Source organism: Colobus angolensis, unplaced genomic scaffold (genome assembly GCF_000951035.1).
Source record: "Colobus angolensis palliatus isolate OR3802 unplaced genomic scaffold, Cang.pa_1.0 Scaffold88, whole genome shotgun sequence".
NCBI classification, from domain to species: domain Eukaryota; kingdom Metazoa; phylum Chordata; class Mammalia; order Primates; family Cercopithecidae; genus Colobus; species Colobus angolensis.
The window spans coordinates 1,142,806-1,214,894 of NW_012122709.1; positions in this window are offsets into that span (position 1 = coordinate 1,142,806).

The following is a 72,089-nucleotide window of genomic DNA, read 5'->3' on the forward strand; positions in this document are numbered from 1 at the left end:
ACATTATTTGGATTTATTCTGTGTTTCTTTCCATTAATTTTAGGGTTGAATGCCCAGCTCATTTATCTCAGTCCCTCTGGTGTAATGACATCACGTCAGTGACGTCAATATCTTTCTCTCTACGTAACATTTGGTTATGTGTTGTAAATATTGAGGTGTGGTAAATTCAATTCCAAATACTCAGCAATTTTTATTATCATCTTTTTTATTCATCTTTTCTTTTTTAAAATAATTTTAATATTTATTGTAGATTCAGAGGTTACGTATGCAGGCTTGTTACCTCGGTATTTGCATGATGCTGAGGTTTGGCGTATGATTGATCCTGTCACCCAGGTAGTGAGCACAGCACCTCATATTTAGTTTTTCAGCCATGCCCTCCTCCTTCTCTTCCCACTCTGGTAGTCTCCAGTATTGTTGCCTTCTGCATGTTCACGATCACTCGATTTTTAGCTCCTATGTATAAGTAAAAACATGCAGTATTTGGTTTCCTACTCCTACATTAATTTATTTAGGATAATGGCCTCCCCCTGTATCCATAGTTTTTCACATGTATAGTTTGTGAATATTTTCTCCCATTCTGTATGTTGTTCATTTACTCTGTTGATAGTCTCTTTTGTTGTGCAGCAGCTCTTTAGTTTAATTAGATTCCCATTCGTCAATTTTTGTTTTTGTTGCAATTGCTTTTGAGGACTTAGTCATGATTTTTTTCCTAAGGCCCACATCCAGAGGTGTTTCCCAGGTTTTTCTCTAGGATTCTTATAGTTTGAGGTCTTATATTTAAATCTTTAATTCATCTTGAGTTAGTTTTTGTACGTAGTGAAAAATAGGTGTCCAGTTTTATTCTTCTCCATATGGCCAGCCAGTTATCCCAGTACCTTTTATTGAACAGGGAGTCCTTTCCCCGTTTGACTTTGTCACAGATCAGATGGCTGTAGGTAGGCAGCTTTATAGTGGGGGTTCTCTATTGTTTTCCATTGTCTATGTGTCTGTTTTTGTACCAGTATGTACCAGTATGCTGTTTTGGTTGTGGTAGCCTTTTAATACAGTTTGAACTCGGGTAGATGATAATCTAGCAATTACGCCATTCCATACTTACCCTTCAACCCACACAAGTTGTTGACAGATATATGTTTCTGGTCCTACACTTTCTTACACATTTTCTTGTCCAAGCCAGTTATGTATTTTCCACATTTCTGAGCACAGGCCTCTTGAGTTGTGCTTTGTCTTAGCTATGTCAACATATTTCTTGGACACAGAAAACATTTGAAATTCTGGCTTCCTCGGACATGCCCCTCTGGGTTATACCAAGTGTCCATCTCTATTATCTCCTTATCAAAGGAAAAATGAGAAGACCACATCTATTATGGCAATTTGTTGGTGTATAGCAGAGGAGCAAGGCAAAGACCATGTTGGTGCACATGCGTGCACACATACACACACACACACACACACACACAAACACCTCAATATATAAATAAGTCTCTCCTTACTAAGTCTCCTTACTGTATCTACTCCCACTCTGCTTTTCTCAGAGCAATGGAAGTCTTATTTAATCTGGAAAGAAAGTAGGCAGGAAGGAAATTTTTTCTGACTTATTTTGTATTTTTTTTTTTTAATGTATTGTTTATGAGGCTGGGCATGGTGGCTTAAACCCATAATCCCAAAACTTTGGCAGGGCGAGGCGGGTGGATCCCTTGAGCCCAGAAGTTTGAGACCAGCCTGGGCAAAATGGTGAAACCCCATCTCTACTAAAAATACAAAAAATTAGCTGGGTGTGGTGGTGTGTAACTATAGTCCCAGCTACTCAGGAGGCTGAAGTGGGAGGATCACCTGAGCCCAGGAGGTGGAGGTGGAGGTGGAGGTTGCAGTGAGCAGTGATTGCACCACTGCACTCCCACGTGGGCAATAGTCAGACACTGTCTTCCCCAAATATATATATTTCATGGGGTAAACTTTATGCCCAGCGTTCTTCAGGGCTTAAGCTTTTGAAAGTAAGTATCATTTGCTTTTCTTTCTTTTTTTTTTTTTTTTGAGACGGAGTTTTACCCTTGTTGCCCAGGCTGGAGTGCAATGACGCAATCTTGGCTCACCGCAACCTCCACCTCACAGGTTCAAGCGATTCTCCTGCCTAAACCTCCCAAGTAGCTGGGATTACAGGCATGCGCCAGAACGCCCGGCTAATTTTGTACTTTTACTAGAGACAGGGTGTTTCCATGTTGGTCTGGCTGGTCTCAAACTCCCGACCTCTGGTGATCCGCCTGCCTCCGCCTCCCAAAGTGCTGGGATTACAGGCGTGAGCCACCATGCCCGGCCATTTTGTTTTTTCTTAAAAGAGGCTTCAGGTGTACAAAACCTGTGAAGACTCTCCTTGAGGAAGTAATTGCCTCATCAACCTCAAGGTATGAGAGGGAGCCTAATTCTGAGTAATAGAAAATCCTAGAAGTAACATAGAAGCTAATATATTACAAAATATGATTCTGACACATACGGTAAGAGAGCAGCACTAATGCTTTTTATTTGTGTTAAGGAAAAATTGTAAGAATTAAGACATACTTTATCCCAATTCTAATCTTCATTTCAGGATATCTCCGACCAGTGAATTACTTTCAGAACTAGACAAGCTTTAAGGAGATTATATACTGTTATGTAAAGGGCCTTCAAAGCTCTGAAGGTTGTAAATATATATATTTTTAAAATTCAATAAGAATAAAAATAAAGTTTTATTTCCAGATACAAAATTTTGTTTTTATAAGGGAAATACAAGGTCCATATGTTAGAACACTAAAGTATTTCCAGACAACCAAGTAGAAAATAAAAACAATCATTTCTTTGTGGCTCTTCTTTGATAAGAACTTTTCCAGGATTTTAAGTAGAAATCAATCAAGTTTGGCAATATTAGGCCTCCACATCCGCAAGACTGACATAATCAATGTTACCCTAAAACTCTGTAAAATACAATCCATTTTAAGCACATTAGCATATTTTTCGGAAGCAATATGAGATTGAGAAAGAGACAATATTTTTACTAAATAGTGGCAATCAACCATTAAGAATAACTGCAAAGCAAAGCGAAAGAATATCTACCTACCTCTAGGGTAAAATGAAAACTTTAACATAAGTTGTTTTTTTCCTTCTGTGTAGGAAAAAAAGACTAGAAGTAATTTTTAAATTTTGCATTAAATATATTAGAACCTAGTTTTAAAACTGGGAATGTTTAAAAATATGTACCACAAAGACACAACATTAATGTAAAAACGAAAGATTCACAACTATTTAAAAGTACCTTGTATTTCGAGGCTCTTAAAACTGTTTGATTTTAAATTTTGTTATAAAATGTAAGCTCTATGAGGACACACACTTTCTCTAAGTTTTTCCCCACTGAATTTTCACTGCTCAGAACATTAAATAAAATATGAAAATCACTGCATAAATCCCCATAGAATGAATTAAAATATACGATTTTAATGACCACATATTTGTGACACAATGAAGGTATTTTGTCCTTACTATTTCATAAGCGAGATGCTAAGTGATATTTTTCAAATAGCACACGGTTATTTAGTATCAGACAAAAATGTTATTAAGTTTTACGTCAGTGCAATGTTCTTTCTCAATAGCAGAACAAGATTGATGAGGCTACTAAAGGGTTGCATATGTACATCATTGAATAAATCAAAACTGCTATTTTAATTCCATACAGAACCTGAAATTTTGTCAGATTCAGAGAAAAAGTTTTGGTTTGTTTTCCTTTAAATCTGTATCTATTGAAGTATAACTAACATTTGTTCCTGAGCAGTTTGTCCATCAATTTATTCATCCATCCATTCGTTCATCCTTTTTATCTTAATGATATCACTCAGCACTAAAATAAAGGAACCATACAAATAAAGCTGATGGGGTCTGAACTATCACAATAAGTAATCCAACTTACTTTGTGCTTAGATAGTACTATGACTTTGTTATGTCTTTGAGCTTTTTACAGCAAGAAATTATTTTGTCACATTCACTTCGTTGTAGGGAGGGCCAATAAAATCTCAACGATCTGATGATCCCCTAAACTTTCACCGTTCTCCATCATGTTTCAAGCAGCTCCCTTTTACTTCACCAGGAGAGTCTGATTAGGTCATTCCCTCCATTTACACTGCAGGGTTTCATTCATTCCTGGGATAAGAGGAGAATGAACACTTTAAGAAGAATCTAGCCAAGCCATATGGATTTCTCTGTGAGCTCAGGATTGTGAAGGAAATTAAAGGCATATTGAATGAGAAAAAGTTAAAGGAAACTGGAGGTATTTAGCAGTGAGAAAACTCTAAGACCAGGCAAGGTCGTGGTCTGCAAACATTTGAAAGGTTGTAAGGTTCCAAAAAGGAATATTTGTACTAGGGATAGAAGTAGTACTGGTGGCAGGAAGGTTAAGAGTACAGATTGCAGTTCAATATAAGGAAGTAAGAGCTATTCAAATAGAGATTTGGTTATGCAATTCAGCCCATGTGGAAATCTTCACTATTTATTTGTCACTGGACTTATCCAAGTGTAGGTTAGAAAACCTCTTGATGGGGTTGATGTAAGCCAATTCAATCATTACATTAAGGTTTAGCTTTCATGACCTTTAAAGTCCATTCCAACGCTGAGATTCACCGAGGCTCAGAAACCCACTCCACTGGGAGTGCTGCCTGCCAAATTAGTCTTTGCATGAAAGGCACAAAATGATGTCAATTGTTGCAGCTGCAGTGAGTCAGCTGGAAACTGCCTGACAAAGGCAAAGTTCAACCTAGTTACTAAACCCCAACTAATTTTAAATGATTTTAGCTTTCTTAGATGGTTCCAGAATTACACACTCAATTAATGCTGTTGATTTCAGCCAAGTCTCCACAAAAATAAGTGAAAGCAAGGCAATTATTTGGATAAGTCAGAGCAAAGAAACTAAATCTTTCTATTTTAACTCTATTTTCAATGGTTCTGAAAACTCAGACCAAAAGTATATCATGATTCATGATATAGAGGATTGAATTGGAAAATAGAAGCTCTCAGTCCAAGTCCCTGCCATATTTCACTGTATTTACAAGAGAGGAAGTTTCAGAGTGAGGCTGATGTAAGTTTGAATACTGGCTTAACCATCATTAGTTATGAGGCCTTGCAGGAGCTACGATATCTCTGAATCAGTAATCTTATCTACACTAACAACTGCAACTACCATTATTGGAAGCTGCTATGTGCCTGTCACTGGACTAGAGTTTCAAATGCACACTTATCTTTACAGTATTTCTATGAGATGAGCATGTTAATTACGTTTTAGAAATGAAGAAAATGACTTTCAAGGAGATAAAGTCACTTCCCCAAACCACACTGTTAGTAGGAATCTTATGAGAGTGAACAGCACTTTTTAACATTTCATTGTCAATTTTAGCCAGTGAAATGTAAAAGTGTCCTGTAGATCTTACAGGAGGATTTATTTAAGAGAGGAGACATGTTTGTCTTACGCCCTGCCTCTGTCCTGCTGTCCAGAAGTTGTCTGTGATGGCTAGAGCTCAAGTCACTGGCTAGCTCTGGTAACACATGTAGGGATGAGAAAGAAACACACTGAAAATAATCTGGGTTCCTGTGATTTTGAGCAACCACCATGTGTGTCTAAACGAGCTCATAATAAAGTTCAACACGATAGGGAAATGCACTTCTTTCATTTTAAGCATTGTAAAACATTATTGATATGGGTTTTAGTATAAGGATGCTGACCTTACTTATCCTAAGTGATATACCACACATCCAAATAAATCATGTTTCTGGAGCAGAGGCTCATGCTGGGGCATAATATGAGAGAAGTTTGATTAAACAATATGCAGATAACAACTACAGAAACCGAAAAGCTATCTAGCAGCCTAAAATTTCGGATTAAGTAGCCAACTATGGTAAATTTGGGGGCAGATTTAACTAAGCAACAGCATATATACAAAATAAGTTGGAGTTGAGGACGGAAGCTTGTCTTAATAAGCTATAACATTGGCAAACCAATTCTTCCTATGACATTCCTGCAGAATTTGGTAATAATAAAAACCAGTCATCAATTGATACTAGAAGCCAATAATCTCATCCTTTGTTTGATTCATTTACTTAAATAATTGTGCCATATTCTCCAATGCACCATGCCTACTATATATGCTCAAGTCCTCAGATTGATTTAGAGACACAGGAAATGAAAAGCATAATTCCTGTCCTCTAGTGAAAGAGACATAAAATTAAACAAATAAACAAACAAATACACAGAAATGAATGATGTGATAGAAATATGCACAAGATGCCTTGGAAGCCCAGAGGAGAAACAGTCTCTTCCCAGATTATAGGGAGAGATGGGATTAAAGACTTCTCAAAAGAGGTGACAGTTGACCTGAGTCCTCAGCAATACATAGAATTTAACCAGGCATATAAACAGAAGCAGCGTACTCTAGACAAAGTTAAAAGTCCATACAAATGCAAAGCATTGACAGCCTGACATATTTGGGCTGGTGTACACACATTAATATGGAATAGAGGAAAAGAGGATATGAAGAAAGGGCTGGATAACCAAGGCTCATTATACTAGCCAGAGGAGCTTAAATTTTATCCTTGAAACATTTAAGATATTTCATGAGCACTTAAATGATCAAACGTGCTTGCTGAGATTACTCTGGGAAGAGTTTGGAGGACAAAATTGTATTATAGATATAAATTGAAGGGCACATTAGAGATATTTAAAAGAACTAAGAAGAGTCTACCAAATTTAGCAGTCTAAAGGCCATTTGGTTTGAAGAGTGAAAGAATTTCAGGGGTGCATGAAAGCCAGCCCAAGGCTGACAAGAGTAGAGGATTGAATGAGCAATGAAGTGGAGAGGAGTGGAGACTAACTCTTATGGTCATGTGCTGTATAAAGATGTTTTGGTCAATGATGCACTCCATATATGATGGTGGTTCCATAAGATTCAACGGAGCTGAAAAATTTATATCACCTAGTATTTACCATACTACACTTTTTATCATTATTTTACAGTGTACTTCATATATATACACACACACATATACATACACACACACACACACACACACACATATATATATATACACACATTAACTGTAACACAGTCTCAGGCAGATCCTTCAGGAGGTATTCCAGAAGAAGGCATTGTTATCATAGGAGATGACAGCTCCATGGTTGTTATTGTCCCTGAAGACCTTCCAGTGGGACAAAATGTAGAGGTGAAAGACAGTGATATCGATGAGCCAGACACTGTGTAAGCCTAGGCTAATATGTGTGTGTGTGTTTAACAAAAACATTTAAAAAATGTAAAAATACATTAAAAAGCTTATAGAATAAGGGTAGAAAGAAAGAATATTTGTGTACAGCTGTACAATGTGTTTGTGTTTTACACAGAGTTTTATTACAAATGTTTTTAAAAAATTAAAAAGTTTATGAAGTAAAAATGTTACATGAGCTAAGGTTAATTTATTATTAGAAAATAAAAATAGTTTTAATAAGTTTAGTATAGCCTAAGTGTACCGTGTTTATAAAATCTACAGTAGTGTACAGTAATGTCCTAGGCCTTCACATGCACTCACCACTCTCTAATTCACCCAGAGCAACTTCCAGTCCTACAAGCTCCATTCATGGTTTCTTATACATTTTTTAATGGTAAAATGATATACATTTTTTAATGGTAAAATGGTAAGTGTGCCATTTTTAAAAACTTTTTTTTAATTTTAACTTTTTTCTTAATTTGTATTTTTTGAGACAGGATCTCACTCTGTCACCCAGGCTGGAGTGCAGTGGCGCAATCACAGCTCACTGCAGCCACCACCTCCCAGGCTCAGGTGATCCTCATCAGCTTCCTGAGTAGCTGGAACTCCAAATGCATGCCACCACATCCAGTTACTTTCTTTTATTGTTGTTGTTGTTGTTTTTGTAGAGACAAGGTTTCGCATGTTGCCCAAGCAAGTCTGTAACTTCTGGGCTCAACTGATATGCCTACCTTGGCCTCCCAAAGTGCTGGGATTACAGGCTTGAGCCACCATGCCTGGGATAAATCTTTCATACTGTATTTTCTACACGTTTTCTATGTTTAGACATGTTTAGATACATAAATATGTACATTGTGCCACAGTTGCCTACAGTATTCAGTACAGCAACATCCTGTATAGGTTTGTAGTCTAGGAGCAATAGGCTGTATCATATAGTCTAGCTGTGCAGTAGGCTATATTGTCTAGGTCAGCTGTCTCCAACCTTTTCAGCACCAGGAACCAGTTTCGTGGAAGACAATTTTTCCATGCACGCAGTGGGGGCAGAGGAGAGGGTGGTGATGTTGTCGGGATGATTTAAGCACATTACATTTATTGTGAACTTTATTTTCTGTTATTATCACTTTGTAATATACAATGAAATAATTATACAACTCAACATAATGTAGAATCAGTGGGAGCCCAAAGTTTGTTTTCCTGCAACTATATAGTCCCATTTGGGAGTGATGGGAGATAGCAACAGACCATCAGGCATTAGGCTCTCATAAGGAGCACACAACCTAGATCTCTCGCATGAGCAGTTCACAATAGTGGTCGTGCTCCTATGAGAATCTAATGCCGCTATTGGTCTGACAGGAGGCAGAGCTCAGGCAGTAATGCGAGCAATGAGAAGTGACTGCAAATACAGACTAAGCTTGGCTCACTGCCCACTGCTCACCTTCTGCTCTGTGGCCTGGTTCCTAACAGGCCACGGAAGTGGCCCAGGGGTTGGGAACCCCTGGTCTAAGTTTTTGTAAGTACACTGTATGATGTTGACACAATGACAAAATCGCCTAATGTTGCATTTCTCGGAAAGTTACCAGCGCGATGCATGATTGTAGTTTTCCATTAAAGCAAAGCTGCTTGAATTGAGACAATATTCAAAAATATGTCTCAGGAAGAAAAGTAAGAGGAGTGTGTCTTTTTCCAAAACTAGAGAGAACTGAAAATGTTTATATTGTGGTGGGGGCAGGAAAGTCTGTAGAAGGATGAGAATAATCATTGAAAGCAAGACCATGAGCACTTAAGGGAAACGGATCCTACACAAAATATGCAGTATATAATACAGTCAGGCAATAGAATTGTTCATGAAAAGGGACCCCAGGCACGAGTAAAGTATTCAGGTTTAAAGAAATCGAGAACTTCATTATTTGCTTCCCTATCCCAGATGTAAGCCAATTGGGAGAGTCAACAAGAAAAAAAAAAATCACAGTCAGCAGGTTTGAACAGCCATATTATCTGTGAGATGCTTTATACTTGATCCAAGAACCAGAACAAAGAAATGTATTCTTTTCTTCCCCACACTTATTATCTTATTTGTCCTTTTCTATGCAAATAGAGGTTGAGATACAAATAAAAAAACCCTTCAAGACATTTTTATTCATCGTTAGGTAGACTCAGACAAAACAACTTGCTGAATGAAACTATAGACAGTGTTTTAAACATTAAAATCCAACCTACAAGAAAGAAGGGGGAAGGAAATTCAGAAAGAAACTGTTAGTATTATTCATAAATGCAAAGACAATATTGTCAGATCAACAGTAGGAAAATTAGAAATGATTCTGAGATATTAACACCTGGGGGGAAAGGTCTCAGGATTAAACTCCAGAGATTAGAAACAGGATTCTCAAAATGCAGTTTTGACAATGGTGAAGACTGGAGTGGTTTTCACATATCTCCCCTATGTGATGCTGTTACAGCACATAGTACTCACAAATGACTACTATTTGTATATTATTATGAAGTGTATAACATGAGCCTCATACCTTCAGTATGTTTAATCACATTCTTAGTATGGCTAAGTATGGACTATCAGTTCTGTAACACTTAGTTTTCTTTTCAAAAATGTATTTTGTAATTGACAAATTAAAATTATATATGTTTATGGTATAGAACATGATGTTTTAGGGTATACGAACATTAGGGAATAGCTAAATCCAGTTAATTAATATATACATTACCTCTTATACGTATTCTTGGTGATAAGAACACTTAAAACCTATTGTCAGCTATTTCCAAGAATACAATGTATTATTACTAACAATAGTCACCGGGTTGTACAATAGATCTCTTGAGTTTATTCTTCCTATCTGCACTTTTGTATCTTTTGACCAACATGTTCTCAACCTCCCACCCTCACCCCAGCTCCTGGCACCACCAATCTACTCTCTACATCTATGAATTCAATTTTTTAGATACCATATATGTAATACTCTGTGTTATTGGTCTTACTTGGCCTGACTGATTTCACCCAATATAATGTATTCTATGTTCATCTATGTTGTTACAAATGACAAGATTTCCTTCTTTTTAAAGGCTGAATCATATTTTATTATGTATCAATCCCAGATTGCCTTCATTCATCCAATGATGTACACTAGGATTGAGTATATATCTTGGCTATTGTGAATAACGCTACAATGAACATGAGAGTACGGGTATCTCTACAACATACTGATTTTAATTTCTTTGGATTCCCAGTAGTGGGATTGCTGAATAATATAGTGGTTCTGTTTTTAATTTTTTTGAGGAACTTTCATACTATTTTCCATCATGGCTGTACTAATTTACATTCCCACCAACGATGGGTTCCCTTTCCTCCACAACCTCACCAGTGCCTATTGTCGTCCATATTTTTGATAATGGCCATTCTAATAGGTTTGAGGTAATATCTCATTGTGGTTTTCATTTCCATTTCTCTAATGATTGGTGATGTTGAGCATTTTTCATACATCTATTGCCCATCTGAGTGCCTTCTTTTGAGAAATTTTTCAGCTTCTTTGCCCATTTTTCAATCAGGTTATTTGTTTTCTTGCTATTGAGTTTGATACGGTTTGGCTCTGTGTCCCCACCCAAGTTTCTTCTCAAATTGTAATCCCCATGTATCTAGGGAGAAACCTGTAATCCCCACGGGTTGAGGGAGAAAGGTAATTGGATTATCGGGGCGGTTCTCCCGTGCCGTACTCCTGAAAGTGAATGAGTTCTCACGAGATCTGATTGTTTTATAGGCGTTTGGAAGCTCTTCCTTTGCTCTTTTCTCTCCTTCCGCCTTTTGAAGAAGGTGCTTGCTTCCTCTTTGCCTTCCACCATGATTGTAAACTTCCTGAGGCGTTCCCAGCCTTGTGTAACTGTGAGTCAATTAAAGCTCTTTCCTTTATAAACTACCCAGTCCTGGGTATTTCTTTATAATTGCAGTGTGAGAACGAACTAATGTAGAGTTCTTTGAGTTCCTTATGTACTTTGGATATTAACACCTTATCAAATGTACCATTTGCAGATATTTCCTCCTACTCCATAGATTATTTCTCCATTCTGTTGTTTGTTGTGCAGAAGCTTTTTAGTTTGAAACAATCCTACTTGTCTATTTTTGCCTTTGTTGCCAGTACTTTTAGGGTCATATCCAAAAAATTCATGCCTAGGCCAATGTCATTTATGGTTTTGTATGAGTTTTAGGATTGTCTCTTCTGTGAAAAATGTCTTAGGAATTTTTACAGGGATTGCATCGAATCTGTAGATCACTTCAGGTAGTATGGACTATTTTAACAGTATTAATTGTTCCAACCCAAGAATATGGGATATGTTTTTAATTATTTGTGTCTTCAATTTCTTTCCTCAATATTTTATTGCTTTCAGAGTACAAGTCTTTCACCTCCTTGGTTAAACTTATTTATAAGTATTTTTTTGTAGCTATTGTAAATAATATTGTTTTCTTGATTTCTTTTTGATAGTTCTTGGTTGTTGCAAAGAAACATTAATGATTTTTGTATTCTGCAAATTTGCTGAATTCTTTTATTTGTTCTTATAGTTTTTTACTAGAGTCTTTTGGATTTTCTATACATAAATAATGTCATCTGCAAACAGTAACCATTTAACTTCATCCTTTCCAATTTGGAAGTCTTTTATTTCTTTCTCTAGTCTAATTGCTCTGGCTAGGAGGTCCAGTATGAATATTAACTAGTATGTTGAATAGAAGTGATGACAGTGGGCATCTTTGTCTTGTTCCTGATCTTAGAGGAAAAGCTTTCAACTTTTCACCTTGAGCATAATGTCAGCTGTGGGTTTGTCATATGTGGCCTTGATTGTGTTGCAGTACAATCCTTCTATATCAAATATATTGAGTTATTACTATGAAAGAATGTTGAATTTTGTCAAATGCTTTTTCTTTACCTATTGTGATGATCATATGGTTTTAGTCTTTCAAATGCGGTATATTACATTTATAGATCTGTGTATGTTAAACTAGCCTTTCATTCTTGGAGTAAATCCCATTTGATCTTGGTGAATGGTCCTTTTAATGTGCTGTTTGATTTGGTTTGCTAATCTTTTGTTGAGGATTTTTGTATCTGTGTTCATTGAGAATATTGACCTCCAAAATTCTTGTCTTGAAGTGTCTTTGCCTGGCTTTGGTATCAAAATAACACTGGCTTTATAAGATGAGCTTGGGCGTATTTCCTCTTCTTCGGTTGTTTTGAAGAGTTTGAAATGGTTGGGATTAGTTTTCCTTTAAATGTGTGATCGAATTCAGCTGTGAAGCTATAAGATCCTGGACTTTTCTTTAATGAGAGAATATTACTTATTCAATCTCCTTACTCTTTATTTATATATTAAGATTTTCCATTTCTTTATAATTCAGTCTTGGTAGGTTGTCGGTGTCTAGGAATTTATCTGTTTCTCCTAGGTCATCCAGTTAGTTGGCACATAATTGCTTTTAGTATTTGCTTATGATCCTTTATATTTCTGTAGTGTGACACTTTCTAGTGTCTACAGCTTCTGCAGGTGCTGGAGATACAACACATGGTTAGATTCTTCAAGGGAGTGTTCATTAATTTATTTATTCATTTGAAAATTATTTAGTTAGCTCTACTACAAATTAGGCACGGTATTAGAACTAGAAATCCAGAACTCAATCAAGTTGCACTGTTTGTTTTCTATCATACAGTTGTACCACAATTTCTAGCTATGAAGGGAAAGCCTGAAACAGCTTCTCTAAGATGGCAGAAATTGAGTGAGATCTCACAATAATATAAATTGTTTACAGCAATGTTTCTTAAATCTAAATGTGCATGCACTTGGGGATAATGTTAAAATGTGGACTCTGATTCAATAGGTCCAGGGTGTTTCATGAACCATACTTTGAGTATCAAAAATTCATAGCAATTTAATATAAGTGGTATTAATTAGAAAACACATATGAAATTTTGTTTCTATAGTTTTTCTCTTCATATATTTTACCTTTTTGCTACCTTTTCTTAGTGTTTTTGTTTGTTTTCTAGTGCAGTGGATAATTGCTGTCTCAGTTGGAAAGAGTATACTTTGAATATATTCTTCAAACAAAAATATGCCATAGGTCACTGGTTACTATGGATATTAAAGTATGTTTTAATATTGTTGGGCTCTAAACACTGCATAGCTTAGTTCCTTCAGGAAAAAAATGCTCAATGATGTATTTTCTCTTTTTATTAAAGCATTATATTTTTAAGATTGGAGGGAGCACATAAATGCTGTCTTATTTTCTCTTGATAACCAAATTGTTCTACTTTTTTCAGTAATTAGAATAATCTCAATCTTCACTGGAATAATAAATTTGTCACTAATATTCTGTGAACTTGACTAGAAAGCTAGAGAAAAACCCTTTTTCTTATTTGAGATATATATATATATATATTTTTTTTTTTTTTTGAGATGGAGTGTCACTCTTGTCACCCAGGCTGGAGTGCGGTGGTGCGATCTTGGGTCACTGCAACCTCCGCCTCCCAGGTTTAAGCAATTCTCCTGTCTCAGCCTCCTGAGTAGCTGGGATTACAGATGCCCACCACTGTGCCTGGCTAATTTTTGGTATTTTTTAGTAGAGACAGGGTTTCACCATGTTGGTCAGGCTGGTCTCAAACTCCTGACCTCAAGTGATCTACCCGCTTTGGCCTCCCAAAGTGCTAGGATTACAGGTGTGAGCCACCACGCCAGGCTTAATTTTTAAAATCTACCAAAAGAGTACATACAATTGTCACCCCATTTTGCATATTGAAAAACAAAGCAAAAACCCAGGAATTATTATTGCCCAACCAACCACTGATACTCTGAATATAACAATCCTCATTGTTAAAATGAGGGTATAGTAGTCTGCTTAATTCCCTGCACCTATAGCTCTCTAGGTCCAAACTAGAATTACTAACATTCCCATTTAGTTGCCTCACCCCCATTTTTTAGGGCAAGGTCTACTGTAAGAAGTTTTGGGTCAGTATTTATCATTAAACCCTCCTGACTGTTGGCCTCTCTTAATTTTAATAGCTGATTCACTGGTTGTGAGATGATTTAGTCTGTATTTGGTACTTTAAGACACTAAGACACTGGATTTCCTAATCTTTAGCTTGACTGTCCCTTGGAAAAATATGTAATATCTTCTCCTAGATGAATATCAAAAAGCAGTTGCTAGATCATCAAAGTTATAATCTATTCTCTTTTCTACTGCACTGACACCCTTGATTTGAACTTAAATCAGAGTATTGGCTAATCCTCAAAATCTGCCTATATTTTCCTCCATAAACTAAATTTATCAATTTAGATTTAATTTTAATAAATACTTGTGTCCAAATTTCCCATATTCCTAGTATAAACTCTTTATCTAATACTATGGACATACCTAGATTTCTAATCTTAAATGTTCCAACATATCCCTTCCCTTTGTTGTCATGTCTATCTTTTCCCTCCATCACTCCAGTTCTGATTTTGATACTAAGGCCATTTCTTTTTATCCTTAAATAAAAGTAGAGTGCCTACTGTGCTCTAGAAACGGTCTTACATGTAGTAATACACAAGAAATTACTCATCTGCACAAAGCTTATTTTTCAAATGCTATGATTCTAATATGTACCTATATAAATTTAAGCTACTGTGAACTGTATTCCAACCGTATTTCATTCATTATTTCTGATATATATTTTTATATTTTTACAAAATACATGTTTCTAAAAATGCTGCAAGTTTAACCATCTATTTTACTTACATAAAATATTCCATAATCATTCTTTTAGAATCCTAGATTGCAGTTTTTTAAAAAAAAAATAGAAAATACCTAATTCAACACCCTTATCCAAATTCAGAATACATTTTCCAGAGTCTATGTGCATTGTCTAGTTTCTGCTCAGATATCCAAGAACTGGGATTTTTTTTTTTTTCTTTTTTTCTGGGACAGAATCTTGCTCTGTCACCCAGGCTGGAGTGCAGTGGTGCAATTGGCTCACTGCAACCTCCGCCTCCCAGGTTCAAGCGATTCTCCTGCCTCAGCCTCCTGAGTAGCAGGGATTATAGGCAACCACCACCATGCCCGGCTAATGAGTTTCTTATTTCATAAGGTGAGCTCACATTGTTGTTTCTCTAATTGGTACCATTTCTGCTCTTTCTTCAACAAAGAAAAATATTATCATAAGGTAACCTCCAAATATTAGAATTCCACCATCCCGTGTCACCGTAATTCTTTCTTCTCTAAGTTAAATAACTCAAATTTGTGGCAGAGTTTTATAGATCCTTCACCACTTTGATCCCTGTTCTCTGTATGTGCTCTAATTTTGCAATGTTTCTCTAAAGATATGACACTCCGAATAGAACAAGATCACCCTGGTGGACCAGCACAAAACACCACAAACACTCCTGAGACCTGGATAACCTAAAATTATAAGGTAAGGGTATCAATCTTCAGTTTGTAGTGAGCTAAGGGAAACTGAATCTCCTTCTACATGAAATACAAGCCAGATATTTCTGTATCTTAAACTAAATCACCCAATTGCTTATGCCTAAATAGAGTAAATTATATTTGCCCTTGTTAATTTTTTGTTAGTTTCAATACAACATTCTAGTTCTGGTTATGAAAACACATGACTCAATCAACTATGCTATTAACTATCCCTTCCAATTTTTTTCCATCTGAAAGTATGATAAGCTTGTCATATATGACTTCACCCAAATAATTGATAACATTTTTCAACAGTATGAAGGCAGAAGACAGAGCCTTGTGGCATTCCCAGATGGCAGCAAGCCATTAATCTTTCTTTCTTTTTTTCTATTTTTCTCCTTTGTAAGTATTTTCTTATGAAACTCATACTTGCTTGCTATAAAAATTTAAACAATACAGGAATGGATATATTAGAAATAGAATAGTCCTATTACAATCCTACTTTCCAAAAGTAACATTTTTCAATGTTTTGTTACATATTTATCTATATAGATAGATGTATTTGCCTATTTCTATTATAATTGTATGTATTCATATTTTTCAAAAGTGGGCTTACATGGTAAATATTGTTCTACAAATGCTTTTATTTAAATTATCATTAGCCTATTTACCTCTGTGTTCGAACATTTCAAGCTATTTTATTCTGTTCTGGTTACATTGTAAACCATCATATAGTTTTACCACAATTTATTTAATCTTTTTCTGGTGAACCTACTCTACTTACAATTTTTGCTGTTATAAAATATAGTTTTATATTTTTAAATATAAATATTAAAATATAGTTAACATATAATTTATTAGGCAATATTGGCAGTATTTCTGTAGGATTAATTTCTTGAAGTAGAATTGTTGAACCAAAAATTATGCATATTTTCAGGTTTAATGCATACTGCCAAATTGCCCTCCAAAATATGGAATTATACCTCAACTAATGTTAATGTCTATGTCTGTTTGTTTATATCTTTGTCAAAAAAATGATCAATCTTTTAGTTTGTGCCACTATGACAGATAAAAGCTTTTCTTAATTTATTTACCTTTTGTGTTTTTTTGAATTTCTGTTTTAATGTTTTCTGTTTTAATTCAGCAAATTATAGCTCGGTTTCATAGCTAGGTATGAAAGCTTAAGGGACCCTAGAAATAATTAATTATTTGAACTGAGATGGATGGCACCAACCCAGTCTCAACCCTTATGACTATATACATCCCAAGTGAAGACTGACAAGATTCCAATATTAAAGGCATAAATACATGAAGAAAACTGATGTTCCTTAACTCTCATCCTCTTTAAGTTGGAACTCCATCATTTTGTATGTAAAATGGATGAAGTGAAGGCATATACTTTTGCAAAATGGTAAACAAAATATATTCTCCTGGCTACAATTTGGTTTTATTATAATGTGTGAATGTGGAATACTTTCTATTTGAACAAGAAAATGGTAAGTTTTTTTTTTCACTTTCACATAATAAAGCATCATTTTCTTATTATATATTTAATGTATTAATTTCCCCATTTAATTAAATATCCAAAATATCTATTACTCCCCAGTGATCTCAAGCAGTAGTTTTTTAAATTATACAGCTCCTAAAAGAAACTAGTAATTTCTAAGAAGATAATATAAAGCAGTTATTCTCAAATCTAGATAATCACAGTATCCTTTGAGGACCTTTAAAACAACAGCAACAACAATGACATCTCTGGAGCACATCACTAAAAATTCTAATGCACTGGAAGTAGTAGGCGGCATTAAGTCTATACTTGTAAAAAGTATTTTCAGGTGATTCTGATAATGTTTTTAAATATTATACATGTTTTTACCCATTTCTATAGAATTTATACTGTAGACTCTTAGACCACCAAGTTTAGATTTTCTGGGAAGATAATTTTAGATGCGTATGATAACTAGGCTATAGTCCAGATACACTGACTCAAACATTTAGAAGGACCTGGAAATTTCAGTCTTAATTCCCATCCCACTAAGTTTCAGTAATATTTACTTCAATACTGAGTCTCTACAGTAGCATCATTGAAGTATAAATGCAGGAAGATTGATTATGAAACTGCCTTTGCAAAAATTATATCAGAGAGAAAATATGGCAGTGGGGGAGATTTGATTCAACCAATCCCCACTCTTGCCTTTAGGTTTCAAGCTGCCTTAATTATTCTTAGGCTTAGGCCAAGCTAACTTTGAAAGACACTTAAGTTATAGTTTAAATGATAATAGCCCTTCTCCAAAACTAAACTGCCTTTGTAAAGCTAATGAAAGACCACTTGGCTAGGGGGAAGAGAGGAGCCTGAATTCTGCTAAAGTATAGACTTCTCCTAAAGTATAGCCAACTTCTCCAGTTACTCCTGCAGATAACATCACTATTGCACATTGGCCTTTTGAGATATCTGTTCAAGTTTTTTGCATGTCCGATACTGATGGCTCCACCTGGACCCACCAAACCACTCCTGTGGCCCCAACAATGAGCTACTCAGCTCAAGAGGACAGCTTTGATCTGCTATGATTTAATCTGTCTGCAGCCTATCAGCAGTAAGGACTCACTGCCTAGGCAGCCCCACTCCTTTTCCTAAAATGCTTCTGAAAAATCCCTCACCTACAAGCCTTCTTGATTTTTATTTTGACTAGGTATTGCAGCTTCAATCTTGCTGTATGCCTCTTACATGTGTTCTCTGATGCTGGAAAATTAGGATTTTAGCTACGCATTTCTCAACTGAGTTAAGGCACCTACACACTGTGTTTTAGCTGTACCATTCTCCTATAATTTTAACCACTTACTCTCACGCCAACCTACAACTCTTGTGTATCTACTAAAGACCACCAGTATCAGAAAAAAAAAAAAATAAGAGAAGCATGTAGAGGTAAATATCATATTTTTTCTCCATAGGTCTATTTTAAATGTGTGTGTGTGTGTGTGTGTGTGTGTGTGTGTGTGTGTGTGTGTGTTTAAATACAGGGTCTTGCTATTTTACCCAGGTTGGTATTGAATTCCTGGGCTCAAGTAGTCCTCCCACCTCAGCCTCTCAAGTAGCTGGGATTACACGCACAGCCACCATGCCTAGCTAAAGGTTTTTAATTTTAAAATATATTATAAAAATCAGAAATGTATACATAAGTAAATTATAAAAGCAATTTTAACCAACCTAGGTTTTAGAAATAGAATATTGTCAGTATTTTAAAGCCTTCTGTTTGACCTTTCTTGTTACATTTCCCTCTCTTCCCACAAGAGATAATCGTTATTATGCTTTCTATGAATAATTTATTATTGTTTTCCTATGTATGAATCCCTAAACAATAAAGTTTAATTTTTCTGTTTTCTCAGTAATATAAAATTTAAATCATACTGAATATACCCTTTTGACTTTCTTCTTTTCTTCAGTAGTTTTTATATATTCATTCATATTAGGGAGTGTATCATATAGTGTTCTATTTTATGAATATACCAAAATGTTAAATTTTACTACTAATGCAAATTTGAGTTGTTTCTAGTTTGGACTCTTGTTTTTAAAAGATGCTATAAACATGTGTTGTAGACATACAAGTTTTCCTCTAGAGTATACAACTTGAAGTGGGTTTGCTAAGTCATAGGATGTACACATCTTTAATTTTTCTTGATAATGACTAACCTGTTTTCCAGAGTCATTGCACCAGCTTACAATACACCAACAAAGTATACATGTTCCCATTGCCTTATATTTGTACCAGCACTTGGTATTTCTGATGATTTAATTTTGGTCAATCTAATACATGTGTTAGGGTAGCTCATGGTAATTTAAAGTTACATCTGTCTGATTACTAATGAGGTTGAGAATAGTTTGAGTTTTGTTGTGTGTCCCAGTAAAAGGTTATTTACAAAAATAGAGGCACCTAAATTTAGGTGGTAAAAGTCATGTGAGAAGTGGCTAAATTAGAGATTTTTTTTATATGTTTATCAACTCTTTGGATTTCATCTCTTGTCACTTAATGTCTTTTGAAAATTCTCTGGGAGTCTTGAGTTCCCCCTCAATTTTTTCCTCAGCAGTTCATCTGAAAATAAAAAAAATGTTATTGATGTTGGCTTTCAGGTTTCTGTAGTCATTCAATATCACCTCAAAATTTTATAGAAGAGCTGCAATTCTAAGAGGTACCTTGTGTTCCCCACTCTTACTAACATGTCTGATTTCACATCACATACAGGATCTTCTAGAAATAATCAGGAGTCACCTTCCAAGTGAACAGCCTCTTTCAATCCTACCACATTTTATTACATGCCTCCTTCTGAAGAAAACGTACTAGGGTTTGAAACAGTCTATAGAGTAAACGTCTTGGAGACTGATGGGGCCATGAAAATAATTCATCATATATCCCCAAATTCTCATTTTAGAGACAAATAAATAAAGACTCAGAAACATAAAGAGAGCCAAATTTACAATGTAATTTAATGATCTTTTCCATAATTCTAGATAAAATTGAGAGATTATTTTTCTAATTATGAAAACAACACATATTCACGTAGGAAATTTAAGCCATAAGATACAAAGAAGAAAATAAAATTCACTTGCTACCCCACTAACTGAAAGTAACCAGTGTATATTTTCTTTGAACCAGCTTGCAAACACTCTCTTGCTCTCTTTCTCTCTCTTCAATATATTTCTTTAAAAATTACTCTTAATTCTTGTGCGTATATAGTTGGTATATATATTTATGGAGTATATGAGATATTTTGATACAGGCATACAATATATAATAACCACAATAGGGTAAATGGAGTATCCATCCCCTCAAGCATTTATCTTTTCTTTGAGTTACAAACTCTTCAATTATACTCTTTTAGTTATTATTGTTGGCTGTAGTCACTCCATTGTGCTTTCAAACACTATATCTCATTCATTATTTTTTGTACCTATTAACCATCCGCACTTTACCCTCTCCCCACTACTACCCTTCACAGCCTCTGGTAATCATCATACTACTCTCCATCTCCATGAGTTCAATTGTTTTAATTTTTAGCTCCCTCAAATAAGTGAGTGCATGCAAAGTTTGTCTTTCTGTGTCTTGCTTACTTTATTTAACATAATGACATCCAGTTCCATCCATGTTGTTGCAAATGACAGCTCTTATTTTTTTATGACCAAATAATACCCCATTATATATATGTTCCACATTTTCTTTATCTGTTTGTCTGTTGATGGACACTTAGGTTGTTTCCAAATTTTGACTATTGTGAATAGTGCTGTAATAAACATTGGGAGTGCACATATCTCTTTGATATACTGATTTCCTTCCTTTTGGATATATAACTAGCAGTGGGATTGTTGGATCATCTAGTAGTTTTATTTTTAGTTTTATGAGGAACCTCCAAACCGTTCTTCGTAGTGGTTGGACTAGTTTCTATTCCCACCAACAGTGTACAGTGTTCCCTTTTCTCTACATCCTCACTGGCATTTGTTATTGCCTGTCCTTTGCATAAAAGTGATTCTGACTGTAATGAAATGATATCTCATTATAGTTTTCATTTGCATTTCTCTGATGATCAGTGATGTTGAGCACCTTTTCTTGGATCTGTTTGGTATTTGTATGTCTTCTTTTGAGAAATGTCTATTCAGATATTTTTCTAATTCTTAAATTGGATTATCAGATATTTCCTTTAGAGTTGTTTAAGTTCTTTATATATTCTAATTATTAATTCCTTGTCAGACAGATAGTTGGCAAATATTTTCTCCCATTCTGTGTGTTGTCTCTTTACTTTGTTGATTGTTTCCTTTGCTGTGCAGAAAGTTTTGACTTGATGTAACCCCGTTTGTCCATTTTTGCTTTGATTGCCTATGCTTGTAGGGTATTACTCAAGAAATCTTTGCTCAGTCCAATGTCCTAGTGAGTGTCCCCAATGTTTTCTTTAAGTAGTTTCAGAATTTGAGGTCGTAGATGTAAGTCTTCAGTCCATTTTGATTTGATGTTTGCATATGACAGGAAATAGAGGTTTAGTTTCATTCTTCTGCATATAAATATCCAGTTTTCCCAGCACTATTTATTGAAGAGATAGTCCTTCCTTCAATGTATATTCTTGGCACCCTTGTTGAAAATGAGTTCACAATAGATCTATGGATTTGTTTCTGGTTTCTCTATTCTATTTTATTGGTCTATGTGCTTATTTTTATGGCAATACTGTGCTGTTTTGTTTACCATAGCTCTCCAGTATAATTTGAAGTCAGGTGATTTGTTTCTGCAGTTTTGTTCTTTTTGCTAGGATAGCTTTGGCCATTATCTGTCTTTTTGGTTCCATATAAATTTTAGGACTGTTTTATATTTCTGTGAAGACTGTTATTTGGAATTTTGATAAGGACTGCATTGCATCTCTAGATTGCTTTGGGTAGTATGGACATTTTAACAATATTGGTTCTTCCAACCCATGAATGTGGAATATCTTTCCATTTTTCTGTGTCTTCTTACAATTATTTCATGAATGATTTACAGTTTTCATTGTAGAGATCTTTTCTTTCTTTTGTTAAGTTAATTTCTAAGTGTCTGATTTTATTTGTGACTGTTTTAAATGGGATTACTTTTCTGATCTCTTTTTCAGGTTTTTCACTGATGGCATATAGAAATGTTACTGATTTTCATATGCTGATTTTATCCATCTTTACTGAATTTGTTTTATCAGTTCTAATAATTTTTTGGTGGAGTCTTTAGGATTTTTCAGATGTAAGGTCATATCGTCAGCAAACAAGGATAATTTGACTTCTTTCTTTCCAATTTAGATGCTCTTTATTTCTCTCTCTTGTGTGATTGCTCTAGCTAGAACTTCTCCCCTAAATTTTTTATTTGTCATTTAGCTTAATTCTTTATTATAAACAATATTATAATGAATATTTTTGGCATGTATTATCCCATGTTTATTTGATGTTTTTCTTACTATAAATTCCTGGAAAATAGGCTGTCATATTTATGTTTTACTAGTTTACATTTGTTAACAAACTTTCTCCTTGAAAGTACGAATTTAGTCTGAATGCTGGTTTCCTCATGTCTTTGCTGACATTGAATATTGTCAATCTTTTTAATATTTCATAGATTGACAAAAACATGAAAAATCATTGTTTTGTGTATGTGTTTTTGAATGCCAGTTATGTTGACATGTTGTCACATGTTTAATAGCTTTTTACATTTCCCTTTAGAATTACTTGTCCATGTTCTTTGTCAATTTGTAATTGGAATGTTTGTTTTATCTTATTGATTTTGAAATTTTTCTGTATATTAAGATCATTAACATTTTTATCATATATGGTGCAGATGACCTCCAGTTTTTAATCTCTTAACTTCGTTTTGTTTTATTAAACTAAGATTTTAAGAAAATGCTTTGTTTGGTATACTAATTATAATAAAAATGATTAGAAATATATAAACAAAAATGCTAATGATCCATATTTGTGTGATAATTTCATAAGTGACAGTGGTAGACAGTGTATTATTGTCTTGTCTGCCCAGCATGCAAATATTCAGTATGGCAAGCAATTTCCTCCCACCTCTACAGTGTGTGAAAATATGTCTCTCTCAACATGATTTAGCAGCTAGAGTTAGGCATGTGCGTCAACACAGCAACTTAGTAGCTGCTACAGAAGAAAAAGAAAACTGGGGGAGTGACACAAAGCTAAAGGGCCAAATAGGGGATCTGTGAAGCAGCTACCAAGAGTTGACAGCCAAATAGCATGATGTGAATCAAATATTCAAAGATGTAGGAAAGCAGCATATCAACTAATTGTCCAGTGGCACCAGGGTCAGAAATGTCACATGACCAGAGACAATTATGCCAAAAGTGACACCCTAAGCAAACATTTCTTATAACAAAATCTTAGCTGTGCAGAGTGTTTTGCACAACCAGGATCCTGCTCAGTCTTGGTTCTCATCCTCCCTGTTGATTATGTAAGCCACCTGATACCCCTGTCTGTCTGCACTTCCACTTCTGGCTTAGTTCCATGACTTTCTTTACTTTTACTTATTTCTAAGCCTTCTATAATCAGATGATAGATGATATAACAGACCACATAATTGTTAGTTTTTAAATTAATACATAAAGCAGTACAAAATATATTCTTTTATTACCTCTGTCTTTAATTTGTATGGCAAAATTTCAGGTATAATTTTCAGACACGTATTTGCCAAATTTGCTTCAGGAAATTATATTTAAACAAGCAAACAAATCTGGACTCACATATGCCTTAAGAATTTTGTAATATACATAGCAATGTTCTTTCCATTTTAAAATAAAATATGTGGTTAACTGAATAATTTTTAATTTATATAATCTGTTGATAAAGCAACATGGAAACTTTATTTAAAATAGGTGTCATTCACCACCACATGTACATGTTGAAAGCTGCTTTGATTATACTGGAAAAAAAAGTATTTCTTGATTATACTGGAAAGATAAATTTATTGAAAGTAAATTTTCCTGTATAATACTATCAACTACCAAATGTCACAAATTTTGAAGAAAGAAGAAAATGAGTGATTCTTCAATTAAAAATCCCACATGAAGCAAAATAATCTGCAAGTTTAATTTGATACTTATAGACATCTGGAGAAACATTTGGTAAGTTTAGAGAAGTTCCACTGGATGTTTCAGAACTCCTTACTGCAAATTTCTCTCATTAAAGCCAAAGGCAAATCACTATTTAAAATGACATCATTTTTCTCTGAGTAATTAAAACTAAAACCCAACTTTTAATAACATTTAACTGTACTTTACTTTTTAATAACCATTATCTCTTGGTAGGTACAAAATTTCAGAAAGTTATACCAGCTATACATAAAGGCAAATTGACTTTACTTATTAACATCTTAATTACCCTGCCCAGTTAATCTTAGAGTTCACTGTGTGATTTGCTTTGGCTAATGGAAAGTGAATGGATGTGAAGTATGCCATGACCAAACAGAAACTTTGAGCACTCGAGTGGTTGGGCTCACTTAGCAGCTATTTTATTTATTCCATGAGAACTGCATGGCCCAAATAGAGACTGCTCCTTCCACCTGAATCCTCAAATGAAAAAAGACTCATAGAAAAAGAGTAGACTTAGATTATCTCTATTTAGCTGTGGCCTACAGATGACATGTAATGAGAGAAACCACATAACTTTGTTGTCATAAGCAATTCAGATTTAAGAGATACTTGCCATGCATCATAACCTAATGCAAGCTGACAAATACAAGTGGTATTGGTCCTCACTGTAGCCCAGTCAACATCTTCAGATGAGAAAATTCTGCATATTCTGTATTATTTATTTAAAAAAATAATAATAATGAGAGATAAAGTGTATGCATCTTAACCCCAATATACCCAGAGGAATTTCTGTTATTTATCTGAATTAGAACAGGTTAAATCACACATTACTCTGACTTAGGGTAGGAAGATGGAATGAGATACCTATCGTAGTCTAGATATTCCACTACTGTAGTCCAGGGTGGAAGCAGTTTCTCTAACACTGCAAGTATTACTCAATGGAAATTAAGGACTTTTGGAAACTGAGAAAAAAGAAATAGATGATTAGAAGACAGTTAACAATTATGTGTTACACCATGAAAAAGACAATTTTTAGTGCTCCCTTATAAATAGTATTGTAACTTTTAAAGAAAATGGGTGCATACTTTATATTTGCAAATGTTTAAAATGTGAATAGAAATATAACTTAGGGGTCAAGTCACATTAGTGGTTAAGATTTATTAGATTAGAGGTTAAAATTTTAACCACTAGAAGGTTACATGATTAGTTTGATACAGAAGTCACTAAAATATTTTGTAACTAGTGAGGACAGTTGTGGAATAAATCTAGATATTCGTACACATATTTGTATCTGTGGTACATTTCAGATTAATTAATGTAGGTAGTTCACAGAGACCATTTCATTACTTTCATCTTCAAAATACAGTGTCCTATCTGAAAATTAAATACATGCATACATTGTACAATATGTCCATTTCACTTTGTTTACCAATGTTAGTCAGAACAAGTGTGTGTATGTTTTTTCTGTCTTTAAATTCAGTAGCAGTTGTGTGAGATTTTTAACCATATTAACTGTTCAAATGAAAATGGATACATGTAGAATCAGAAGAGGTGGGTGACAAAATGTATTACATAAAACAGTAAAGAATCAAAGGTGCCTCAGGAATGGACAAATGATAAATAAGATAGAGTATCATTAAGGATGGAAGGGATACAAATGCAGGCAGCAATAGTGAAAGCTGGCATAAAAGTAAGTGCCTCAGTCCCCTAAAAGGATTAAAAGCTCAGAATAATAAATTTCATTGGAAGATTTTGAAAGTTACTTTTCCTTATAATAAATCACATCAAATTATTTCTTTTCTTTCTATAGAGAGATAATCAAAATTTTTAAAGGAAAAAATGGAGTCAAACCAATGACATAGTTGTCTTATTTATTCCTAAGAGCCCACACTTGTGAAGAAATCTATAGGTAGACAAATAGAAAAAAAGGATGTCATTTACATAGTCTTTCAGGATATCTGTTATTCTAACTTTACTACATAGGAAAAAATTGAAGCAGAATTTGATTGATTGTGAAAATGCCTTTTCTTCCTTCAAAAAATACCTCTTCAGTGGATGCATGTATTATTAGTGAAAATGAGCTCAGTTGCATCACCTACTGTGAACATACAGCTGTATCAATCAATGCTGCTTTTTTTTTTTCTTTCAGCAAAGCAAAAGAAAAATTTTTAGACAGGAAATGGAAAGGGAAGTCAAGTAATTGTGTTGTATTTTTTTCCCCATTTGGGAGTGAAGTGAGCTTCCAGAAATAAAACCGCTGCAGCAGGCAATAGATCCCCATTGTTATGGCTGATGCTCTGATGATTTTATAAAGGAGAGTACCATGCTATTAATTAAGCTTACATCTTGTGATTTCCTAAAGTCTGCTCTCATAACTGGAACTATAACCAGGAGTCATGGATGATGCTTGTTTGATGATGGCATGCCCTTGGAGTCCCAGCTACTCAGGAGGTTAGAGTTCAAGACTAGTCTGGGAAACATAGAAAGACCCCATCTTTAAAAACAAAACAAAGCAAAAAATAAAAACAAAGCAAACTTTGTTTCTGTTTCCCTGTGTCTTGTTTACCATCTTTCCTTTGTTCTTTTTGTCATTTAAAGAGACAAAATAATTTGTGCAGGACTTTACCTTTGGGCAGGTGGATTTTCACTTGGGACTAGGGTGCCTTGTTGCACAACATTAAGGGTCATTCATCAAAATGTAGCAAAAGCCTGTATAAAAATGTTTTGAAGTTCCTGGAGTTCCATAGGGCACTATTCACCTAGAAAACAATGTTAATGCAGTCCCCTGGGGTTTAGGGACACAATAGTATTGCATGAAGCCTCCCCCCAAACCTTGGGCTCCAGTGAAAAACAGAAGCTGTAAGAAAGTAGCTTCACCATCACCACTGAAAGTACCAACAGTCTGAGATAAGGACAGAAGTCACTGCCAACATTTTGCATCCATGATATGGCATTATGCTTCCTTTCCTTTTTGATCCTGTGGCTATTTAGTTGGGAAAATAATAAATAAAGGAGTTATATATGAAAGAAAGAAATAGGTCATTCGATTTGTAGGTAATGGTAAATTGATAGGTCATATTGAAGAGTGAAGAGATCTTAGATAGCTGAAGAAATGAAAATTGTAGATGAGAAAAAATGGCCATTCTGTGTTGTAGCTTCAATTTACAAATGAGTAAACCAAAGCCTAAACAGGATTTTAGGTGCCTAACTCAATTCCATCAGGAAATCTCTACTTATTTATGTTTTATTTTAAAAGGCTGTCTTGTAAGATTTCTTCTGCATAAAGGATTACCAGTGCCCAGCACAAACACTGTCTTTCATCCAAGCTAAGGCATACCTTGTCTCATAAAAAGCAATTGTAAAGGAGGTACTTGAGGTAGAAAGATGGTAATCCTAGGAATGGAGAAAAAGGCAAGTACAATTTGAAGAATGGTCATATAAAACAATAATATGTTTTATTAAATATTTATTAAAATTAAAGTATATAAATCAATAACATGTAAATCTAGAAAGGGGCATTAAGTGCAAATAAAATGTTCTACAGTTCTAACATTATCTGAGAGGAAGACAAAAGTATTGAGTAGGTTTGGACTTAGTGAATTAAGTATGCAAATTTTGATTTCTAGTGCTATCACCAAAAGAATAGAAAAGGTGTATTTTTAACTGAGCAGAGAGGAAATAAATTCTTTAGCTGTTTCTTCTGCTATGTATTTTCATATTTCTAAGCAGTCTGTTTATATGGCTGCTTGATCAATTTTAGACACTATCAATTATTTGCCTTTTATGTGAGCTAACCACTTTTAACACCATGACCACACCATTTTCTTTTCTTGTGTCCTTCCCAATATAGTTATATCACGGCTCTGAGGTAAACCACTATTCAGCTTTAATAATGTCATGACTATATAAATAATGTTATTTGCTAAAACAAGTTTATTGCAAATGTATTTCCTTTCTTGTATAACATTTTGCCATTTTTCTGGAATAATAATGGCCTCATTTTTCTTTTTCATCCATCATGTATCTCTAATTCTTCATAGAAGTTCCTTTGGAATGAGAACTAGGGAGGAGGATAAGTAAGGCTGAATATTAAAATATTTAACAACCAGTAACTTACATATATGCCAACTAATCCAATAGTCTCTGTCCATAAACAATCAGTAAGACTGCTCCAGGATACACCCACCGAACATCAGCCCTGGGGATGGGAATTTAGGAGGAAAGAGTGAAACCTTGAAATGCTATTTGACCATTTAAACAATATGTGTAAGTTATATCTATATTAGGCCATTCTCTCATTGCTATAAAGAAATAGCTGAGACTAGGTAATTTTCAAAGAAAAGAGGTTTCATTGGCCTATAGTTCTGCAGGCTGTGCAGGAATCATGATGCTGGTTTCTGTTAGGCTTTCTGGGGAGGCCTCAGGAAACTTATAATCATGGCAGCAGGTGAAGGAGGAACAGGCACATCACACAACCCAAGCAGAAGCAAGAGAGAGAGGGGAGGTGCTACACACTTTTACATGACCAGATCTTACAACTCAGTCACTGGTGAGGATAGCACTAAGGGGATGATACTAAACCATTCTTGAGCAATCTGTCCCCATGATCCAATTACCTCCCACCTCTAACACTGGGGATTACAAATGGATGAGAGATCCAAATCATATCAGTGTCAAATAAAAATTAAAATTAATTTAAAATATAAAAATATTTGCTTATATTTACTCCTTTATTCCCAGCTGATCAACTTGATGCTAAATAATTCGTTATGTGAAATATCCACAAAATAAAATGCAAGTAGGTATTTGAAGCAAAAGTCTATAGCAGGGGAAAATGTGTCTGGTGTGTAAGAGGACTGCTTAACAACCAAGGCACTTACTTTCTAACGAATAAATATTTTTGCCACTGTTTAGAGCCAGAAGCTGAATAATATATATCAAATTCTTCAAAGCAAAATGAATTGAATTAAAGAGATAAGGCAGATTTCCTCTTGAGGAAACCGTGAAGCAATTCCACCCTATTAGGTGTTAATTTTCAACAGGTATTGCTTAAATGTAATGTAGCATCATCCTTGTATTTAATAAGATATCTGAGTTGTGTGTCTTGGTGCTGAATTTTATACTGATTCATTTAAATTGGATGAAGTTACTACACCTCCCCCAACACAAATAGAGATAGACATGCCATTTAGTAACTGTAAGGGGCACCACATTAATTATCATTCTTAATTTCCCTCCAGAAATCATTTCTGTCAATAATTCCATTTCAACTAAGATGAATGGGAGAAAAGGGCATTGGATTTAAGCAGCAGGCTGCTGACAAACTGATTTTGGGACTACAGCCGAGATTAGATCATGAAAGTATGAAACAGTTGAAACGTGTCATATACACCACCTGTTTTGCGGTGTACAAATATACAAAAAAGAGAGACAAATAATCTTTCCTAATGTTGAATTTTTGTTAAAATACAGAGTACCTACTAATACAAAAACTTTTGTAGGCTCTCAGTATGGAAGACTTTTCTTTTAAATGGATTATCAAATAAAATCTTCCTCTTATATTTTGGAGTTGAAGGACAAAAGCCTGAAGCAAAATCTAGGAAGAATTCAAAAATAAAAAAGTGTAACTGAACATTGAAAAACAGTATGAAATTTGCTATAGAGAAGACATTAAAACTGTGAATATCAGGCAATGCACAGGAATAAATTAACAATGTGTGTGTGAGAGTTACAAAGTATTACATAACTATTAAACATTAAGTTATTTTATTTAATTCAATAAATATTTAAGAGAGGGCTTGGAGATAGTAGAAAATGGCATGGTCTTGTCCTTGTGAAAAATATAATCTAAAAGTGGAAATAGAGGCATAGGGAAATGATTTTATAATAACTGAACAATTCGAGATCTGTGGTTAATTTTGCCTGGGACTGGATTGAGGGTGGCTATTTAAGAAAAACCTATTTGAAATATATGTAAGTGATTATTAAATAAATACAGAAAAAATTGCACTTGAGGCAGATGGAATAGCAATAAAGCATGAAAGTACGCAAAGCATAAAGAGTGTCAGGTGGTTAGAATTTATAGCAACATATTTTGTCTAAAAAGAGGATTTATTGGGAGAAACTAATAGAAGTCTAACACATTTGCTGTTTCCTGCTTTTATCTAATTTCTCAAACAATTAGATAAATAGCCTGTTCTACTGGAATTATGGCTCCAGCTCATGTTTATTTGTGTTCTCCATTTTGTAAGTAATCAGAATTTGTACTCCAAATAGAAATTACTTTACCTAATGTGTACAGCAATATTCTTTCCATAATTGTAACCACGTGCACCCACCAGCAGACTCTGAAGCACTATCTCAAAACACAGGCACATCCTATCAGAAGCCTTTACAGGTTTGAGCATATATTTTCTTCCTATTTCTGTCTTGGCCATCTTATGCCATATTTTCAACATAGGATATGAACCAAGAAAATCTAAATTTGAAACTTAGTTATTTTTCTCGCACATCAGCCAAGAAATAATGATTGTCCTCAGCATATCAAAATGCTATTTCAGAGATTTTAAGAGCTACAGAAATTTAATCCATTAAAATAAGCTGTGGGAAGGCCTGGGGTGCTATTCAGCATAGATAAAATAAAGAAATATTATATTTTCACATAATTTTTATCCCCTTAGAAAAAGTATATCCTTTTTCAATGAACAATATTATACATAAAAGTCTTACATAACACCTGTTTGCAATTATAACTTTGTCATCTTCTTTACCCTCAAGATATTATGACTTGACACAATGCAGCTAATTTTTATAATTCACATCATAATTCTCTCAATGTTTTACCTACATTGCCCATCAATTTTAAATGTGAATAAAAATTTAAGGGAGTCTTTTGTAGTATGTATTTTAGCTATTGCTTGGATAAAGGGAATTCAGGTGACTCTCAACTTTTCATAGCAGAATTTTCAATCTTTGATTTTGTGACCTTGTTCTCATAAACAAGATCTCCACAAATCTCATATTTATAATTATATTGACTGTGATAATATTAACACTCCTGATTTTGAATGATGGAAACTGTCTCTCCTTCAGCATTTACAATTATAAGGCTTTCAGAGACTTTCATGTTCTTTAAATGTTTTCAATACTAGCAACCCCAAAATTGAACACCAAGTATTACTTAACAGCCCTAGTGTCAGGAGGGCCTTACAAAATAACCACATTTGCATTTAGGCTAGTTCTGAGGGGGATATGTGCCAGTATTTACCTTCCCTGCACTAGGAATTTCCAGCAGTTGAAGTAAAAATGAATATAACTTGACAACCCTTAAAGTCAAAGCATATAGATGTTCCTGCCTTCCAAATAAATTGCAAGCATGAATATTTTAAACAAAATTTTAAAAGGTGGAAATGTTTCTAGTATTTAATGTGGAATGAGATCATCAACCATGCATCCAGATTGTCAAATATTTGCCAAACCTTCATAGACTTTTGAAAAACTGGTTTCGTATAAGGCAAGTAATGGATACGTCAACTTCTATTAACTTATGAGCTGAATTTTTCCAAATTATTCCTTATTATAAATATTTTCATTGTAAAATTATGAGGAAAAAGAGAACATTCTTATTGCTTCTATTGACTCATTGCCTGGGTGTTTGTTTTAGCAAAGGAATAAACAAAATAGGCTTTGGAAAATAACTTATCTATTATCATATATCCATGGAAATTAGTTCATATCTAAACAATCATGCTTTCATTTGAAACCATATGAAACTTAGGAACATAAAAACTTTTGTGAAAACCTCATCAAAGTCCATTAGTCCATTAGGAAAGCTAACATCAGTCATGATGCTTAGGAACTTCATACCATAATCAATATACAAGAAGATGTGATATTCAAAGAACATTTTTAATGATATATTCTCAGGACATTTTTTAAATTTTTCTTTTACGTTCCGGGGCACATGTGCAGGTTTGTTACATAGGTAAACTTGCGTCATGGGGCTTTGTTGTGCAGATTATTTTGTCACCCAAGTATTAAGCCTAGTACCCATTATTTTTCCTGATCCTCTCCCTCCTCCTACCCTCAATCCTTCAATAGGCCTCAGTGTGTGTTGTTCCCCTCTATGTGTCCATGTAATCATAATTTAGCTCCCACTTATATATGAGAATATGGTGCATTTAGTTTTCTTTTCCTGCATTAGTTTGCTAAGAATAATGGCCTCCAGCTCCATCCATGTTCCTGCAAAGAACATAATCTTATTCATTTTTTATGGCTGTGTAATATTCCATTGTATATGTACCATATTTTCTTTATCCAATCTATCACTGATTCTTTATCCAGTCTATCACATTTAGGTTGATTCTATGTCTTTGCTATTGCAAATAGTATTACAATGAACATACATATGCAGGTGTCTTTATAACAGAAAAATTTATATATAGATTTTGGTAGGTACCCACTAATGAGATTGCTGGGTTGAATGGTATTTCTGTTTTTAGGTCTGTGAAGAATTACCACACTGTCCTCCACAGTGGTTAACTAATTTACATTCTGACCAACAGTGTGTAAGCATTCCTTTGTCATTGAAATCTCTTTGACTTTTTAATAGTAGCCATTCTAACTGGTGTGAAATGGTACTCACTATGATTTTTATTTGCATTTCTCTAATAATCAGTGATGTAGAGCTTTTTTTCATATGATTGTTGGCTGCAAGTATGTCTTCTTTTGAAAAGTACTTGTTCACATTCATTGTCTTAGGATAATTTAATTGGTTTTCTGTCACAGAAAGAAATTAAACTCCACTTAAAAGTCAACTTTAATATGTTTCTTTAAAAAAATGGTGGAAAATCACTTCAAAATTTTGAAATTTATTTCCAGATGCTAAGTCCAGGAAACTGCATGGTTGTATTAGAAAAGACATAAAGTATTAACGGAAAACAATGAGAAATAATGGACATGATAACTAATCTGAATGATCAAGAAAAATACTATGAAATTAACTAATGTTATAAAAGGAGTCAAGGAATCCTGAAATTCTAAACTTTTTTTTTTTTGTATTTTTAGTTGAGACAGTGTTTCACCATGTTAGCCAGGATGGTCTTGATCTCCTGACCTCATGATCCGCCCTCCTTGACCTCCCAAACTTCTGTGATTACAGGCGTATGCCACAACGCCTGGTCTAAACTGTTTCTTAGGTATAAACCAGCAATCAGAAGAGAGGTTCAGGGTCATTTTTATACGGTTATTTTACTGGAGTTCACAATAGAAGTGACCATTACACTCTACTGTATTAGCACAGAGATTATAATAGGCACCTTGCCCTCAAGGAAATTATCATCCATGCTTTTCTCTTCATTTCCACAAGGCAAGAGCTAAAAAACTGTCATATATCTAAGATAAACTCTACACTATAATGTTGTAGTAGACTGGCATTTTTATTTCTCAATCCAAATGGAGTTATTTCCATTAATAGGAAGAGGAGAGAAGAAAAAAGAGAAAGGAGAAAAACTTTACCTCTAATAATATAATTATGCTACCAAGTTTTATGTGAAACTTGTTTATAGTAATGTTTGCTTTTATTGAATTTTCCAAACATTTCCCAAATATAATCACAAAAGTAGTTAGCAAAGGAAATATTCAAATTTGTTTTTTAAAGAGCTATTTTATGAATATACAATATTGTCAAGCTGTTCAAAAAAATGTTCCCACACAATTTAAAGTTTAAGTACTTTGAAATATCTTTCATCACCCTTAACTTTAGCATTAGAGGAAAGAGGAAACCACTAAATTATCTAGTCACTTAGCAACTTAAATAATTTAAGATTAGATGATTAATAAAGATATTTAGCAAAAATAATTTGAATTCTTCTAAAGAAGTAGATTTGAAAAAAGCATGTTATCAGAAATTCTTAATGACTTTAGGCTAATTAAAAAAACAAAACTCTTATAATAATAACACAAGGATTTCTCCTATTTGAAAATGTGTTAACTTTCTATTGTGTTTTACATTATTTAAAAGTCACTTAACTATAATTGCACACAATATTTTGTCCATTTTTCTGTGTCATGGACCCACAGACAAACGATCAAAATTAAATCATAGAGGGATTATAATTACTAAAACTGAAAATGATCTCTGAAATTGGAGCTAAATATTCTCTAGCTAATGAAGCACATGGGCAGCTGTAAATTAACCAGTAATTCAAAATGTGTCAAAAGTATTTGGTAATATTAAACCTTAGCTAACAGCACACATCAAATTTCTGTCATCTTGTCATAGCAAAGCCACCTAAATCTTTAGTTCTCCCTCTGGTTAAGCACTGAACTTACTAAACAACACTTAAGACACAATTTAACATACATATTAAAATTATGTTGAGTGAAATAAGCAAAGTACAGAGAGATAAACTGCATGATCTCCTGATATGGTTAGGCTTTGTACCCCCATCCAATTTTCATCTTGAATTATAACAGTCATATTCCCAATGTGCCAAGGGAGACACCAGGTGGAGGTAATTGAATCATAGGAGTGGTTTCCCCCATGCTGTTCTCATGATAGTGAGTGAGTTCTCATGAGATCTGATGGTTTTATAAGGGAAGGGGCTTTCCCACTTCACTTGGTACTGCTCCTTCCTGCCACCCTGTGAAGAAGGTGCCTTGCTTCCCCTTTGCCTTCCACCATGATTGTAAGTTTCCTAAGGCCTCTCCAGCCATGCTGAACTGGGAGTCACTTAAACCTCTTTCCTTTATAAATTACCCAATCTCAGGCAGTTTTTTATAGCATTATGAAAACAGACTAATATATCTCCATATGTGGAATCTTAAAAAGTTGATCTCATAGAAATAGAGAGTAGAATGGTGATTATGAGGAGTTAGGGTAGTTGAGGTGAAGTAAGGGATTCGAGAGATATTGCTCCAAGTGTACAGATTTTAGTTAGACAGAAGGAATAAGCCCAAGGGATATATTATACAACATGGTGACTATAGGTAATAGATTTTATTCTTGAAATACACTAAGAGAGTGGATGTTTAGTGTTCTCACTACAAAATAACTATGTGATGTAACACATGTTCATTTGCTAATTTCGTTATTCCACACTGTATATATATTTCAAAGCATCATGTTGTACATGATAAATACATAAAATTTTATCTTTCAATTTGGAAATTGTTTTAATTAATTTAATGTTTAAAAAACCCTTTAAGGTCTAATACAATTATTCCATGGGAAATATAAACTGTTTTATTTAGGTTTTTGTTTCCTATTAAGAGAGACAGATACAACTTGACATTTAGAAATATAGTTTATTGTGCCCAAATTCATCATACCCATCAAAATACAACTGGAGAAAGAGATGATGTTGGAGCACTTTAGGAGGCCAAGGTGGCTGAATCACCTGAGGCCAGGAGTTTGAGACCATCCTGGGCAACATGGAAAAACCCCATCTCTACTGAAAATACAAAAATTAGCTGGGCATGGTGGCACATGCCTATAGTCCCAGATACTTGGGTGGTTGAGGCACGAGAATTGCTTGAACCTGGGGGCATAAATTGCAGTGAGCCAAGATTGTGCCACTGCACTGCAGCCTGATGACAGAGTGAGACACTGAAAAAAGAAAGAAAGAAAAAAGAAAGAAAGAGAGAAAGAGAAAGAGAGAGAGGGAGAGAAAAGAGAGAGAGAGAGAGACAGAGAGAGAGAGAGGGAAGGAGGGAGGGAGGGAAGGAAGGAAGGAGGGAGGGAGGAAGGAAGGAAGGAAGGAAGGAAGGAAGGAAGGAAGGAAGGAAGGAAGGAAGGGAGGGAGGAAAAGAAAGAGAGAGAGAGAAAGGGAGGGAGGGGGAAGGGAGGGAGGGAGGGAAGGAAGGGAAATGGTGTTGGATGCTCTGTGTGTCTCCCAAAATTACTTCCATAGTTTAAGAAGTACAAACATGGCCAGTATAAGGAAACGTTCAGTTTTGTTTTGTTTTTCTGATCAAACTTTGCTTCTAAGTAAAGAGAGATCAAATTAAATGGTGGTGGTAGTGAATCATGCCAATGTTCTTGAAAGAAGGGACTCAGTGTGACTTTCAGATCTAAACTGAACTGTGGTGGACAAGAAATGGAAAAGGGATCTAGACCTTAGAACTTATTCTCTAATTTATTTTTATTTTCCAAACTCAACTATTTTATTTTCAACTACCATTGGGTCATGCCACACAAAGCACATTTTTAATCAACCCTAAAGCTTGCAGATTCTTTTGAAACAAAGGAATTGAAAACCCATTACAGGTATTTATTTCTCATTCACTCTTCCACCGGTCCCCCGATCTTTAGTTTATTCTGCCTTCTGATCTACCTTATACATGACTAATAGTATTATATGATGCTCTTCCAATACTGTTTTTATACTATTATTACCCTGGCTCCTTATAATATTAGTCAAATGCCCTTACCTTGCCAGCCTTTGAGTATGATATAAATTACATTTTAGTTTAATAATCCCCAGCAGAATGTCCCAATTACTTATGTCCCTTCACAAAGCCTTGTTTCTACTCAGGAATATTTCTGAGTGTTTTATCGTACTCTGGAATATTTCAATCTCTCCAGTGTCTCCACCAGGTGGCCCCACTGCCTCCATTGCTGCTATTGACCCTCGTAAGACTAGGCTTCCATTTTGCACAGCTGTCCTCAACTGGGGGCCACCGCTAGACCACTGCTCTGGCATCGAAGGATTAGTCAGAATGATCCCTGAATGTTTATTGGTTTTCTTAGCACTGGCCTGGCATAAGCTATATGCCCATTTTTATTTCCTATGGTTCAGCAGAGATGAAACTATATATTTCAGATACATAGTTTTTACTAAAGATTTGGGTAAAATGAAGGTAAAGTGCAAACAGAGAAGTATTTACAAGGACTACAGGATGTCACTACTCTCAGAGCACATAGGCTAAGAGACTTCCGCAGGAATTCTCATCAGGCCTTCTCCCCATCCATTTCCAATGCTTTCAGCATGAGATAAAAACCAAATTACTCCCAACCAGTGGGAATACTTTGACTATGCACAGTTCCTAGTCCAGAATAAAACAGGATATAACAAGAACACTTATATCTGTTTTCCCCCAACAGGGTATAACACATATCCTTAGACCTTATTTCTGTTTCAGGAGACCATCTTAGATGATAGGGAGACTGTGTATTCTTTTCAACCAAAGCTCTTCTACCTGTCACAGAAGCATGTTCTAATTTGATTTCAAGAAGATAATTACCCTGGAATACAGAACCTAACGTCAACAATTCTGTATTGCTCAGTCTTAAAATTATTGCCAGCTGTGAACATCAACAACTCAAACTGTGTATGGCTATGCCAAGAGAAGATCTGTTCCATGACAGTTCTTCCATAGCGGGAGTTTTAGAAATTGCACATGAAACTACCAATATGGTTACAATGCATACCAAGAAAGCTATACTTAATTTCCTAGTCTACAACATCTGCACTCAGGTAACTTCAGCCACCCCGAAGACTATTGCTTTTTGTATCCATAATTACAAGGGTCTTGGTAATTTTGCTCGTACCTTTGGAGTAGGTTTTCCTGGCTGCTATATCCATGAAGAGCAGGTGGAGGGGGAGAATGATTAGTCTCAATGGGCAAACTTTATACTAGGTTATCCATTACATGATATAACTTCTAAACTTAGCATCTTTAAGCTAATCTTCAAGACCATATAGAAGTTTTCTATCACATAATTTATCGATATGTAACTATTTCTTTACATGCTGGCTAAAAATCACCTCCATGATCCAATATAGCTTACTGATTGCCACATCACTCCTTCTGCCTGGAATCCAATCTTACAAGTTAGATACTAGAATATAAGTCTGTATTCTTCACTTCCTTCAAAGCCAAGTGCAGCCAATGTTTATGGGTTGCCTTCTCAGTGCCAATTTTCCCCTTTCCCCTTCCTATTAGCATCTTGTTTGCATTTGAGATATAGAAGCTTCTGAGTTTACTTCTCTCTCAAAGTCAGGGATGGGGCATATGCACTCCATACCCACTAGCCACAGTAGTTCATTCAGAGATTCTCCCAGGATAACTCAGCCTCTGGAGAGTGAGAAGAGTGTTTGAAGTTTGGAATTCTGTAATCATTGTTGTTTCCAAAAGAGAGGTGCCTGAATATGATGCCAACATGCTGAAGGCAACAGACCCAAAAGGATACAAACAAATGGAGCCAGATCCTTGATGACATTTTGTATCCCAGGATGAATTCTTTTCAGAAGCCAGATCTACCTTTGAACTTTCTTGTAACAGGAGCCAATGAATTCCCTTTATTTTTGTATCCAAGTGGGACTTCCTGTTTCTTGCAATGGAGAGTATATTATCTAATACTCGTAGTGTAAACTTCATCTTCCTTGGGAAGACTTTTATCCTTGAAACCACCTGACTTTTTCTGTCCTACTTATTCCTTCCTTGGCTGTTAAGCTGCAGTCTATTAGGGTAATCTGCAATAATCCATAGTAATAGCAAATTAAATTACCAAAAATCAGTTTTAGTATTTAAAATTTTCCTAATTAGATTACAAGCTTCAAAAGGCATAAAGAAAATCTTCTCTTGAATTTTTTTCCTCTCAAGAACCACATACGAATGTGGTTCTTGAAATTTTAATTCAGAAAATTTTAATTCAGAAAATGTTGACCAACGTCAATAAATGAGGTGAACAGCAGAAACAGTAGAATTTTGTTTTACAGATAATGACTTAGTAACATACATCTCATGGTTAATAGATATTTAACACCCCTGAAATTGCACTTAAGCGATATTGAACTTGCCTGGTCACTTGTCCATTTTCTTCTTTAATTGATGTTAAAATCATAAACATTTCATGTTTGATAGCGTTTTTCCAACTGTGTATTCAATTTTATTATTTTGCCTCAATATTTCAGTGACAACTTGCTTTAAGATGGCATATATAAAATGAAGAGGATAAGTCCAAGTACAAAAAGTTCAACTTTTAATTTTACCATCTATCTTCACAAATTACAAATATAGAAAAGGACAATAGCAGCGAAATACATACAGTGCTTATAGAAAATTTTATATACAATTGTCTAAAACTGGTATGTCAACTGAAACAGCAAAACAACGCCTGCTAGATTAGTCCAATATTTCAACAGCTTTATTCCCTACATAGACAAAACACAAAGTGACTGAGAGTGATGATCCATGGGCCTAAAGTCCAGTGGTTACAGAGTGTTTTTCTAATTCTCTTAATATTCCTTCTTGAATATTTTGCAATAATCGAATTGCTAGTTTGTCTAAATATAGTGGCATTTGTGTCCTAGATCAGAAATCAAACATACTCAAGTTTTGGAAAAGCTAAAAATCATTTGTTCTGCAAGCAATCAAATCTCTTTTAAAGACAAGGTTTTGTTCAGCCAAGATCTGAACAACTGCCCTTCAGACACTACTGTTTCTGGTCCATGGCTTCCTGATACATTATTCTCCACCTCTGTGTTTTTCTGGTTGGTTTTGTTTCAGCCTGCTATGCTAATCTCTGTTACTAAAAAGCATGAAAACTTGAGTATAATACTTCTGGAGGCTCCCGAGTGTGTTTGTAAGGGATCACAGGATAGTCTAAGATTTGATTCCAGATATCATAAGCTGATAATTTTGCTGGTGATAAAACTATTCATTAAACAGTTACAGAGCAATGAATGTTTTTCACAAGGCATCATTTAGCTTTTCTTCAGAACTGCAAATCCTCATTACAGAGAATGAATGTAATTAATAGCTTAAAATTCATAGCAGGCTCTCAAATGCTGGGCTGAATTCACAGTTTAGATTTACACACTTTTCTTTCTAGATTTTATGTTGAATTGAATCCCAAAGTTAGCCATTTTCTTTTCCTAATTGGCCTCAATTCAAAAAATATGAATTGAATACCTATATTGTACCCTGTACTATGCACACCTTTAGAGACACAATGTTAATCAATAAAGGAGGTTTCTGTTCTCAGGGAGCTTACTTCCTAGCACATATCAATACTTCAGATATATAAGGAAAGTAATTTGAATGCAATTTGAGAAATGGCATGGGAAGTTCAATATGCTGTGGAAGTACATAAAGGGGGTGAACATATTACCCCTGTTTGGTAGAATCACAAAAGATATCCCAGCAAAACCATGTCTAAGTGAAAACTTCAGGTTAAGTAGGGTTGAGGTAGCTAGACTGAGGAGAGAGACACAATCGAAAGAATGCTGCAAGAAGAAAGAACAGCATTTGTGAAGGACTAAAGCAGGACCATTAGGCAATAACAATTTGATATGTTGTTTAGTTTTGTGTTAAAACAAAACTGGGTGCACAGAAATACAAAAGTGAATGTTCTAACTTTTGAATTTTCAACATTCTTCTCAATAAGCTAGAGCATTCAGGTCAGAGCTATAGGAAAACAAAATGAAATGTTGGATGTGGGCATCTCCCCAAGTTGCATTTGAAATAACTCTTTGTGTGGGTTCTTTGGGTTAATTGTTGTAATAATTTAATTTCAACAAAAGGAAAAAAATATGACTTCATTAACTTCCATTTGTCCCATATCAGAGATTTAAATCCCATTATTTGCATGGGTCATACTCAGATTAACCTAATCTTACTGTGTGGTACGTGCTCACTCACAGGCATTCAGGTAACAGGGAAATAGAAGAAAATTAATATTTAAGTGCTCACTACATGCCACTGTGTTTTATATATGCAATTTTATTTAATTTCAATGAGGAAAGTTTTATTATTTGTATTATATGGATGAGGTTACTGAAGCTTGTGAAGTTATTACTTGTTTAATTAAACACAAAATTTGTCCTACAATATCTTAAAATATGAACACATTGGAGCAACAATGATGGATTTGAGTATCTAAGTTGATCCATTTGTTTTGCTACTTTCACAATAAACCACATATTTGAAGTTCTTATGATAGAGTCATTGATTAGGAAGGTTGTAGTTCACAAGTGTGTATTTCAGCTTTGGGCTTGCACTTGACCTCAACATAAAATTGTACAGCTGTGTACAATGCCACAGCCTTATGTGCCACACTTAATAAAAGACCACAACCTGTGCATGCATTTGTATTTATTTATTTTATACATGTTCTCTAAAAATAAAACAGCCAGTTATAAAACAACTGAACACACAGCCTATGAGTTTATGACATCATACCTTATAATTGATTATGCTCTCTTTGAAAATAATTTAATTTGTGTAACTTTTATGTTTATGACTAAGATACGAGGTGTCATAGGTACTGTTTTCCCACATGGCTAACAAGTTGATCCAACAGTACTTATTCAGCATTTTATTCTTTCCTCTATCTGACTTGAGAGATCAATATTATTATATAGTTAGGTTCTCTACATAAATGGTTCTATTTCAAGTCCTATTATTTTCACTAACCTGCTTGTTCTGTTGAATACTGTTAAACTATTAATAGTTTTGTTTTGTTTTGTTTGAGATGGACTATCACTCTGCTATTCAGGCTGGAGTACAGTGGTGTGATTTCAGCTCACTGCAACTTCCACCTCCCTGGTTCAAGTGATTCTCCTGCCTCAGCCTCTTAAGTAGCTGAGATTAGAGGTGTGTGCCACCACACCTGGCTAATTTTGGTATTTTTAGTAGAGATGGAGTTTCACCATATTGGCCAGGCTGGCCTCAAACCCCTGACCTCAAGTGATCTGCCCACTTCAGCCTCCCAAAGTGCTGAGATTACAGGCGTGAGCCACCACACCCAGCCATAAGTATTAATGTTAATACCCTTATTTTTCAAAGCTTCTTCAGTTATTCTTCAAAATACTCTTCAGTTATTCCTTAATTATTCTTCTAAACATATATTATAATCATTTTGTCAAGTTTTGCCTATAAAATTATATTTGAATTTTGGTTAAATTTACAAGAAAATTTTAATCTGTTTCACTTCGGTGAAAATAAAAATAAGGCAGAAATGGCCCTATTGATTATGGATTTCCCTCTGCAATATATTATGGGTTTTTTTTGCTTTTGGAAAAGAAATACAAAAAGTTATATTGCCTATGGAAATTTTAGGAAGTATAATGTTCTGGCTCAAAATATATTATAAATCAATGACAAGTTTTACCAGACAGTACAACTTAGCCAAGAAAAACATGGTTTGGATTATTGAACTATGGTCCTTAAGTAAAATAAAAATAAATGAGTAAATATTTAGACCTGTATTAGTCTAAATTACCCATATTCACATAGTTGAGAGTGGGTAATTTATGAAGAAAAGAGGTTTAATTGACTCACAATTCAGCAGACTATACAGGAAGCATGGTTGTAAGGCCTCAGGAAACTTATAATCACAGCAGAAGGCAAAGGAGAAGCAAGCACATCTTACCATGACAGAGCAGGAGAGAGAGAGAGAACCAAGGAGGATGTGCCACAAACTTTTAAACCAACAGATCTCATGAGAACTCACTCACTATCATGAAAACAGCAAGGGGGAAATCTACCCCCGTGATCCAAGTACCTCCCACCAGGCCCCTTTTCCAATTTGACATGAGATTTGATGGGGGACACAAATCCAAACCATATCAAGACCCTACTCCTCTGACTGACTGCAATGAAAGATAAATCTTCCTTTTCTGGTGGAAGAAACTTGAGGGAAGTTTACTCAATCTAATGAGTATCTTTTCCTTAAATGCCTCGTGTTAATTTCAGTGAACTAGGCATGCATGGGTGAGGAAGAATTAGAATAGGATTTTAGAAATTTGTTGCTACAGTAAGGTTTTGTTAATACCTGGAATGCCTTTAAACGTAGTTTTGTAAAAATTATTATTTATTTTAATATGAGGGTTCTCAAGATTTCCTCCAAAGTTTAATTCCAGTGATATATCATGAATAAAACATGTTTATCAGATTTTCTAATTATTTATTTTTGGTATATAAAAATGATATTGATTTTGTATATTGATTTTATTTTTAAAAAATTTAATATAACTCACGCATTAGGTCCAGTAGAATTTCAGAAAGCAACAAGCAGAAGACAACAACCCTATTTAAAAAATGGACAAAGAACACGAGCAGACATTTCTCAAAAGAAGACATACATGTGGCCAACAAGCATATGAAAAAATGCTCAGCATCACTAATCATCAGAGAAATGCAAATCAAAACTATGATAAGATACTGTCTCACAAAAAATAACAGATGTTGGCAAGGTTGCAGAGAAGAGGGAATGCTTGTACACTGTTGGTGGGGATGTGTATTATTTCAGCTACTGTAGATAGCAGTTGGGAGATTTATCAAAAAACTTAAAACAGATGCAGCAGTTTCCATTATTGGATATACACCCAAAGGAATATAAATTGTTCTACCATAAAGACAAATGCATACATATGTTCATTGCAACACTTTTTACAATAGCAGAGACATGGAATCAACTGAGATGCCCATCAACAGTGGACTAGATAAAGAAAATGTGTACATATACACCATGGCATTCTACACAGCCATAAAAAAGAATGAAATCACGTTCTTAGCAGCAACATGAATGCAGCTGCAGGCTATTATCCTAAGTGAATTAACGCAGGAACAGAAAACCAAATATCATATGTTATCACTTATAATTGTGAGCTAAATGTTGAGTACACGAGGACACAAAGAAGGGAACTTGGCCTACTTGGGACACTTGGGCCTACTTGAGTGTGGAGGGTGGGAGGAGCATGAGGATAGATAAACTACCTCTTGGATATTATGCTCACTACCTGGGTGATGAAATCACTTGTACACTAGGCCCCAGTGACAAGCAATTTACCCATGTTACAAACCTACACATGAACCCCTTGAACCTAAAATAAAAGCTAGAAGGACATAAAAAAGAATTTCAGTTGATCCTCTTGAGTTTCTCAGGTAGGTACTTATTATCTACAAACCAACAATGACTTGGGCAATATTTATTTCAAAATCTATACATTTTAAAATTTTGTTTTATAGCATTAGCTACGTCTTCCAAAAATTAATGAATAATAATGAGAGTAATCAGCTTTGTCTCTAGCATAGCACTTGCCAAAGTTATTTCAGCAAAATTTTAGTTCCATGTTAATATGATATTATTATGTGGAAGAATATTCTATGATCATACAGAAAAGCAAGCCTCACTAGTGAAAAAAGGCCCAGGAGTTTTAATATGACAAATGCTTATTGTGAATTTCCTAGAGTCTAATATTATGTGTAGTTTATCCTCAAATTATTTGACGACTTTAGATCATTAATTCATACTAAATTGAATTTATATTGTAAGTTGCTTGAAAACAGGTATGAGTTGATTTTATTTTCAAATGATTACCTCTCACAAAATCATGTTTTTCTCTGTGGATTTGAGAAACCATTTATAATAAAACATTTACATTTCTTGTTCAGCATATTTGACTTGTATCATAGGTGTTTCATTGTCTTTAACAAAGGCATTTTTTCTATATGTATACTATAGAGTTTCTGGTTTTGATTTCTTTTATTTAGGTTTTACACATTAATCCTTTGTCAGATTACTTTATAAGAACTCTTATTCATATTTCAGTGATCCTTTGATTTAAACTGCAGCCAAGATAAAATAGCCTTGCCCATTTGTTGTTATTACTACTAATACATATTCCTTTTTTAATAGTTTATGCTTGTTTAAAATATTTATATGTTGGCCGGGCGCGGTGGCTCAAGCCTGTAATCCCAGCACTTTGGGAGGCCGAGACGGGCGGATCACGAGGTCAGGAGATCGAGACCATCCTGGCTAACACGGTGAAACCCCGTCTCTACTAAAAACTACAAAAAAAAACTAGCTGGGCGAGGTGGCGGCGCCTGTAGTCCCAGCTACCCGGGAGGCTGAGCCAGGAGAATGGCCTAAACCCGGGAGGCGGAGCTTGCAGTGAGCTGAGATCCGGCCACAGCACTCCAGCCTGGGAGACAGAGCAAGACTCCGTCTCAAAAAAAAAAAAAAATATATATATATATTTATATGTTTAATCACTTTGTTTTTCAAGCATCTCCTGTAAACAGCATGTGGTCATATTCTTTTAAATGTTTGACTTGAACAATTATTATGTATTTTAATGAAGACGTTAATCTCATTCATATTATAATTCATATATTTTATCTTATTTCAGTCAACTTTTTCTGAATACACTACATTTTTCCTACTTTTACATTCTCCCATGTGTTAAATATAAATTACATCTTGTTTTTAATTTTATTGATGATTACTTGGAATGGTAAATAACATTTTAAAAATGATTATCAGAATCAAGTGTTAATTGGTATTTATTGAAACCTGCATTTCTTGTTTTTACTTATTTTTTCATCTAACCACTTAGAAGGTAATAAGCTGCTTTTTTGACAATAAATTTCACATACTAAATCCTAAAATTTTTGTCTTTGCATCAAATTTTATTAACATATTTGTACATATTTTAAAAATTTAGTGAGTGTCTATATACCATGAAATGTAATGATTTATAATCTAAATATTTATGGCTCAAACATAAATTACTATAACACATGATTCAATGATAAAAAATCAAGGAGATGGAAGAAAATGAAACATTAAGAAACAAGTATATATTCTATTTTGATTTAATTGTGTTGTATTTTTATAATTATTTTAGGTTACATTATTAATGTCAACTTCATATGGACTTTGTGTTCTCTCTCTATATTTTTCACCATTCCCTCTTTTTTTCCTTCCTTCTCATCTTCCTTTTTCCCTTTTTTTTTTCTTCCTTCTCCTCTTCTTTTTCCTCCAGGCACATCTTTTATTTTTTCATCTTTGCCTCACCTTCTTTCACTTTCACCCACAATCTGAGACTATACACACAGTCATCTGACTGCTTAAAGACTTTCCTTAAATAAACCTATACTCAAAGGTAGCTATATTTCTAATTTAACCCTTTTGCTGCAACCACAAAGCTTGATATTAGACTCCATCATACAGAGCAGCTATATGAGTGGTGGGAAGGCAATGAGAAGATGTTGCTTCATTCATGTGTCATCTTAGCAGACAGTCCAATGTCCTGAGGTGAAAAGCAGCATTGCAGTAGTCGCAAGGTTTCATGATATTCCTGACTTTGCTAGCAATGCTCTACCAGGACAGGAACAAGAATTTTTATACACACCACTGAATCTCTAACACCTACCCTATCCTAACACAACTATAAAGTTAAAATATATAAGGAATAGTTTAAATTAAAGCAATGGCGAACATAACCAAAAACATTCAAATTATTCTATGTAATAATTTGCTTTTCTAAAATTAAAACAAGGCAGATATGAAATGTATTGTCCTGCTTTTTTAAAAAAAATGTGTCCACGTGATAATTAAAGTCTTCCTCCACTCTTTCTCTTCAAACTCTGTTACACCTTTATTCCCACAGTACAGCAAGGTCTTCATTTGATGGAGATGCATTATTTATATGCTGAGTTCACTTCCTCTGTTCTTTGCTCATTAGCCAGTGACAATTGAACTCATATTGCACTGTCTTTTTTATGAGGTCAAATCAATGTTTTAATCTATTGAAAAACTTAAGAAACTAAAGTTTTTATGCTGTGGAAATGTCTTTTAATTGCAAATTTACTTTGCAAAAGGAATTATGTGTTATAACAGGCAAAATAATTCAGCAACAATATAGATGAAATTATTGTTTTAATCTTGATATTAAGACATGCCATCCCTACAGGCAGCACAGTAATATTAAATTCAGTGTCATTTTAGGTGATAATTGACATCTACAAAATCATAAATATGCACGCAAATCCAGGAATTGAAATAATAATCCAGACTGTGATTACATTAATTTGTATTTTTATCAGCAGATTTTTTTTAAATCCACATTTAAAATTCTTATAGAGTACTCCCATACCATAAAACTGCATTCCATTCTCCAAAGACAGTTTGAGAAACAGTGAATTATACCATGCTCAGGAATATAGAAAGGAGAGGCATAAATGATTTTGATGTGAGAATGACCTGGAGGTGGGCAGGCTATATAGCTGAAATATCAGTGAATTTTGTTGAAAATTTTGTCTCTCAGCGAGTTGATGAAGCAATGAGGACAACTGTTTCTCTGGACTTAACTTTGACCAAAAGAAAAAGCTGGTTCATAAAATTCAAGTGACAGGAACCTTGGGAGAAAGTCAAGTTGTCATCTTAGTGCTTGAAATAGCAAAGAAAGGAAACACTCGGCACAGTCTGACAGATACTTAGGACTTTAGAAAAGCAGATTTCAAAAATTTCAGAGAGTAGATGTGAGTGATTCTACCACCTTAGACTTATAAAAAAATTAGAGGTTTTGAAAAAGAAATTCTGATAAGAAAATTATAAATGAATTCAATGAGGTAGAAACAAGAGGGAAAAGTACATAAAAGAAACTATCATAGCTAGGCAGGGCGCTGTGGCTCAAGTCTGTAATCCCAGCACTTTGGGAGGCCGAGACAGGCGGATCACGAGGTCAGGAGATCGAGACCATCATGGCTACCACGGTGAAACCCCGTCTCTACTAAAAAGGACAAAAAAACTAGCCGGGCGAAGTGGCGGGCGCCTGCAGTCCCAGCTACTCGGGAGACTGAGGCAGGAGAATGGCGTAAACCCGGGAGGGGGAGCTTGCAGTGAGCTGAGATCCGGCCACAGCACTCCAGCCTGGGCGACAGAGCGAGACTCCATCTCAAAAAAAAAAAAAAAAAAAAAAAAAAAAGAAACTATCATAGCTATATACACATTCCTGAACTGTAATAGTGAGAAAGGAAAAACATTTCTACGTTTTTGTTTTTGTTTTGAGATGGTGTCTACCTCGGTCACCCAGGCTGGAGTGCAGTGGCTCAATCTTGGCTCACTGCAACCTCTGCCTCCCAGGTTCAAGCAATTTTCCTGCCTCAGCCTCCTGAGTAGCTACGATTACAGGTGTGTACCGCCACACCCAACTAATTTTTGTGTTTTTAGTAGAGATGGTCTTCACCATATTGTCCAGGCTGTTCTCAAACTCCTGACCTCAGTTGATCCACTCACCTCAGCCTCCCAAAATGTTGGGATTATAGGTGTGAGCCAGATTCTTATATTTTGAACATCTTTTATGTGGAAACAAGATGCTTGGTTGTTCACATAGTTGATGTTATGACAGGTGTTTCTATAACTATTTTATTGAAGAGAAAACTGAGGTTAGGCTCAGGGAGATTAAGGAGTCTCCAGAAATATAAAGTTCAGCATAGAGCTATTAAGATAATTGAAGATAATAAAAATGTATCACCCACGTTCAAGTCACCTTTTCAAAAAGATAATTAATTATAGTGGTTGAAGCCGATAATTTCATATTAACCAAAATAGTAGGCAAGTATAGATATTTAATCTTCAATTAATCTATGGTGAAAACTTTTCTTCATACTACTAAAGATAAACCAAGTTCAAAGAAAAGATATCTAGATGACTCTACCTATTATAAGAGGTAAATATGTTTAGGAATAGACAATTTGTATTCTATTTTAGCAAAAGCATCCATCAAAATGCCCTGCCTTGGTCCCCTTCTCACCAATGGGAATCTTGACAAAAATCCCGAACCAATCAACTAACAACTAGTAACTAAGCAGATTCATTCTCTATATAATCTTAACTCAAAACCTCAGAAAGAGTAGCTAGTCAGATGAAGGTGAGTGACAGAAGTGAAGAGTCATTTTCGGTTATGCAAGGATCAGCATCGTAACTCTAAGCTATTTGCACAGCGAAGTCACGGAGGACTCATGACCATGAGTAGCCAAAGAATCCAAGTATTCTGGGAGCATAAAGACCATGAGGAATGTGTATAAAAAAAAGTATATATGAGAAGCCAGATCTCCCTAGAAAGGCACAAAGCAGTTTCAGATACCGGCTTCCAATTCCAGGCCTCACATGTGTAGGTTGCCGTGTGTTTCTTGTCCTTGGATATCTGAATGATACATTGTATGTGATGTATACCTACTGGGTTGTCTGTACATCATCTCTAGTTCTGAAAGCTCCACTCTACAGTTTACTTCCGCTTGAAAATAGGACAGTCATATTCATACAGCATTATTACATTTCCTTGACAACATTAGTTAATCCAGACATTGAAACCTCAGCCAAGTGAATCAAAAATCCTTTCTGCATAGAATATGAAATAGGAGATTTCAGCTTATAGGCCACTTTCTGAAATACAGTGGTTGTAAATTTTAGAGTTATTCATATTAGTCATTATCTACTATTTTAACTAGAAAATATAAATTTTCTCTGTACAAATGAATATGGATGAGAAAAAAAGATGATGTGAAAAGGAGAGGAGAGACCACAGATTAAGAGAACTTGCTGAGTTCCCTTCAAGTGGACTGATGTGTGGTTGATTTCTAAAATACATTCCTGCCTTTGGGTTCCATGAGGCAGCTCCTATTTCTTATGTAATTACAGCATCAATGTAAGCAGCATGTGGATAATTGTGGTGAATGGAAAGAGTGCTAGAAAATGGTACACAGATCAATATATTTTCTGCTTCTCTCATGTAAAATGTAAATGGACATACCACAATTATATATCATGGAGCAATCCATCAATTCCCAGCAAAATTCCAAGACATATAATTAAACAGATGGCTCATGAGCACCTAGAAAAGGAAGAAGCAATCACTGAGAGCCACTTTGAGTTCACTAAGAATAAATTATACCAAATTAATTAAATTATTTAGACATAGTGAATCTGCATTTCAATGAGGCAGTTAATGCAGTGTTTTGTTGGTGTCTTTGTGAACAAGATAGATGTACAGAGGATTTTTGTAAATTATGTGGATATGTGTTAGTTGAACAATTATTGTCAAATGATGATGATTAAATGGCTCATTTTTGAATCTGTGAATTGAATTGTGAGCCTTATTCACAATTTTAGTTTAAAAATAGATGTAGACATAGAAAGGATGTGTATTAATTTGGAGAGGTAGTCAAATATCGGATGACAGAATCATGATTAAAAAAACAATTTTTTTTGTCATGATGTTTGAAACAATAGATCAAATTGAGCAAGAAGGAATTCTAGAAGATAAATATAAAGTCTAACACCTAAATTTAAAAGTCAACCACAGATACAGGATGGCAGAGATTGTGAATAGGAAGGAAATGTTCATGTCCTTGGATAAATGGGACCCTACCTTGTAGCTCCATATTCACATCTCCTAACGCAATTCCTGACACAACACAAAAACTTACATTAGATAATTTTTAATTAATAAGAGATTTAACATGAGCCAACAAATATATATTGCATTTTCATAGAACAGTGTTTAGCAAGGGAGACAACAACGTCCCTGTAGTTTGCATCGATAAAACTATATTTGGAGCACTGTGTCTGCTCCAGATATTAATATCAATTAGGTGGAACACTGATGGGGTGTAATAGTTCCAGAACTAATAGGAGGGTGAAAAACGGGACTCCTGTATTTGTCATGGTTCTCCAGAGCAAAAGAATCAGGATATGTGTGTGTGTGTCTCTGTGTGGGTGTCTGTGTTTATGTGTGACTGTGTGTATGTCTGATATATGTGTGCATATATACATATATATGTGAGTCAATTCCTTCAAATTTCTCTCTACCAGGCACTTTTCTATACATTAGCAATGCAATAGCAAACAGCAAAATTCCCCTGCCCTCATGAAGCTAGTGAAAGATACAGAAAAGAAATAAAATGTGTATTTGTAACATACAGTGTGATAAAAGTGATAACTGTTAATGCAACAGGAGAGTCTGGCTCCTGGCTAAAAACCTGTGTGTGACTTCGGGTCCAACCACAGGAAATTATCAAGGCTTTATTTGCCATGTCTCATATGGGAAAGCTGTTATACCCACAGCCGACTTGCTGCAACCAGAGCATTGCATCTCTGAAGGCAGTTCCAGTCAAAGTTTCAGACCCCCTTAGCCAGCCATACTTGATGCATACCCAAATCCCTAGCCCAGAAACCTTCATTTCAAGGCCTCTATAGAAGGCTTTCTCCAGAGTTCTCTGTCTAAAACTCCTTGTGGAGTGCAAAGATCATGAGTCTCAAAGATCCTTTTCACTCTGATTCAATGCTGCTCAACTTACAATGCTATTATGTCTTGATAAACCCATTCTAAGTAGAAAATAAAAGGAAAAAATATTATAACTGGAAAATGCACTTAATGCTCCAATAAACCCACCTTAAAGTAAAAAAAATCATAAGCTGTACCAACATAAGTCAAGGACCATCTATTCTCAATACATTTCCCACTCCTGGTCCTTTTCTTTCCTTCTCCCCATAGTTCCCATGTCCATTAAACTACAGGAACCTTTTTTTCTAGGTTTCCTTGGCAGTGAGACAATCTTTACATCTGTGTTCATCCTCCTCCTGACCTTCAACCTCTGTGTCTTTCCATGGGGGAAAATGGAAAGAAGTGGGGTGGAGGGGGAGTCTACACTTTCTCTAATTTATTCCTTCACTTATACTCCAGCAGCAAGTGATCCAAAGGTCTAATACTTTCATTTTTGGTTTGTTGTCCTGGTTGACTAGTCTGAAAGCTGGTACCTAGTTTAGCTGATCTGGGATGGAGACAAAATAAAGCAAGAAAGGAAGAAAAGTAGGGACAGAAGAGGTGGGGTTACCATAAGGTGGTCAGGGACCTAAGAAGGTGATACCCAAGTTAACACCTGAAGGAGGCGAAGGAGAAAGCCTTGTGACTGTCTAGGAAAGACACTGCAGGTGGGAGAATAGCAACAAAGGCCCTGAGGATGCAGGGCTTTCTAGGCACTAGGAAGATGTTCAATATCCAACCTGTAGGCTAGCAGAGGCCTGACTTCCATGGTTCTTCCGGTCTAGATGGAGAAGAAGATAGCTAGAAGACAGTGACAAGTGCTATGACAGAATAAATGTAAGTATGCTTTGGAGGCACAAAGCAGAGGTGCCCAACGATCAGGGAGTGTGCATGAGATGACTAATCAAAAACAAGAAGAATAAGGAACAAGAAAAAGTGTCACAAAGGATTCCATGATGGAGAAAAAGGAGTCATCAGGTAGGGATGTTGTGCTGCACATCTCTAGGGGACCCCACTCACATCATAGAGTTAGACTCATGTAGTGCACAGCTGTGAGGCCCTATATGACAGTCCTAAAATCAGAAGCTAAAATGAATATGCTGCCATTAGGGAACCAACAACGTTCAATAGCACTGGAGTATAGAGTGAATCAGGCAGTGTAATGGTGAAATCAAGATGTAAGTACAGAGATGTACAAATTGTTCAAAGTCTAAAAATACTTTAAACAGGAGATTCGTATGACAAAAACTGGTTCTTATGATGGATTAATGGTTGTGGGGCAGCAAGAAAAAATAGTTCTGATACTATTGTGAAAGATGTATTTTCTTGGCTTACACTAGGGTCTCAAAAACAGGGTTAAAAAAAAGCAAATGAAGATAGGTAGAAGCAAAAAGGGCTGGGAGTTAATGGCATTAGACATGGATGAGATCAGTTAAGGATGATCTCTATATTTTGATTTGGACACCTGGTACACTGGGGTGGTCCCACTCCAAACAGAAAACAAAAGAGGACAATTGGGTATTGTACACAAGATAATCCGAAGTTCCACCAACAAATTGAAGTAGAAAAGTAAATGGGATGAAATGTTAATAGGCAGTCTACAAAAGAAGGGTTTTCTGGTCAGATATACCTGAGAAAACTACGTATTCTATCCTCTCATGAAGATGCATTCAGTTATTTATTCATTCAATCTATGTTTTATCGTTTCTGCTTTGTGCGATTTTAATCTGTGTTTTACTCTGGAATGTAGAAGTCAATAAGAAAAACATAGTCCCTGCCTTCAAGAACCTTACATTCTATGGGGAATACATGAACAAATAATTGTTTGAACTATAATTGGGAAAATGTTGTGAATGAGTAGCAGAAGGTGCTAGGAGTGTGTAAAACTAGACTAATCTAGCCTGACGAGCTCCTGTGTGATTCTCACATTGGTGTTTTCAAATACTGCTACTCTAGTGAACCCTATCAGAATTATTTAAATAAGAGTTTCCAAGAGTTGTCAGATGCTTTTAAGCATGGAAATCTTTTTATTTTCCCCCATGAAATGTCTATTACTTGTAAAGAGCAAATCTTGGAATGTAGTTTGGAAAACTCTCAGAAAGGGGACGAGGGAAAGTTTAATAAGTAGTTGAGTCTTCATTGTCAGCGTGTAGTTTTCACCCTTCTGCAAAGAAAGACCAGCAGGATCAAAGGTGTGGATGCAGGACACACAGGGAGCACAGGAAGGTGAGTGGCCCGATGAGAGAAGAAACAGACTGAGTTAAAGCAACTCTGGTCAACTGGGCACTAAAAGAGAAACTATAGGAGTTACTTGGATTGAGTCACTTGACCACCCAAATTGCCTCCATTTCCTATTTCACATATTAAAAATTGTAATATTCGTTTTTCTCTTTTCTTCCTATCCTAGAGACACAGAAAGGCTGTCATAGCTGTGTTTAATGAATGGAAGAATGAATGAACTCTGATCTCTTTGGTATGTGTAATGAATAAAATATTTTTTGCATTAATAATGAAATACAGTTATTTAACATTTAACTGGCACAGATTAAGATTTCATTTCTGATGTCTGGAACTGTACTTTGAGTCATCAAAAGACTTTAAACCAGTTGGATTTTCATGCAGAATATATATATATGTATATATATAAAATATATATATATATATATTTGTTGTTGTTGCTGTTGTTGTTTTCTTTTTCACTATGATTGTAAGTCAGGGATACTAGAGCTAGAAATATGTCCTGGGAGGACACAGGATTTAGTGTGCCTTCTCAAGTCCTCTCCCTCTCCTTGTTTCTCTTTTCCTCCCAAATATATTCTACCAAATTCTTGGTCAAAATTTTTACAATTTACGTGCAAGCAGTTTTAGAAACTGAACGTTCATGAGTTGATTAAATAAACTAGAGCAAATTGCTGCAATTAGATAATATGCAATGATTAAATATAAATATTGCATTTAATAGCATAAGAAGATGTTCCAAATGTGTTGTAAGCAAAAAGAACAAATTTCGTTTAAGCTCCAATTTTCTGTTTTAAAAATATGCAACTGTGTAGCCAAGTATGCTACCTTCTGGGTAGTTTTAAAAACAGGATATTTTTTCCATTTTTTTGTTTATGTATATTTTCAAATTTTCCTATTACTAATCTAAATAAAATTATTGAATAATTAAGTTAAATATTTCAGAGGCATTTGGTCAAACACATATTTTAAGGGGCTACATATGAGTTTTTATTAATAATAGTTGCATTGGATTTACAAGCAAATTTGAGGGTTTTTTCATTTTTAGCTTTATATATGTAACAGCTTTTCTGACATTTGTCAAATGTTCTGTTAAATAATCATTCCATGCTTTCCTTTCTGAACATTCTACTCTCACTACTTCTTCCACTACTCACCAGCAAAGAACAAGCGGTGGTGGCAACAAATAGCTAGATTCCAGTGGTCCTAGTAATTAAGTTTATCATGAATATTCGCTTGGAGGTTGTACATTCTGAAAGTAATGGCCTTAGTGGAGGATCTGGTGAAGAGCCCTGAGGATGAAGCCCAGTTTTTTTGTGAATATCAGGCATGTTACACAGGCTATTGAAAAGAAGGTTATTGAATTGAGTCTTTTTGGATAACTAGTCTTTTTTTTTTTTTTCCAAATTATACTTTATTCTACGTAAAATAATTCCTGCATGAAAAAGTGTGACCTTCAAGTGTCAAACTAATTTTCATAGGTCTATAAAGTCTCATATCTTTACAGTAACATTCCAAAAAATGTTTAATAAACACTATCTATGTACCAGAGACAGAGTGTGTGTGTGTTATGTATGTGGTGGGGGATGAAGTGAAGAATACAATTAGTAATAACATTATTTCTGCTTTAGAAGTTTTTAACAAAATAGAAAGGAAGAGGATCACAATATAAGGTGAAATAAACTAATTTAACACTTTGAGTACTGATGGTCTCTCAGTGACAGGGAAGAAAGTAAGAAAAACATATTTCAAGTTAATTAGGACCAATAGCATAATAAGTGCATGAAAGTACACGGTGTACTGAGAAAATGGCTCAAGTTAAGCTTAATGAAAGAATATGCATTTGGAAGAAATCTGAACAAGAATACAGAGATCAGTTGTAGTAGCCTATGAATGTCATTTTAGGTAATTTTGACTGTATTCTGTAGGCCATAGGCAGTTGTCATTTTTTTCTTTATTAAAAAAAAAGTGATATGCACTCTGACCTACATTTTAAGTAGCTAATTCTGGACCCTGTGTAAAAGGTAGCGTAGTATATTGAAAGTCTGAAGACAGAGATACCAATTAGAAAACTACAAGAATATTCGGGGTATGAGGTAATGTCATTGCATGCTCTACAGGAGGAAGAAAAAAATTAAATGATAGACTGGTGAAGCACCATCATGCAGGTAGAACAAATAGAATGTAGTCATTTAACAGTTGCAAGGATGATGGCAATGAATGACTTAAGGATAACTACTTCTTTTCATGAGTGACCGGAAAGATGAAGTATTAACTATACTGGATTGCATTCAATTTGGCTTTAAGATATGCAACTTATTGGGAATTAGGATTCAAATTTCAATAAACACATGCAGAGTTGCCAGTTATTGCTCAGAAGTCAGGGCATGATATTTCTGAGGTGAAAGAAAGACATTAAACAATAAAAAGACCAAGACCAGAAAGGGATAGATTTTATATGTAAGGATTAATCAACCTGTGAAAACTGTGATATGTAAGGGGTGAAAAGAAAGGTAATAAACTCAATGGTGAAATTGAAAAGAATCCACATTAAAAGCAAGAGTAGCAAAATATAGCTTTTTTACCTCTTTGGTCAGAGTTAAAGAAATAAGATAAAACTAACTAAAGAACAATGTCAGAGAATCATTGGAACAGAAAGGTTAAAGAATGAAGAGTGTCCAATAACTGTCAAATACAGAAGAAAATTTGGGGAAAATGAGGACTAAGAATGACTAGACATGGCAAAAAAATACATTACTGATGACCTCTGATTTGGTAGTTTCAATAAAATGTAGGAGACAGAAGCCGTAAAGAAACATATAAATGGATGGTAAAGAAACGGAGACAGCAATGTAAAATAGTCTTCCAAAAAATTTAGTAAACTTAAGAAAAGATATGAGGTGAGGGAAGCAGGGCATGATAAAAGAGTTTTGTTTTATTTGTTTACATTTGAAATATGAGTGCTGACTTCAGAAAATCTGGTGAATATAAAGAAAGATATTAATTGAGTAATAAATTATGGGACTACAATTATGAAACTGAGAATAATAATGAATGCAATCAATAATAAGAATGAATTCAATTAAGGATAGAATGGCTAGCTTTGGAAACCAGGAGCACTTTTTCTTCAAAGACAGGACAAATTGAGTGGAAGTCAAGACACAAATCAGTTTATTAGAAGGGAGGGAAGTTAAGAGTAATATGTTGACTTGTTTCTTTACTTCCAAAGCACAGACCAACCCTATAGCTTAAATTAACATATGGATTTAATTATTCTATATCCTATTTGTGGTTCATATAAGAATTTCAAAACTTCAGAAAACTTTGGATAGAATTCTTTCTGACATAGCTGGACAGGTAAGGGTACAACTCACAGACTTGGAGTTACAGATAAACCCCAAGAAGAACAATCACAGCCACTGCAACTAGGTTTTCTTAAGAAATATATTTGTATTAAAAGAATAAAGTAAATCTGTTTAGTGCCTGAAAAGTTCAACTTCTACACGTGGCTTATGGAACTATACAACATTATACTACAGTTTTCATGTAAACCTAATTTTACACCATAACTGCCTTGGGAAAAGATACAATGAGTGCCACAAACAGCTTGCGAAATATTTCATAGTCTTTCCATTCAGAACAGGGCACAACTGGCCAGATTGAGGTCATTATGCCTGAACTCAAGATCCAGCTCTGCCATTTGGGATGTCACCATAAGTAAGTTACTAAACTTTTATGCTAATATTTTCTTCAATGGAAACTATCTGATAGTTTTTTTGTGAGGATTTCATAGCTAGTGCATATACACTTCATAAAAATTACCATTGTTCTCCTCTAGCTGTCCTACTCCTTTTCCACCTTCTCCTCTTCTTTCTCCTCCTTCCCTCCTTCCCTCCTTCCTTACATCCTTTTTCTCCTTCTCCTTCTCCTCCTCCTTTGCCTTCCTCAATGCCACCTCCTTGCTCCTCTCCTCTTCTCCTCCTCCTCTTCATTCCCTTCTCCTTCTTTCTTTCTCATCTTCTTTCTGTTACTTCACTAACATTTTTATTTAATTCCTTTAACAAACATTTATTGTGTCAAATACTATAAAACTCTATTATGCCCAGGATTTACATTGATGAACAAAATCTATATGATTCCTGAGCGCTTCGAGTTTGTGAGTTAGTTAAGAAGATATTTTTATTTTTATTTTTATTCATTTATTTATTTATTTATTTTGAGACAGATCTCACTCTGTCCCAGGCTGGAGTGCAGTGTCTCAAGCTTGGCTCACTGCAATCTCTCCCTCCCCAGTTCAAGCAATTCTCGTGTCTTAGCCTTCCAAGTAGCTGGGACTACAGGCAGGCACCACCACACTCCGCTACTTTTTGTATTTTTAGTAGAAACAGGGTTTTTCCATGTTGGCCTGTCTGGTCTCAAACCCCTGACCTCCTCGGGTCGATCTGCCTGCCGCGGTCTCCCAAAGTGCTGGGATTACACGCGTGAGCCACCACACCAGGCCCAGAAGACAATTCTTTACTGAGCAAATAAAAATATAAATAAATATAGGATTACAAATTGTGATAAGTTCATTGAAGAAAATGGTATGGAACAAGAAAAGCGAGTAATACAAATAAAGATTCCAATGTGAGGGCAAGGGAAGGACTTTCCGAAGAACTGATGGTTAAGTAGAGGTATAAAACTCTTAAATTTTGAAAGCATAAATATTACTTGATTTTCCAAAAACTTAATCCAAAATTTATTTCAATCAGTTAATATTTTAAGTGCATTACCTTACATTATACTCCTATCAGAATTTCTGTAACTAAAGCAGAAAAATCTTTGCTTAGAGCTTAAGATTATTTCTATGATAAAACAACCTAACCAATTAAAACATAGTAAGTTCCATTTAAAAAGTTAACAAAAAAATAACATAGCCCTTCAAATTAGTATTACATGTTTTAACCAGATGTAATCAAAGTAGTGTCTGTGGAAGATACAATCTGAAGCTACATTAGCCAAATATATAAATGTAAGGAAAAAAAAAAGACTCAATGAGAAGGAAAAGAACAATTACAGTTAATTTGTACAATATCTGTCATGTAGATATTGCAGTAATGTCTGAAATGTCAGGAAAAGGATTTTAGCTCTCCATGCCAATATATTTTGGGAGGTTTACTTATTATATAATCCACAAGCCAAGTGAAAACACAAATATCAAATCATTCAAAGTTTCAGGTTTTAAATGAAGCACAGAAAATAAAAGAAAGCAAGTTTGGGCTAAGCTAGTGGTCAAAATCAGCAAGTAAATAGGATGTGAGTCACAGAGTTAAGTCAAGAGGGTTCATTTACTTGTACTTCAGTCATGTTGCCAAGAGGCAAGAGGTAGAAGGAAAGAAATAACCATGTTTCAGTCTTGCAGATTAGAGCATAGAAGAAGAACTTTAGGGTCTGAATCAACTTGGTGGATGTATTCCTGCTGTATGGCTTGAAATATGAAAGTAAATGCCAAATCCATTGGCCTCACCTGTAGGCCTAGGTAATATATATCATATTCTGTATATATAAAATCTCTTGAGAATGAATTTGCCTTTACAAACCTTTTTATTTTGATTGTTTCTAACAACTAATATAATTTCATAGAAAAGAGGGGATGGAAAAAGTTTTGGTAGGTATGTTATAGCTAACAGTTGAATTATCCACAGCAAAGAAAAATAAGCAGTCAATTAATCACATGTGATTATTTATGTATGATTGACATATATAGTTTAAGCAAGATATATATATTAGTTGCAAGGAGAGTACATAAAAATATTCAATATATTTGGTTCACTACTGTAAAAAGAAAAATACACATGAATTCAGTGTACTGGGAAAATAAATCAAATATATTTAAAAACAGGCATAAGTTTCTGTAATGAAGGTAGACATTAGCTGCAAAGTAGAAACGATTATCTCAAATAACGTATATGTCAAGTAGATGGACAGCAAATTTGCTGTTTTTCATTAGCTTGTGACATTAGCTTGAATTCTGTGTTCATATGTGATGTGTACTTTTCTACATTACCACAATTAATCAGTTGATGATTGCCATATAAAAGAATTTTATAAGTTTCTACCTCTACTCACCATAGTTCTTTGTTCTTACTTATTTTAAAATTATGACATTGTTTCTTTGGGAAATTTGAAATTACAATTCATAGCTTTAAATGATTTCTATGTATCCAATGAAAATTTCACTATAAGAAATTAAACCGGTAAGAGTTACTTTGGACTTACTCAGTTTTAGAAAAAACATTAAGGCAATAATTTTTGCTTTTGCTAAGTGATATGAGAAACAATGGTCTAAAATATTTAATAGATTTAAACTCTCTTAGTTTGAACCTGATCAAGACCATATAAAATCAGACAGGACAAACAAGTTTTCAGGGAAACAAAACTAAATTCAGGGTTATAACATTTCTACATTGAAATTTTGTCCACAGTGATATTACATACATACTGACTTCTCTTTGAGGTGAACATCAATAAATTGATTGACCCAAGAGATAAATATTGATTTTAGCAAGCCCAAGGTCTACATTCATATCAGACAATTCTTCTTGATACTTCCTAGGATGCAAAGTCAATAAATAAATTGTTATATTTATATTCTGAATAATTTCTCAAGTCTGCAGGAAAGTTAGATTTTTCAGTTCATTATGGAGAGGTGCTGATCAATTTATGTCTATAGTCTGTGAATGCTTACTAAAAATGTACAAATGACATATCTCATATTTGTGGCACCAACATTTACTCACTTCAATAACACTGAGCATTATTTTAATTCAGGCTATATTTTTATACTCATCTCTCCATTTACTAGATTTATTTTCGTATGTGTCCACTATATTCAGGCTACAGATGTGCCCAAAATATATGGTCATTGCATTTAGCCCAGAAAAAGAAAATAAGAATTTAGTTATTAAATGAAATATTCTGTTCTGACAGTTTACCGGTAAGTAAAATAAGCACACAGACGTTTGAATGAATTGTTTTTATCTTAAATGAACAAAGGCTCCTTTCTCCACTAGGGATATTGCATTGTTCTCTTTATCACCTAAGTTTCTTGGGTTCAGTCTACTCCTAAGAGGCTGACAGTAGTACTTGGTACATGCTCTTGAGCTTTAAACAGGAATTACGGCATCTGCTTAAGAATAAATTCATAATTCTGATAATGGTAGTCTTAATTTCTAAACCAAACATTTATTACTATCAATGGCAAGTTAGTATAGAAAGTTAACTTAACGTGCATTTTTAATAGTGCCTCAATATATTGTTATCTTTTTGTTTCCACACTGTGTCTTTTTTCCAAGGAAGGCAACAAAGCCTAGGAGGTAGAGAATTTCTTTCTCTACCTTATGGTGGTATAATTGGTATATGGTGGTATAATTATGGTGGTATAATTGAGGGTAAATGAAGTTATGATAAGTGTACCACATCCTTCTGGAGTATCATTTTTACCAAATGGTAAGCATATTCGTTAGCTAGGGCTATCATAACAAAGCACTACAGACAAGCTGGCTTAAACAACAGAAATTCATTTACTTGCATTTCTAGGGCTGAAAGTCCTAGATCAAGATGTTGACAGGGTTAGTTTCTTTTGATAGCATCCTTCCTTGGCTTGGAGATAGTGGCCTTTTTCCAGTATCTTCACATGATCTTTCCTGTGTATACCTATTTGTGTCCTGGCTCCTCTTTTTTTTCTTTTTCTTTTTGTTGAGACTGAGTCTCGTCTCGCTCTATTGCCCAGGCTGGAGTGAAGGGGCACAATCTCAGCTCACTGCAACCTCCACCTCCCAGGTTTGAGCAATTCTCCTGCCTCAGCCTCCTAAGTAGCTGGGATTATAGGCACCTGCCACCATCCCAGCTAATTTCTGTATTTTTAGTAGAGACGGGGTTTCACTATGTTGGCCAGGCTGGTCTCGAACTCCTGACCTCGAATGATCTGCCCGCCTCAGTCTCCCAAATTGCGGGGATTACAGGTGTGAGCCACCATACCTGGCCTTAGCTCCTCTTTTTATAATGAAACCACTAATATTGAACTAGGGTCCACCTCAGGGACCTCATCTAAACTTAATTGCCTCCTTAAAGACCTCATCTCCAAACACAGTCACATTCTGAGGTGCTGTGGGTTAGTACTTTATCATGTGAATGGGATTGTGGGACATAGTAAAGCCTCAGCAATAGATAAGAAGAAGAATTGGTTTTATTTAAAATTAGCATGGAAATATTATGAATAGAATGTAAATTTTACATGATTTGAAGATATACAAGTGACTCTAGAACATATTTGTCTGTAATTTACTTCTTCAGACCATGCTTCTGGAATTCCAGGGTATAGTGTTCTCTGCTCTGAGGATATTTTGGTGAAGCACTAGTAATGGAACAATAATGAGATTTAAAATTTAAAATTCTGTCTTCAAGTCCTGACTTTATCACTTGCTCATCTCATATTGTGGCAAATTATGTGTGATATCTATTCCTCAGTTTTCCCTCTTATAAATATGAATAATAACAATACTTAAGCTCATAGAGGTAGTATAATTCAATGAGATAATATAAAAATAACGAGTATATGTAATTACTTGTATAATCATTAGTTTTCCCTTCAGGGGCAGTTCTATGTCTTGTTTCGAAAATAAAATTTTGAAATATGGCCTTCGCCTAACAGACAACAAATGGGCACTTGCTCAGATAGTAAAAACTGTAGGCATACAGTTTTTAATATTTAACATATAAATGCTAAATATTATACAAAGATATTCAAATATGAAAACAAACACAATAGAGAACCAAAACCCATTACATTATTTTAGAGAATTTTATGTCATCCTTGCTTTTAATTTCTACAAAGATACAGGTAGATATAGATATACACGTATACATTTTATACAAGCATATGTGTAGGTAGGTAGGTAGGTAGATAGATAGATAGATGGAAGCTTCGGAGCCCCTATAATAAATTCGTTATTTCCCAATAACAAGTGTAAGGATAAAAAGGCTAACATGAATTAAACATTTACTGAGTTAATACACAGAAAGCCCTTAGAAAAGTGACTATCACCTAGTGATTAATGAATGAATGTTTGTTATTAGTAGTATCAGTCACCATGCTAACCACTTTACATGTGCTATTTCATTGTATTCTCACAATAACCTTATGAGATAAGCACTGTTATTATCCTCATTTTATAGGTGGGGATGTTGGGGCTTAAAGAGGTACACTCTACTGGTAAACGACAGAGCCATGTTTCAAAACAAGGTCTTTGCAATTTCAGGACCCAAATTCTTAAGACTGTGCTATACTCCCTTTCCCACATTTCATCATTGGTACTGATATGCTCAGTAAACTTTCCCTCACTTAGTTTCAAATTACTTCTGCTTTCAATGATGCTTCTCTATTCCCACTTAATTTAGTTAGGTGACTATCTATTCCAAAAGGTCGCTCCCAGAATATATTAAATTGTGCCAGGACAAAGGAAATCCTGCACCTATTCCTCCTCTGCTTTCTATTCTCTTTTGGTTTAAATTTAATAAAAATTGTGTTTTTCTGTGAGAAATATAATTATATTTGCAAATGTAACCAAGTATGATTGTCTTCTCTTATCAAAATGGTACAACTCTGATGAGCAAAAAGCAGAAAAGACAGACAGGGGGAAAGATGACTATCGCAGAACTACAGTTCTGGTAGCAATAATACAGATGAGAGATCAGATGAGGGATGACTTATAGTATTTTCCTAGCTCCCAACTCAGTATGTTTTCCACAATAGCAAGGTGCTTAGAGAATATGAATAACTATACAGATCAAATATATCTTTGATAGGGCTCAAAATTCTGAAAAAATAAATTTAAAGTTGTTTAATTGTTGTTCATAAAACCAATACAGTATCATGAGTTCTGAATTCTATCAATTTTCAATATTTATTTTTTCTGATTACTTATATTGCCTGCTCATACTTCAGTATGCATAAATATTTCGGAATCTTAAGTGTAAAGAGCATATAACAGATTCCCTGAATCTTTCTAGGGAAGACATTAATGAAAAATAGTATATCAGTTTAATACAATTTGTCACTCTTCACCCCAAACCCTCTCTGGCAGACTCCCATGAGAAAACTGTCTTGCCACATTTTTATATTTTTTGTTTAATTTGCTCACCTAACCTTTTGAGAACTTAATTAAGTACTTCTAAAGATACTAGCATATACTTCATAGAAATTGAATTTTCCATTAAAAGTTACCAAAACAAATGGATAAGAACTAGCATAGTTGCAAAGAAAGACAAAGTGAAGATGTCAGCTAAAGGGAGATAAAAGATGGAAAGAAAATTATTGTGTCATCAAGAAGATAATGAAGTTTAAAAGAAATAAAAAAGATGAGACATTCTGCAGGATGTATAAAACAGTTTGACTAGAGCCAATAAAAAAGATAGAAACTTTGGTGAAGGGAATGTCACTAATTAGATATTGTTAAAGCTGAAATGAACTTTTTTTATGCTTTTATAGGCTAACAAATAAAAAATATACTTAACAAGCTATATCTGGTTTTTCCACAGATCAGGGTACAGATTGTGTGACATTATCTCTACAGGAACACAACCTGATCATGTGGTGCCATGACACCATGAGGCAATGTGAAAATGCATTTTGGAAAAGATCTTGAACTTGTATGCCATAGACAGAAGGAAGCAAATGCATTTTTGAATCCTTGGAAAGGATGAAACTGCTAGGACATATGCCTTTGAAAGGAATCCACAAAAAGAAAAACACACAAAAACAATTATATCCCAACCATGACAACATAAGCTTAATCTTATTATCAGCAGAAATTAAAAATAACAATGTCATAAATATATTATCTTTCAAAATATTATAACATCAAATATGTGCAATAACCAGTATTGGTGAGACATGCTTTCAGAATCAGTTCTGCAAAGGTACAAATATTGCCAGTATTTAGTGTGGTGAAAGATGTGAGGAAACAGCTAGTTGGTGGTATGCAAAATATTGACAACATTGTGGAAAACATGACATCTTGAGTCAAAGAAGTATGCCTTGACCCAGCAGTTCTGTCCCTAGAAGTTTATTCAAAGTAGAGGTTAGAATAAGGATGTAAAAATAAATTCATCCTTATTCATGCTATTGCCTGCAGCTCTGTTTGTAAATATATGTGTGTGTGTGTGTGTGTGTGTATGTGTGTGTGTGTGTGTGTGTGTGTTCCCCAGGGGGTAAAATTTTGTTTTATTTTTCTTTCTTCTTTATTATATCTTTTAGTATCATTTGTATTTTCTACAATGAGCATATATTTACCTTTCTAAACAGATAAACTAAAAAAAAAAAAAAATGAAACCAGAGATTGTATTCAGTACATGGAATCAAGAAGCAGAGCTATGAAATGACTCACTCTAATTCTCACATTAGTTAGCAACAGAACTAGTAGTAAAGCAAACGTTACCGTTGCTGTCACAACCAGTATCCAAGGGATGAAAGAAAGGATTGAGTTTGTCTCCCATTTATATGCAGGGATTACACTGAGCTGGTAACACTCTTCCATTTAAAGAACTGCTAAGAAAAACCAGTCGAAAAACAGAGTAAAATAACCATGACATAAATCCCAAAGATCTTTACTAATCCAACTTTGCATTTTTGTATGATGATTAGAGAGTTCAATCTTTGTAACTATTATATTCGCAAAACCCCATATAGCAAAATGTCAGCAAAGGAACCTCAAATAATGTAACATATTGTGTGTTTTCAACAAAAAGAAAAAATCATAGAACACCAGAATTTATAATTCATCCCTGGAAGATATCTGTTTCATCTTGTCCATTTTAAAGATGAGGAAACCGATGCCCAAGATTAATTTGCTCAAGCTCTCAATAAAATTTAGCACCTTGTTAAATTGTAATTGAAGTGTTTTAGCATTAAAAGGAGTATAGAAAGCTTTATGTCTACCAGTTATGAATTTTATTCAATTATAAATATTTATTTAGCATCTGAAGCAGGAACTTAGCATGTCTTAGCAGCCTGCTAAGTTCCTGCTTCAGACGCCAAATAAATATTGTTTATTGGTGGCACTCTTTCCTTTTATAGACAGTCCCTTCTTAAGTTAAAACTGTCTCTACCTCCATATCTGCATTACAGAACACAAATGATCTGACTTGTTGTCTGAGTTCAAAATGCAGACACTGAATTCTAAAAGAAAGTAGTATATTAATGTCATATTCCCTCCAAGACTTTTACCTGTAAGAAGTTAGATGATCATGGCATGCAAGCAAAATAATATGACAATCACCTATATTAATGAGTTGAGACTTATAATTAAATAAAACAAATTTAATTAAAACTAAAATAAAGTATGAGTAATACTGCCTGATATTTAGGCATAATAGGGGTAAGAGGAGTGTTAAAAACAAATCTTTTTATTCTCAGCTTTTCTTTTTGACAGCCCAGTTACTCTAATCTTGCCCAGATGTCACGGGATTTAACTCTCATCTAGTGGGCTCGGTGACAGTGGTACCAATACCAGAGTTTTTTTGTTTTTGTTTTTGTTTTTGTTTTTTCTGCCAGGGTTGTGCTTCAGTTGGATATTAAGCCTAGGGAAGCAGAGAATCAGGCTAATGGTGATCTCAGGAAGAAAAAGACCAAATAAGTTGAGAAAAAGAAATCATTTATTGTTCATCTATTAAAGTAAGTAAGACTTAACAGTCCTTCAAGAAACCCGTAAACTAGAGAACTCCTGCAACATGGTCTCCCAATTTTTCTAGATATTCCTTGAAATGAGTAAGCCTCTTGGATCATGTATGAATTAGCATGAGATGCTATAGCAAAATACTATAAATTGGCTTAAGCAACAGATATTTTTTTCTCACAATCCTGGAGGCCAGGAATTCCAAAATCAAGGTGACTGAAGATTCAGTTCCTGATGAGGAAAAGCAGAGAATAGTTACTCCCCTGGATGGGAAAGGACTGACAAGGCAAGCAGTGCTTACTTTTAAAGCAAACATTACCTATGAATGAAATCATCACATAGTATAATTCAAGAGAAAACAGGGAGGCTCCCATCTCCCAGTGTTTCCACCATACAAATTCAAATAATCATTAAGTTGAAATAAAATTATAGGATAGATTAAGGGGGTGGTATACAGAGAGGTTACAAAACATGTGAGGACTAAACTCTGATTTTTATCTTGCCCAAATTCCTATCTGAAGGGTCTGGGGAGTCATGCCATACAAATAATAAATTCATATCAGACGGGTTTTATTTAACCTGTGTATCATAATTTACTTTCCAATCTGACTCAGGCATAACATTACGAGACAAAGACGAAAATCAAAATATTTTACCCCAAAACATGCTTCTTTTCCACATTTTGAAATATTTGAAATGGCCCTGCAGTGGCCCCCCCGTTCTTTGTGGGGGAGAATTTGCATCTGTAAACAATCTCTGTTAACATAGCTAGATCTCTTTCTTCCAGACCCTCCCAATCCTAAAGAGATTAACTAAGATCTGAATAAGAAATATTTGTCATTTATTGTCTCTAAGGGCAGCCACTATAAGACTTCAAAAAACTTTGGCCTCCACAGTCTTTTATCTTAACCTGAACATTCTCTTTTTATTGATCCCAGGTCTTCAAACAAACTCAACCAATTGTCAACCAGAAAAATGTTTAAATTCACCTGTAGCCTGGAAGCCCCCACTTTGAGTTGTTGTACCTTTCTAAACCAAACCAATATATTTATTAAATGTATTTGATTGATGTCTCGTGCCTCTCTAAAATGTATAAAACCGAGCTGCGCTCTGGCCACCTTGGGCACATGTTCTCAAGTACCTCTTATGGACTGTGTCACGGGCCATGGTCACTCATATTTGGCTCAGAGTAAATCTCTTCAAATATTTTACAGAGTTTGACTCTTTTCGTCGACACATGTCGACATAGGTTAATAGGCAGAACTGGGCTCCAAGCTCGGCAGGACTCGTCAGCCTGCTTTTGAGCATAAACCCTGCACATCTCTTTCTTTATTTAGCTAAACTTCTAATATTTAGATAAACTTCACTTAGAGAATTTTGATGAAAGGTACTGAGGAAAGAAAAGGTAATTTTTAATTGGAGACACTACAGAGATAGAAGGGCATACATATAAGACACTGAACAGCTAAAGGCAACAAGAAGGCATTTATGAGAAGAGAAAATTGCAGATGACCAGAAAGGAACAGTAAAAGAAGAGAGAACCGTGGGTGAAAGGGTTCAGATTTTACTAAAGACTAGCCTGGCCCTCTTCCTATTTTAAATGAAGTACAGCACACAACAAACACTTGTCAAGAACTCAGGACCCACTAACTTTGACCTGCATTATGGTGCACAAAACCAGCAACAGAGAGACAAGGAGAAACTGGACTGGGAATCAGGAGACTTCAACATGATTTGTTGACTTGGGGAGGCAATCATGTCTCTCTGAAGCCTAGTCCCCAGGTTGTACTCTCTCAGGCAGAATTTTTCAACCATGACACTATTTACATTTTGAATCATATCATTCTTTGCTAAAGTGGCTCCTGTGCATTGCAGGGTGTTTAGCAGGACCCCTGGCCTCAACCCCTTCAGTAGTGATGAGCTAGAATGTCTTCAAACACTGTCAAATGTCCCATGGAGAGCAAAATCTCCCCCAGTTGAGAACCACTCTTCTGCTATCTGTAAATCTTAAATTATGTAATTTTATCTTTTTAATATGCCAAAGTAACACATAAAGAAGCAGTAAAGGGCACAATATTTGAAGTCAGTGTTTTGGGGGTGAAATTTCTCTTTACCACTGGGAAATTACTTTGGGTAACTTAACTCATTTTTGAAATGAGACTGGAAATGCCTACTTCATAGTGTTTATGAAGGGATTAATGTACCTGATGTGTCAAGAACAGCATCTTTCTCATAGCATGCACTGTTTGGTGTACATAGAAGACTCTTTGATTTGCTTCCCCAAGTGGTTCTTTGGGGATGCATAGAAGACACTTTTGATTTACTTTCCCAAGCTAACTGTAATATTAAATTTGAGTATATATATACCATTATACATGACTATCCTGTGGAGGAAATGGTGGCTACATTGTAAAACAGGAACTGGATTTATGCATTCATCTCTACATCTCCAAAACATCAGCATAAGACCTGGCATACAGTGGTCATTCAATAAACAGGTGCTGAGGAATGGATCAACTGATGGAAGAATGATATTGCACACTGATAATTAAGTGGTCTGCTTAAGATTCCAAAATGTCTAAAAGTGGATAAAGACTTACGTACATTTCTGATGCTATTCTTTATGACAAAAGATAGAGAAATTATGTTAAAAATATTATAACCATATGCTTGAGAATTTTACAGAATAACATTACTGATATAAGAAGTAGTTATAAAAACTAACAACTCTATAGCCATATTTCTTGCAACACTGGGAAATCAATAGAAACAAACAATAATTTGTTTGCATCTGTGGTCTATGTCCCACTCTCCACTGATGACACTGGATGCTTAAGCTTCATTGGAGTTGTTCCAACTCTCTCTCTCTCTCTAACAGTTCTACAAAAGAAAATGGAAAAGCTGAGAAAAGAAACTTACGGAATATAATTCTCCCAGCAATAAGGATTTTTATTGTCAATCTAAAAACAGCTGACACTGCCTGAAAGTAGGGCCATAAAAATAAAATACAGCAGACACCCTCCATTTGCCTACACTTAAAGGAAATGAGAAGCTCTCACAATTGTTATGGCAACTAACATTACTACATTTGGTAGTTTTTAACAAAGGAAAAAGGAAGACAAACTCTGCTGAGCCTTAAGATACCTCCTTGCTTTTCACGTTGAAGCAGTTTAATTCAAGGACTTATACATGACAGATAGATCTTCATAATGAAAATGTAGTTCATCTTGTTCCTATTTCTTACTTGAGTATCATTTTCAGCTCCTTATGAGACTAGAAAAGCAACTCTTGCCCTAAGATGGCTGGATTCATTTTATTTTCTACTTTCTAAACTAAAATTACTTAGAGTCAAAACTTTGACTTCCTCTCCTATTAGTCTCCCCATATATTCCAAATATTCACTAGTCTTCCCAAGATTTCTAGTCTTCCTCCTGCTGAAAGGAACCTTTCTTCCTACTTCCCTGAAAAATACAGTCTGCCAGGAGTTAAGTGCCTCAATTTACTTCTTAAAAATATATGTTCGTATGTTCTCATTGTTCAACTCCCACTTATGCATGAGAACATGCAGTGTTTGGTTTTCTGAAACTGGTGATCAGCAGCTTCTGAATAAAAGTCAGAAGTTGGATGAGTGGGCTCAAGCATGCATATCAAGAGGCAAAATCATGGAGTTTAACTGGTGTATGACCTCTAGGAACACTCAACTGGTAAAGGAAAAATCCTCAAGTGAGCATGTGCACAACTTCAGTAAGCACGCTGAACATGCAGCCCCTCCAAAGTGCTGGCAGGCCACTGTGCATGTGGACAGCCCACTCCAAGGGAAGAATCAGCGGAGAAGGGGTGCAACCCCCAAAAGCAAGCCATCATATAAAACCCTGAGTCAAAGTTCAAATCACACATGTGAATCAGGTGGCCCACTTGGCCCTCTTTCAAGTATATTTTCTTTTGTTCCTGCTCTAAAACTTTTTGATAAACTTTCACTCCTGCTATTAAAAAAAAAAAAAAAATCATCTTCATTTCAGACCTTCTCAGATTAGCTAAATTGTATCTCATCTGCTTCTCGGGGATAATAATCCATCAAGTCTTCCCTTTCCTGCCCAAATGACCATCATCTCCTTTTCAATAAACTCTTTTCTTCAGAATGCAAATCTACTCAAATCTTTCTAAGCATAAAAACTTGTACCCTGCATGTCCCTCTAGCTTCCCTCTGGCAATTTCTCTATCGAGGAGTTCCTTAGGAGTTATCATCTGGAAAGAATAATCGTTATTCTCTTTCAATGCCTCAGTTCCAGCATGACTCTTCCCATTCTAATGAAGCCTCTACTCCCATTCACTGAAGTCATTGTTGGGAAGATCAGTAATGATCTCCAATTTTCCAAAATATTGGTTATTCATGTGACAAATGTAAAACAATTAACTTGCAGGTATTATCAGGCATTCTCCCTGCCCAACCAAAGGTTTTCAGTTTTGACCTCTTTGTTTCTCTTACTTTTCATTTGAAGAGAGTTCTAGATTTTATGATGTAGGGTCAGGGAGAAAGAGACAGTGTAAGATGAAAGGCAAAGAGCTACAGATGGCGAAGGAAATTTGAGAGGATGTTTCAAAAAAGAGCAGATATACTGAGAGAAGTGGACAAGAAGTTCAGAAATTTTGGTGTGATTATAAATTCCCTCCACAATATTAGACAAATAAATGGAAAACTGAGTTGTTCTGAAAACTTTTTATTGCTTTAAGATGTGTTATTTTTATTATGACATTTATCAAATAGTAGACAATTGTTACGCTTAGCTTACCTGACTTCTCGTCATTTTACATGGAGAATTAAATCTTCCTGCTTGAAAGTTTTTAATTTGTATACTTCTGTAACTTTCTTGACCTCGTCTTACATCTCTGGCATTCTTATTCATAACACGTATAAACTTTCTTCTTTCCTATCCAAGGAAGTCCATGATTGGAGAGACTTCATTTCACCAAAGCCATCCTCACCTTGCACTGAGAGGATACTTGTTATGGGCTGAATCACATCCTCCTGAAATTTATATGTTGAAGTCCTAACCCTTCAGTATCTCAAAATGTGACTAGATTTGGAGATAAGGTTCTTCAAGGATGTGATTATGTTAAAATATGGTCCTTCGGATGGGCCTTAATCCCATCTAATTTCCTCCTTATGGAAGAAGAAATTCACACACAGAGACACAAGGAGTGTGGATACACAGGAAGAAAAAGCCCACATGAGGACAGAGCAAGAAGGTGACCATCCGCAAGCCAATGAGAGGGTCCTCAGAATAAAATCAAACCTGCCAAGACCTTGATCTTGGACTTCTAGCCTCCAAAATTGTGAGAAATTTCTGTTGTAGTCTGTGGTATTTTGTCATAGCAGCTCTAGCAAACTGACACAATGCTTATTTTGTGTGTGTGAGTGTGTTAGACCAAACACAGATTAGGTTCCGACTGAAGTCTGGTTTTAATTTTATATTATGAAACAGAATCATAGGATATTAAAGCTGGAAATTTTTTATGGATCATTTAGTAGAGTAGGGTTTTTTGTTTTCATTGTTGCAAAGGTCACTAAATTCCTTTGTCAAATTTATGAAAGTCAGAGCCCCTTAATCGACAATATGAATATGAGCACATATACATATATTTATGCATACATTTTATTTCATTATGAACTTTTTCACTTAAGCAATTTTTTTACTTTATGAGTAAAAAATTCTTCTCATTTTTCAGGCAAAAACTAATGACCGCTTTCTGAAATAAAATGGAAAGAAATTGCATTGTGGAAACAAAAAGAAAAAT